The sequence below is a fragment of the Nuphar pumila genome, chromosome 6, assembly GCF_984573655.1.
Source record: "Nuphar pumila chromosome 6, dmNupPumi1.hap1.1, whole genome shotgun sequence".
NCBI classification, from domain to species: domain Eukaryota; kingdom Viridiplantae; phylum Streptophyta; class Magnoliopsida; order Nymphaeales; family Nymphaeaceae; genus Nuphar; species Nuphar pumila.
In genome coordinates this window covers 129,930,803-130,002,891 of record NC_143254.1, presented here as the reverse complement: position 1 = coordinate 130,002,891, position 72,089 = coordinate 129,930,803, and the positions used below count along the sequence as shown (strand labels likewise).

Genomic DNA, 72,089 nt, shown 5'->3' with positions numbered 1-72,089 from the left:
ATCAACATCAGCTTCAAGCATTAGACTTATTATTGGGATGATATGCGTCACATCGTTAAGGACACAATGTGTGACTACTTCCATGAAACAATTGTCGACGTTCTCCGGGATGAGTTCAACAGTTTTTTGCAGAACAAAGGAGCTTCGTTTGCAGGTGCCTCTCAGGTATGAAAGTTTCATGTGATGTATTGCATGTCGTTAGATTTCATATAACTTTGATTGCCTTAACTTAGGTGCATTGCATATAATTTATTTCAGTATATTTTGTTTATCGATACTGACATTTTATATAATATTTTAGTATAATATTTTTACTGCCATAGAACACATATGAGCATGATAGAATCACATATACAGTTTTTTTACTGCCTTAGAACACATATGAGCATGATAGAATCACATATACAGTTTTTTTATTGCCTTAGAGCACATATGAGCATGGTAGAATCACATATACAATTTTTTTGACTGCCTTAGAACATATATGAGCATGGTAGAATCACATATTTAATTTTTTTTACTGCCTTAGAGCATATATGAGCATGATATAATCACATATACAGTTTTTTGCCTGCCTTAGAACACATATGAGCATGATAGAATCACATATACAATTTTTTGATTGCCTTAGAGCACATATGAGCATGGTAGAATCATATATACAGTTTTTTTTACTGCCTTAGAACACATATGAGCATGGTAGAATCACATATACAGTTTTTTTACTGCCTTAGAGCACATATATATGAGTATGATAGAATCCTAAAAACAGTTTTTTTACTGTCTTTAGAACACATATGAGTATGATTGAATCACATATAAAGTTTTTTTACTGCCTTAGAACACATATGAGCATGGTAGAATCACATATACATTTTTTTGACTGCCTTAGAGCACATATGAGCACGATTGAATCACATATAAGTTTTTTTACTGCCTTAAGAACACATATGAGCATGATAGAATCACATATATAGTTTTTTTACTGCCTTAGAATACATATGAGCATGATAGAATCATATATAGAGTATAATTTATTTCAGTATATTTTGTTTATCAATACTGACCTTTCTTTTCTCGTGTAGGTTGTTGGCGATAATCTGTGTAGTGTAGCTGAAGGGACAAATCAAAACAATGAACAAGAGGACGCACAAAATCTTGGCGATGATTAGATTCATGTGTTGAATTTGTTCTACCTTCTTTTTGTTTCAAAAATGTAAATGTTGAATTGTAAATAATTAGAACTTGCGAATTTTAAAGTGGATCGATTAATTGTTTTAGTTTCCTTTTATATGTATTTTGATGTGTACTTTGTTTTTTATTCACAGAAAATAAAAATTGTACAGAAAATATAAATTGTATCACGAGAAATTTTTTCTCGATATTTAATTTTCAAATATTTTTTTTATTTTTTTCCTTGTTTGCGACGGATTAGCAACGGATATATCCGTCGCTAATTACTATTAGTGTTGAATATAGCGACGGATTAGCGACGACTATAAATTCGTCGCAAAACCAAAGTCACCGTATAGTAACGACAGCCTTGCGACGGATGTTGGCATTCATTATTCTGTTGCAATTTAGCGACGGAACTGACGACAGATACATTCTGTCGCTACTTAGCAATGGAATGGGCGACAGATATATTTTATCTCGAATTAGCGTCGAAAAATTCGCGATGAAAGCTATCCGTCTCTAATCTGTCGCTAAGCTGTTTAGTAGCGGATCAGCGACGGATTTAGGTCGTCGCTAATCCACAGGTTTCTTGTAGTGGGTACAGACAAACAGTTTCCTTAAGAAGGTGGGTTTTCAGTATCCGAGTAGGTGTATCCTTTGTCAAGTGGCGGAAGAATCAACCTACCATTTGTTTTGGGCTTGCCCATTCTTTGTGGATCTCTTTAAAAGTACATGGAATCAACCTGAAGTAATCGTGAGACAAGAATCCTTCGCGCTCGACCTTCTGTGGGGTCCACCGCAGGTTCGCAGTTGCAAGCGGTGGCGGCTGATCTGGAGAACTTGGCTTCTTACTTCTTGGTAGGTTGTGTGGATGACTCGCAACAATGCAATCTTTCGTCAAATTTTGGTTGCTTTCAATAAGCTCATCCATTGCATCTTGGCTGATGTGTACGCAATTTTGCGCCTCTCTTCAGATGTTATCCTCCCCCTTCAGCTGCCTTCTCTTCCTCAAGACCCTGGCTGATCTCTGTATTCTTCTATTTTTATGTTTTGCCCTCGTGCATTCGGCCCCTTTTGGGGGGGGGGGGGTCTGTTGTTTTTTGTTTTAGAGGGCTCAACTTTTTGTTGATCCCATGACTTAGTAATGTCTCTCTCTCTCTCTCTCTCTCTCTCTCTCTCTCTCTCTCTCTCTATATATATATATATATATATATATATATATATATTACTTTTGAAGACATTTTTTTCTAACAAACCATCAATTCAAAGCGCTTATCATGCGCTTTCCCGACCGACCAACACAGTGGTTGAGAAGTAATTAATAAGTCCCTTTGATTCTCTTCATCCGCAAAGAAAATCCTTACATAAAAACACACAGACAAAAAGGGTTGATTTTTTAGTAGGAAAAATATGGGCCTCATACGAATTGAATTATTCAAGAAAACCCTTGTTTCAATCATATATCTTATGTCCTATGTCACAAAGACATGGACATGATCAACTATGACTCGATATGAATACACACACAAGTTTACAAATTTTTTAATGTTTTTATTGATTACAATTTATTTTCTTGATAATTTATATGTAATCAAAATATATTTTAGTAAAATTATTTTCAAACTATTAAAAATAATAAAAATGTTCATATGTGGATAGAGCGTCCCTTAAGGTGCGTCCGTGTCGTGTCATGCCTCCATAAGTATCATGTCGTAACTTTTTTTTTTAGAGAGTGAAGTTCATTCAGATTTCAGGAAAACAGTGAAGAACAGTCACCAAAGTTTCGGGTACAGTCATATAAAAACAGTAGAAAACCAGAAGCAAATTACAGCAGAAAACAGTAAAAAATACAGCATAAAATAGTAAAATTCAGGCACAGTTAATCGGCATTTGCCCAACCCGACATTTTTCACTTTTTCTATTTCACCTTATAAGCATCCAAGATCAGCCTCATAGTGGCAATGTCACGGGTCACTCTCGTTAAAAAATTCCTTGTGAAGCTTTAAAAAGTCGTTTTCAAACTTTAGTCACCGCATCCTAAGTTTAAAATGGCAAGATACTCTCGAGAAATAGAATTTTTTTTGAAAAACTCTTATTTTTTGGTAAAATAACGGCAATAATAAAAATACAATTTTATAAATAAATACAAATAAAAATTATTTTAAAATGAAGAATATACACATTTTCACGTTAAATAGCCATTAAAAACATAAATATCATGTTGGTATCACGATATTTATGTTTGTTAACAAAATTATCGTGATATTTTGGATATATGGCGAGAAATTACCATTTTAAACGTTCAGGTAATTTCTTGCGTTATTTTTGAGAGATTTTCATAAATCTTGCGATATTTGTCCAGGTTACTCGTGCAAATGACGAAATGTGAAAATAAAGGTGACGAATACGAATCTTAACGCATGTAAAAGTCAAGCCACTAATGAATGCTACCCATATCCTCATAAGCCTTTGTTAATCCCTAAAAATTCCTTCACTAATTGCAGGTGGGGGGGTTGTGGTCAGCGGGGTCCTGTGTCAAGCTGAAGGCCAAAGATCGAATCCCCTGATCCATTTGCCAGTTTTCGATAAGGGTTTTCCTTTTGTCATAAAAAAAAAAAACAAATGCAAATGGTGGGTTAGAATCTGTAGATGGAAATACATGTGCAGGACCTGTTTGTGGTTTCCTTCTAGGGATGGCAGTGGACCGGGGCGGGGGTGGGGGACAAGGTCTCCATCTCCGCCCTGTCTCAAAATCCTGTCCTCTATCCAGGCACGGGTCTTGATTTTAACTTGCATCCCTGCCTCCATCTCCGTTTCATGTCCTCTAACCCCGGTTCAAACGGGGCGAGGCGGGACAGGATCCATTTTCCCCTCTATCCATTGCCATCTTTAAAGAAGGATTGGGGACGGGGCAAGGCGGGGATCAGGGTGGGGCGGGGGAAAGTGTGAGTCCATTTCCTCCTCCATCCCCAAACGGGTTTTGATTTTAACCTTCATCCCCGTTTCATGTCCTCCATCCCCAGTCCAAATAGGGCAAGGCCCCGTTTTCCCCGATCCACTGCCATTCCTATTTCCTTCTCATTTCATAAGGTAGAAACGTCATCATTGGGGTTGGGGTTGGATAGCACCTTTCCCTCATTGTCCACGTTCTTCTTCAGAAGATGCCTCCAACATTTTCACTTTGGCTGACGTTCATTTAAGACTTGATTCTTTGATCAAACTGGTACTCACTTTCACCACTTGCTCAAAGCATGAACACAGATCCCATCATTTGAAATAGGATGGGTTCGATCCGGCTAGGATCAAATGTATGATGAAACCCATCCTCTTTGATCGAACATGTGGAACATGCGAGCACGTGTTATATCTACAACTTGGGGGTCAATTGGATTTTGTTCTTTGGCATGATTCTTTAATTATTGTGTTAGAGGCTTTGGTTGAGGGTGCAAACTAAAAGGCATATAAAGCTCAGCTATTAGTGCCTCAAATCACTAAATCTTACTGAATATAAAACTTATTGGTGGATCTCAAACATGAAGAAATGCATTCCTTACATAGCCATGGTGTTGATCCAGTTTCTGTATGTTGGCTCCAATTTTCTGTGCAAAGCTGCCTTAGAGAAAGGGATGAGTATCTTCGTGTTTGTCGCGTATCGTCACATCATAGCCGTGTCCATTTTGGGGCCATTTTCATACTATTATGAAAGGTAAATTTCTTCTGCTTAATGATCCAGAGTAATTTTCTTTTCTCTTTTTTTTACAGTTTTTATAGGTTTTAGGTCACATACAATTATTGTAAATCTCATTTTTTGGGTACTCAGCTACTTAGGTTAGCCAAAGGGGGTCCGCACAAAACATGGAAAGATCACCCCCCCTAGATGGGGACCCTCTTTTGGAAGGGTAAATTTGTATAGACATCCTGCTTACTTACTACATTTAATGAACCGTTAAAGGTCTGCCTAACGCTAGCTTGACTATAAAAAAAAATAACAAGGAGAAACCACCCAGCTTTACTTACTACTTACTACTTTTTTTTTCAATTTATAACCTGAAGAAATCGCAGCTAGCATGAAGACCTGGTCGTGCTGGATCAGGCTGCCATACCTACAGTAGTCATGTCCATGGCGTAAAACTCTGAGGCTAGGACTCCCGCCCCAGGGCCTATGCTGGGCGTAGGCTGATGACCATGGGAGTCGAATCCTGACTGTTTGTATAACAGCCAAGGCAGGTGTTGTCAACTTGTAATGCAAGTTGCGCACAAGGGCTCCACTCATTTGTCAGGAGCGACTTGAGAAGGTCACCAAGCTAAACGGGCATCACCAATTCGAAACCCATGGGTGTCCCCATAGGTATGCTGTGATGCCGAAGCTTGGTGTACTCCTTAGTAGGGATGGGGGACTTGGGGTTTTTACACCAATGAACTTACAAGTGAGAGAGGTGGCTTTTCCCAACAAAAAAAAATGTAATGCAAGTCTAACTCTTTCTTTTGTGTATGGGAACGTTCCTCATGGAGAATATATCTTTATGGATGCTCAAAGGGTAGAATCCACCAAAGTCTGGATTCGTACCACCTTGCTCTCAAAGCTGTTACCCAACATTATCATCACATTGCTTATAGAAAAAAAAAATAAAATAAAATAAAATTTACAAAAAAAACAGCTAACTTTTGAGCAATCACAAAAAGCTGCCTTGCATTTGCATTAGTATATTCAACTGCCTACTTTTTCTGAATGTATTTCTAATATCCGCCTAAAGTATAAATTGATATTTTTCTCCTTTTTTTATAAGACAACTTATTTCCTGTCATCTTATGGTCTTCTGTTAAAACAAATGAACGAGGGCATGTTAGTCACTTTATTTGACTGAACAAAGGTCAATTTCAAGACCAAAACAAAAGTCAATTGAATGATTTCAAGAACAAGTGTGGCTTTAAATCATTTATAAAAAGCAGAGCAGCTAAATGTAACTGCAATAATTGAAATGTTAGGCAGCCTCTCTAAATATTTGATACGTTAGGCAGCCTTTTGAAAAATTATTCTGAAAAAACTGCGGCATTTTCCCAAAATTCCTAGGTCACTCAAATTGTAATTTGCACCTAGCTCCAACTTTTTACATGACCAATAGAATAAGAATTTATGCAGTAACAGAACAGAACTTACCAAGGAATGGGAAAGCAAATTCTCTCCCCTTTAACCAAAAAAAATGTTAGTGTGCATGTGAAAGAGTCCGTTGACACAATCTACACAAAGGTGATGCTTAGTTAGTGGCTCATCATCGATAGAGGGAATCTACTCATAAACAGTTCATCTTTTTTATTTGGTGCTTGCTTAATAACACGTATATCTATTTTTTTCAAAAAAAAAAAGAAATATCATCAATCCTTAATGAGAGGGTATCTACTCCCTTCTCTTTGTGATGCTCATGTGACAGCCTATGATCATTGGTAGTCTTTTCTTTTTTTATAACAAGGAGAAACCACTGTTATGGTTCAGACATCCTTCTACAGACCGAGAGGTGCTATGTTGACCGTAGCATTGTTTCTGCGCCGGCAGCGTAAAACTCCACGAGTACTGCCTACCATCGATAATTTTCCATTGGCTTCAACCTTGTGGCAAGAGATCATGATGTCCTCCAACTTGAACGCCCTAAGCCAATCATCCTAGTCAGGTGCGCGGAGCTCTTGTTGGTGATCAATGGTAGGCCGAAAGAGCAGTATTTCAATGATGTCTTGAACATCAAGTCATGTGCTTAAGTAAATTAACCTTTCCCCTTTCTTTGTACAACAATTCCACAGAGATTTTAGCTGAATAAGTTTAATTCTTCTTATTATCCCAATGCAAAATTCATCTAAATTTCACTTTGGAAAGAGCAAACAAATGAAGGTTTTTTTTTATATAATCTAAGGAAAAAGAAAACATCACCGACCTCCCATTGGCTGGCCTCCAGTTGGTAAAACCCTTGAGGTCTCCCCTGCTGACCCCCCCCCCCCCCCTCCACCAGTTATTATTCAATCGCACCACTGGGCTTTTGAACCTGCATCATCCCACATTGTTTCTGCACTTGCAGCATAAAACTCCATGAGTACTCTCCTCCTGCCCACCATGGATAGCTTTCCATTGGCCTCGACCTTGTTGCAAGAGATGTACACCATGAGAGTCAAAATCATGATGTCCTCCAACTTGAATGCCCTAAGCCAATCATCTTAGTCATGTGCGCGGAGCTCTTGTTGGTGATCAATAGCAGGCCGAAAGAGCAGCATTTCAATGATGTCGAATGCCCTAAGCCAATCATCTTAGTCATGTGCGCGGAGCTCTTGTTGGTGATCAATGGCAGGCCCAAAGAGCAGCATTTCAATGATGTCTTGAACATCAAAAGTTGTGTTCAAGTAAATCAACATTTCCCCTTTATTTGTACAATTCCACATAGATTTTAGCTGAATAAGTTTAATCCTTCTATCCTTCTTATGATCCCAATACAAAATTCATCTTAATTTCACCTTGGAAAGAAGAAACAAATGAGCTTTTTTTTATAATTTAAGAAAAAAAAATCATCACCAACCACACATTGGCTGGCCTCCAGTTGGTAACCCTTGAGGTCCCCCATGCTCACCGGGGAGTACACCTTCCTTCTATCTTATGGCAAGGGATGCCACCCATGGGTTTCAAGCTTGTGACATCCCATCAACTTGGTGACATTCACAAGTCGCACTTACCAGATGAGCGGATCTCCTGTGGGCAAGAAACCTATGAGATATTAAGATCAAGAAAAGTATTAGTTTCATATGACAAGGTGTTCAATTTCTTAAGTGTAGAATTATGATAATTATTCATGATTGTCATTGTTTGGGGCTATATTTTGCAAGATATGCTTATGTAGCCTAGTAGCTTAATACTTTATTTCAAATCTTGTAAATCGTATAGGGATCGACGTCCGAGGCTCACGATTTCAACAATGATGAAGATATCATTTCTTTCTCTATGTGGAATTACTCTCCAGCAGAATCTTCACTATGCTGGGCTGCGTTATGCTACTCCAACTGTAGCATCTGCCTTGAACAATCTCATTCCTGCAGTTACTTTCGTCATGGCAGTCTTATTCAGGTAAGCCACTTTCAAACATTTTTTGTTGTTGTTTTGCTCTTTGAAAAGTATGGTCAACTAGATCTTTCATAACGCAATAACGAACATCAAATATAAACATAAATTCTGTTACATAGATACGGGCAGAACTAGGCATTTTCGATATTTTTTTTTTTTTTGCAAAACCGACCCTGCAGATATGTTCATCATGGTCCATTAATTTTTTGGGAATCGACTGTTGGATGATGTTTTTATCACAAAAAAAAAATCACATGACTTTCGGTTCATCAATATTTATGAAAACTTTGAGCCTTTGATTTTCAAGCCTTAAAAAAAATTCTGCTTATGCATCGCAATCGGATGATTCAAGAGTCGCTTAGATCACATTCGTACAGTCAGATTTAAGAAAAAAACAAAAAACACCCATGAAAGTCTCAGTTCATACTCTAGTTCTCATATTCTAGCAGCCCAGTTGCAGATATGTGGACACAGCCACTTTTAGAAAGTTTTCAATAGAACTAGTATATAAGGTAATACAGAATAGGAGCCAAAGTGGTGTATCGGTGTAACATTTCATAAACTATATTTTCTTTTAATAATTGTCCCTACCTGGTGATGATACCCGGAAGCATTCCTGCCTTATTTCATTTTCCAAAACCATCCTCACAGAAAAAACTCTATAATATTCAGACCGGATTGATTCTATTTTTTTTGTTTTTTTATTTCCAGGATGGAAAAAGTATCTATTCAAAGTCTTCAAGGGCAAACTAAAGTTGTTGGCACTTTGATGTGCGTAGGAGGTGCACTGATTTTTACATTTTGGAAAGGGGTTGTGTTCAAGGGATTTCAGAGTCCAATGGTCAGTTTGTACAGTGACACTTCAATAAGCCAGAGACAGGATGATTGGATCAAGGGCTCAGCTCTCATCACCATTAGCTACATTGCATTCAGTTCATATCTTATATTGCAGGTTTATTTTATCATAGATCTTGTATAAGTTCATTTATCATATATATATATAGAGAGAGAGAGGGTAATACATCCATGTTAAATGAAATATGTTAAATGAAACATATTAAATGGGTTTTTCAGATTTTTTTGTTTTATTTTTAAATTCTAACCATACAAATGTGATCTATGTACTTGATTTTATAGGGATCAGCTCTTGAAGAGTTTGATTCTGACACATGGGTGGGTTTTTATAAGATTTGAAACCAGCAATATGAGCATTTTCAATGCTCTTTTTGCAAATCCAACCAACGTAGATGTGTAACATGGTAAGTTTGCTAGGAATCGACTATTGGATCATGTATGAAAAAATATGATTTTTAAATTCTTGAATATTATGAGTCATTGATTTTAAAGTCTTAAAAAAATCTTGTTGATTCATCATAATCGGATGATTCAAGAGCTGGTCCTTATAAATACAAGCATGTAGATGATATCTTAATGCTTAGATTTAAGAGAGAAAAAAAACATGAAAGCACGGTTCACAGTTCTCATATTGTATTGACTCTCTCTCTCTCTCTCTCTCTCTCTCTCTCTCTCTCTCTCTCTCTCTCTCTCTCTCTCTCTCTATCTATCTATATATATATATATAGTGCTCCCGGAGCACCTACTCCCTCATCATAAAAGCTTTGATTTTTCAAAATTCTTAAGTTTTTTGTTGATCAGACCTTATAGATGTGATCTACATGCATTTTTAAGTAGAAAACAAGTTTTGGATGATGTGATTGTGATAATTGTATAGATTTTTTAAGACTTTAAGAAATCAATCGTCCACAATGTACCAAAGTTTCATGATCTAAAAAATCTTATCTTATGTCCAAAAAACATGATCCAAGTAATGATTCCTATTAAATAAACTATGTTGAAGACTTCTATGAAGCCTGATTGAGAAGACAAAACCTACATCTATGATTTTTACTGAAGCAGATTAGGTCATGCTGAACATGAGTGTTTTTGCTCATGCCTACATAGTGGCCATCCGATTTGCATTTTAAAAAGCTCAAAAGTCAACAAAACCACGTGGCATTCATCCAAAATGCAAACAGATGGCCACGATGTCGGCATGAGCAAAAACACTCATGTTCAGCATGACCTAATCTGCTTCCGGTTTTTACAAGGTGGGTGTAGGTACTCCCGGAGCACCGTAGCATTACTCTCTCTCTCTCTCTCTCTCTCTCTATATATATATATATATATATATATATATATATATATATATATATATATATATATATATATATATATATATATATATATTACAGCCACTAAAATCCATCTGATCCTTGTTATCCAGACTGCCATTTACCGCCAGTATCCTGCACCACTATCAATGACTGCCTTAACTTGCTTCTTTTCATCGCTGCAAGCGGTTCCAGTTGCTCTAGTGTTTGAAAGGTACTCCACAGCATGGAGATTAGGATGGAACTTACAACTCGTTACAATTGTCTATTGTGTAAGTATTATTTTGATATAAAGTACTGTTTTAGTTGTAAGATCTCTTTGAGATTATGAAGTTAACATTTCCTGGTGCAGGGAACTATAATGTCAAGTGTTGTGTATTATCTGCAAACCTGGTGCATAAGCAAGAAGGGTCCAGTTTTTGTATCTTCCTTCCAACCTCTTCTGTTTGTGCTTGTCGGTCTGCTCTCTTTTCTTCTTTTTGCCGAGCAACTTCTATTGGGCAGGTGGGTGTGGGTGTGTGTGTGTGAGAGAGAGAGAGAGAAACGGGGATCCCCGTCCAAACCCGCCCAATGTGTGTGTGTGTGTGTCATCAGGGACAGCAGTGGACGGGGGAAACGGGAATCTGTCTGAACCCGCCCCATTGGGGGCAGGGTGGACTTACTCTTTCCCCCACCCCAACCTGCTCCTGATCCTCGTTATTAAAACTATATATTTTTATAAATTAACATTTAGATCCCATATATATATTTGTTTCTTAACCCTAACTTCCTAACCAAAGACTAGAATGCAAGCGTCTACCGGTGGGCTCACTGGCATGCATGAGTTTTTAGTGTTTAGGAATATATTAAGGACTGATGAACTTTCAGGGATGGGACAGGGATAAAGATTTTACCCAGTGGAGGTCCAAAGCTTCTCCCACCACAGGGATGGAGGGCAAAATTTTGAGGCAAGGCGGGGTGGTGAGCTTGTCTTCCACACCTGCCCCAGTCCACTGACATCCCTATGTGTCACTAAAATATGACAACTGAAAATATGCGAAGTATCATTGAATTGTCCATTATATATATCTCACTAGAATATGAGAAGTATCAAGTGAACTGAGCATTTCCAACATTTTTTTTGCAAATTCAACCATGTAGATGTGTATGTGTTCTGATGAATTTGCTAGTAATCAGCAGCTGGATTGTGTATTTTCTATGAAAAAAATAAGATTTTTGAATGCTTTAATATGTATGAAAAATATGAGATGTTGATTTTAAAGCTTTAAAAAATCTTATCTATGCATCATAATCAGATGATTCAAGAGTTGGCCCTTATAAAACCAAGTATATAGATATCACATCTGTATGGTTAGATTCAAGTAAAAGGAATAAAAAATTCATGAAAATCATGATTCACACAGTAGTTCTCGTATTTTAAGTTTTCATGTTCTGGTAACACATGCATATTATATATATAGGATTAATATTTGGTTCTACTGAAGGCATAAAACTATTGCGCTAGAAATCATAGGTTCAAGCTTTATCAACTCAATCTGACTACATACATGTGTTCAGAATGATTTGTTTGCTAAAGATCAAACCTTGGATCGTGTTATTTAGATCTAAAATGATTTTTTAAGTTGTAAAATTTTACTACTTTGCGTATCACTGATTTTTGAAGCTCTTAAAACACCTACTTACACATCATCACATAATTCAAAAACTCATTTTCTACTAAGCAAACCTTGTAGATTACTTATATAATTAAGGTCTGATCTAAAAAATCTAAAATTGTGAAATGAAGGTGATTTATGTTCAATAGTTTTGTGCCTTCAACAGCACCAAATATTAACACATGTGAGTGTGCCTGCCCGATTACATATATAATTGGAATCTCATGATCTATGTTACTTTTATCTTAATTTAACCTTGTAGATGTGTTCAACATTGTCAATTTAGTAGGAATCGGCCCTTGGATCATGTTTTCAATGAAACGTGATTTTGAGTTGAAAAAAGTTGGGGGTTTTATAGTCTTTGATTCTTGGAACACTGAAAAAACATGTACATTGGTCGGAATTTAGTAATTTTCAAAGTGTTTCCTACTAAAAAAATGTCAGTTCCACACAAAAAAAATTAATTAAAAAAAAGTTTGATTAGTTTCTTAATAAAAAGAGGATATATATATATATATAGAGAGAGAGAGAGAGAGAGAGAGAGATGGGTGTAACAGTGGATGTCCATCTCGTCCAATGCAAGTCAGACGCAGAAGTGCTCGTGATCAGTAGCCCAAAAAAGATTGCATGTTTTTTTACCTTTAGTGGCATGTCAACGACCATCACTGCATTCTGTTTTTTTTTTTTATGCATGCTGATAAATGCCTTGTGCATCCACTAGATATATAATCACTAAAATATGAGAACTGAAAATATGAGACCTAATGTGTGAACCGAGTTTTTTCATGGAATTTTTTTCTTTTTTCTTGAATCTAACCATTCATATGTGATCTGCAGGGTTGGTTTTATAAGAATCCGCTCTTGAATCGTCTGATTTTGATGCCAGGATTTTTTTAAGGCTTTAAAATCAATGGCTCATAATCTTCATAAATATTCAATCATTCAAAAATTGAATTTTTTCATCAAAAATACACTATCCAACGGTTGATTCCTAGCAAATTCATCATGAAAAGCACATCCACATGGTTGGATTTGCAAAAAAAAATGTAATGCCCACATTTCTACTTCTCATATTCTAGTTCTCAGATTTCAGTTCTCATATTCTAGTTGCTATATATAAGAGAGAGAGAGAGAGAGAGAGAGAGAGAGTATTTTATGATTTTTCTGCTATTCTTCATGAAAACATGAATGTGACAAGGACAAACTTCTTTGTTGCTTGCAGTCTGATTGGTGCCTTCATCATTATTATCGGCCTTTATTGTGTATTATGGGGTAAGAGCCAAGATAACCAAGTTGCTTCTGGTGACGAAGAGAAGGCGAACAAAGAAATTTGTGCAAACAAAGCCTCGAGCATTTGCAGCATGGGTCCCCCAACAAATGACCCTGTTGTGGTTGTGAAATAAAGGAGGTGTGATTCTCTGTTCGGGGGCGAATAGTTTATAAGTGCCCGACCCTTTTAATAGAGGGGCAATACACTGGGACCCCTTTTTTAATGGGGGGCACCCTTTTTTTTTAGTGTTCTGTCCCGAACAATGGATCTGGAAATAAAGTGGATATACAATGTGGAGAACATGAAATCTTCTCCAACATCAGCAACAACAGCTACTACCACCAAAGCATATTGGGGAAGGGCCTCAATTGTAATAATTCTACAAGTATCTATGAAATATGAACTTGTAAAATGATTATGGTACTGCCTAATATCACAAAAGTTTATAACAAAAGTAAAAGGAAAAAGGAATATATTTCTTGTTTGAAATTGTTATAACTAAAGCATGTGAGGAGAAACATGTTTTCTTCCAACTTTATGATAGTGCTTTTGGGGGAAATGGAAACCTATAAGTTGCAAAACCTACTAAATGAAACATGATAGTGGATTTTAGGTGTTTTTTTTGGAAATCAGACCCCATGGATGTGTTCAGCAGTATTGATTTACTAGAAATAATTGACACTTGAATCATGCATTTTGGATGAAAACAATGGTATTTGGAGCCTCAAAAATGAATAAAAATTGTATGTTGTTGATTTTTGAAACCTTATAAAAACCTATCTATGCATTGGAATCAAATGTTCCAAGAAGTGATTCCTATAAAAAACATATAGATCATATTTGTACGGTCCGAATTTCGAAAAAATACCAGAAATTCATGAAATCCAATAACATGTTTCATTTAATAGGTTTTGTATTTTGTAGGTTTTCATTTTCGGTGCTTTTGGTATATGTTGAATGATGTTTTTGTTTGATATAAATGACGTGTTTGATAGATTACCATGCGGGTGATTAAGTTCTTGGTTGCAAAGTTCTACAAACTGGAAATGAGTCATGCCACGTAACCAAGACCCGGCTAATCTTTTGTCATGCCACTTAGACTTGCCCAAGACCCAGCTAATCTTTTTCTTTTCGATTTAACGTGGTGAAACTACCGTTATTAATGTTTGGATGTCCCATTATGCACCAATAGGTGTTATGTTGACCATAGACCCAAGTCGGTGTCTGTGGTGTAGAACTCCATGAGTACTCTCCCCTTGTGCGCCATGGATAATTTCTCATTTAGCTTATTGCGAAAAAGGACATGCACTTAGGGTATCAAATCCTCGACCCGTTCAACTTGAAATCCTATAAGGCAATCCACCTAGGCAGGTGTGTGAAACCCTTGTCAGCAAGACCTGGGCTGATTTTTGCTTGTTCTCAATTCAAAGGAGAAGGATATGCACTGAGATTGGATCCCAATCCTGAAAAAATATATGGGTTTAAGTCAGTTGACTGACCAGTTTGAGTTTCGAAAGTCAAGCTTAGTGAGGGCTGCAACCGAATTTGATATGGGTTGGACCCTTCATGACACTAGATCTGGTAAAAGAATATGCAAAACAAGGCCTTTTCATGTAGGATGTGCAAACAGATCGAATCATGTCCTTATCCAATCTCAATCCAAAAACATTCCTAACGTGTAAATCCGAATCATATTTGAATACCCTTCTCGATCTTACTAATGATATATATCTAGGAATAATTATCATATTAAGATCAGAGGTCTGACCAAATCAAACGAAACTATTTGCACCCCTATGCATGGTAGACCATGCTTTCTTTTTTTAATAAACAAGCTGCGGGATCAAGCTCGTTCCATTACATACCAAAAATTATGACACAACCTCGTTAGAGATAGACCATACTGATGGTTTGTGAGACCATGAGAGATCTGTCTCTGCAGAAATATTACAATCAAACAAAGAGCACAAAAACAAGTAGGGGTTACAGTAGAAGAAGGGAGCAGTAGCAAACTTGGCCGACCATGCTTGATTCAAGAAGAATGGTTGAATCCTTCAGACGTTCCCCAGGTTTAATTCGGGTGACCATCAAAAAATAATGTCATAATTACATGATCTAAGGGGGCGTTTGATTCACGAACAGGAGAGGACAAGGACTCGGTGTCCTGTTGTGTTCTGTCCACAGACAGCCTTGAACAAGGATGCTTTTTTTTCAAATGTGTCCACATTGTCTTGTCCTCCCCTATTTCAGGAGAGACGGTGGAACAAAGTAGGACAGCAAAACACACACACGCAGGATGTATAGTGTCATGCCCGTCCGAGTATCCCATGTTTGCACTGGTGCACAAACACATGTGAGCCCCATATACAATGGGTGTCGCACGGAATTAAATGCTACTAACTGAACATTTTCATTAAAAATTCAAATCTGCTTTTGATAGAAACAATATACCAATTTGGTTGGGAGCCTCTTAATGTGATCCGTAGTCTAAGCCCAAAATCAAAAAATGTCGGATCTTATTAAGACATACCATGATCCAAATCCTTACAAACTTTACAAAGCCTAGACTTGAGGCCACAGCATATAAGCCTTGCTCCACACCCACTAATTGTTGGGTCATAACCAGTCATATTCTAACCATAGTTACCAGGAATAAAATGGGTACGAGAAGCTATGAAGCAGAAATAGGGAAGCGAGTGTTAAAAAGGTAGTATGAAGCAGGAAGGAAGAAGTTGTGAAGCAATTCCGCAAGTACTTCAAAAATGAAAAGGAAACATATAGAAAGCAATATGAAATGTTGACCAAAGTAAATAATTAATGATATGAACATAAATATAAAACCAGCATGCAAGCTTGTTATACAAAATTATAATTTTTTAATATGAAAAACATAGGAAGTAATAAGAGAGAGGAAAATATTAGTAAGTGAAAGGGAATCGTTCTTGGAAATGAAGAGGAAGCGCTCTTCCCACTAAAGGTAATTGAGTTTTCCATGTTTCGAAAGTGGGTTTCCCAAAGCTTGCTTTACTTTCAAGGAAGTAAGGAGTTTGGCATTTCCGAAGCGAGCATCAGAGTGTAAACCGGGTTCATGCCGAGGAAGAAAGAAAATGAGAGGAAAAAGAGAATGTTGCAAAACCCCAAAACATTAATGCTTCAAATATATAGGTTGTCTTCTATTATATTAACAACTTATCTTTCAAGAATACATGTCCATTTACAATAATACCCCATATCTCTAGATGATTGCTATACAACATAAGGTGTATATATAGAAAACATAAAATACATCAGCACATGGGATAAATATAAAATAAAACAGTACATAAGGCATCTCAGTTTTGGATCTAGTATGGATCTGGATCTAAATCATGAATCCAAACCAAATCATGTCTCAACAGCCTCCCTTAAGTTGTACATGGTTAAAATCATGGACAAGTTGCTCTTTAAAAACCAGAAATGATGTTTACTCAAGCCTTTCACGAATAAATCATCCACCTACTCTTGTCCCAATAAACTTAGCCTCGATCTCTCCATTCTTAATCTTGCTTCGAATAAAATATTGATCTATTTTGATATACTTTGTTCTACCATGTTGAATGGGATTAAGCAAAATCTTAATAGCACTCTGATTATCGCAAAGTAATACATAACACAACATTTTTTTATTTATTTCACTAAGCAAGTATCTAACCCATGTTATTTCCAAAGATGCCACAGTCATCGCCCTATACTCGGTCTTTGTACTAAAACGTGCAACTACCTTTTGTTTCTTACTACTCAATGATACAAGATTTGCTCCAAGAAATACATTATATCCTAAAATTGATCCTCATTCATCTGGATCACTTGCCCAATCTTCATTTGAATAATCCATTATAGTTATAGCACTATTTGTTTCAGCTCTTTTCTTGTAACATAAACCGTCACCAAGAGTATCTTTGAGATACTGAAGTATTCTCTTAACGGCCTTCACATGACTAGTTATTGGAGAATGCATGTATTGTGACACTTGATTCACATCATAAACAACATCAGGTCATGTGAATGTAAGATATTGGAGCATACCTACAACACTCTTGTATTGGGTTGGATCTTCATACGCTTCCCCTTCATTACAACTCAGCTTTTGATTCAATGGACTGGGAGTCAAAAGAGGCTTACAGTCTTTCATACCAACCTTATTTAATAGGTCGATGGTGTACTTGTTTTGTGTTAGCAGCAATATGTCCTTTCCTCTATTAACTTCAACTCCAAAGAAATAATTTAGCTTTCCCAGGTCTTTCATTTTGAACCTTCGACTCAAAACTTCTTTGATTTTTACAATATGCCTCTAAGAATTTTCTACAACTATTATGTCATCTACATAAATAAGCAAAACATTTAGCCGTCCCTTACCTTTATATATGAAGAGGGAATGATCAAGTTGTGACTTGATAAATCTATCTCAATGGAAAAGCTCTCAAACTATGACTTGGATGCTTGCTTAAGTTCATATATAGCCCTATTCAATTTGCACACATACTGATTGGGATCCTTCTCACTATATCCCTGAGTTTATTCCATATAAACTTCCTTCATCAAATCTTTATGCAAAAATGCATTTTTGACATCTAGTTGGTTTAGTGTTTAACCATCGTCAACTGCAAGAGATAAAATAATATGTATGGTTCTCATTTTAACAACTGAGCTAAAGGTCTCATCATAGTCCAGTCTCTATTCTTATGTAAACTCTTTTGTCACCAATTTGGCCTTGTGTCTTTCTATACTTTCATCGGGTTTTAATCTTATACACCCACTTCGACCCAACAACATTTTTATCAATAGGTCTCGAGGCAATATCCCATGTTTGGCACTCATATAATGCCTTTATTTCCTTATTCATGTCTCCAATCCATCTATTTGACTTTGATGCAAGGTGATATGCCCTGAGCTCTTTATATTTTGAGACAGTAGTCACGAATAATTGATGATCTGTACTGAAATTCTCATATTTGACCCATCTTTTCACTAGATGTTTGATTTGAGTGGATCTCCTCACATCTAGCTACATATGATCACCTTCAATGTTGGTTGTATTATGTCACACCTGATCTATCCCTGTTTGAGCCTCTGTTTAAAAAAATTCTAAGTTATCTTTATCTAAATTTTTGTGGTTATATACCTTACCTTTGAATTTGTTGTTGTATAGCTCAAGATCTTCATGTGAAAGGTTGTTTTGTTGATTATTTTGATTGGCACACTGTTGATTCTCAGACAGTTGTTATGTATTTCATCTTCACATGAATTGCTATCAATGTTTCCTTGGACTGATTCATCATTCTCTACTGCAAAAAGATTTTCATTCAGCCAAGGATGATAAATATTAGTCGTTTGAACTCTTTCATATCCATTATTTTTGTGATAAAATTTTTTTTATCAAAGATCACAGTCCTTGATATGGAGATGTATATGTTTTTGATGTCATAACACTGATATCCCTTATATTCATCAGCATAACCAACAAATTTGCAGACATATGCCTTTTTTGTCAAATTTGTTTCTCAAGAATGCATTAATATGCACAAAACAAATGCACCCATAAGCCCTCAATAGTCCATAATCAAGATATCTACCAAATAGTTCATAAAAGAAAGATTTATCCTGAATACTTTTATCAGCAGTATATTAGTGACATGGACAGCGGTGTGAAAAGCCTTTGTCTATAAGTGAATAAAAATACAGCATTCAGCCATTATAGCCAAAGTACTCTCAACAATGTACATGTGTGTTATCTCAGCAAGCCTATTTTGCTGAGTTGTTTGAGGGCATAACACTCTTTCATTAATCTTGTTTATTTTAAGATATTCAGTAATGTCATTCAAAATGTATTCTCTCTACCATCACAATGGAAATTCATGACTAACAAAGACAATTGATTTGAATCATAGCATGAAAGTTCTTGAATATGGTAAAAATTTCATGCTTATGTTTCATAAAATATATCCAAGTGTACCAGAAAAAATTGTCAACAAAAATCACATAGAATTGACCTTCAGAAAAAGAAGAATTAGGAGCTGGACCTATATATAAGAGTGAATGATTTCAAAAAAGTTTAGAAACTCTTTTATTGTTGAAAATAAATGGAAGTATGTGACTCTTGAACACTTGAAAACTATGACAAACATGACTCAAATTCTTGACTCTCACTAAAAACAGAAATTAGCTTATTGAAAATGAACTTTCTAATAAAATCTTTGTTACAATGCGCAAGACTAAAATTACTTGACACATACTTATTAACAAAACATGAGGACAAAGACAGATTCTTGAACTGCTGCAAGCATTTATTGACTCAAGCCACTGGATTTTTCTTGAAAATATACATGTTTTCTTCCTTTTGCCCTTTAGCATACGTCTTTTTCATGTGAAGATCTTTACATAAATGGAAGAATGAGTAAAAACAATGCACAAGTTGGTATCATCAACTAACTTGAAAATATACACTAAATTCTTTTTAATAATTGGAACAAGAAACACATTTGACAATTGATGACTAGGAGACATAGGAGTAGAAACCTTTCTAGTGCAATTGATGTGATATCGAGTACCATCTCCGGTAGTGACTCTATCATTTTCAAAATAAGAGATCAAATTTCTAACTTTACCTTCAGCTCCAGTGATATGATTAGTTGCCCTTGAATCAACATATCAAACTCCTTGTTCATTTTGTTTCAAATTAAGTGTTGCAAGTGTTGCCAACAAAAGTTGTCTATCTACTGGTGCCTGGGTCTCTAAACTGGTACCTGCTCCTACCAACCTATCTGCTAATTTTTCTTGAATTTTAGCCTCCGAATTGTATTTGGGATCATCCTTAAACAAACAATCTTTCTTCACATGACCTGGCTACTTGCAGACATAACATGTAGGAATTTTTCTACCCTGATTTGTTAATGATGGAATATTTAAAAGTGGAAGGTGACCTCGTCCTCCCTGATTCTCAAATCGTCCACACCCTCTGCCACCTCTCATTCCACTGCATCCTTTACTATACTGAGAATCAGATACTAATACACTATGGTTGTCAGCATTAGATGAATTGTCTCTCGAACCTCCTAACACATTCATTTCAAAGAGAAGAGGCTTTAATCTTAATACTTCAAATTCTAACAACTCATAGAGACATGATAAAGTAGTATAGACAGCGTCATATTTTGGTCACAATCCATTTAATGCTTGTTGCACTTTATCCTTCTCTGAGACTACACATGTAATGGTTACTAACTTATTAGTGATCTACTTTAATTTGTTTAAATACTCCATTATGGACATGGACCCTTTTTTTGTGATTTTAGAACTCCTTCTTCAAAAATATGACCCTTGCTTCAGAAACTTGAGAATATGTCTGAACCAACTTACCCTAAAGTTTCATAGCAATGCAGTCATCAGGTATGTTGATCAAATCTTCCAAAGACAAGGTAGACGTAATCTACGCTATGAGTGCTTGATCGTGCTTCATCCAAGCCACATATTCAAGATTGGGAACAAGGGTAATTATAGCAGCCTCTTTATCATCTCTTTTTTTCTACATAATGAATTTCGGGGGTCACAACTGAGACATCTAGGTGACCCAAAAGATCTTGGTTGTGAATGAATGAGATGATTTGTCATTTTCAGGTGAAAAAATGAGCATTTATTAAGTTTTTCAAAAACAAGCTAATTTAAAAAAGTGGCAAAAAGGAATGAAGATACCGAGGAATCTATGTCGAATACAAGTAGAAAGAGAGAAAATGTATGAATAAGAATAAATGGGTGCCAAGAATAAGAAAGTATATAGGATTATAAATTTGATGACAGAAAACTATAAACCCAAAAAAATCGAAATATTTTTAGTTTTCTGCAACAAAAAAAAATTGTGCATGTTAGAAAGAACAAAAAATCATATTAACTCGAGCACCCAACTCAACTTGAGTAATTAAAATGATCCAAGTACTTCTTCCTCCTTTTTTTTTGCTATTTAGAAGAGATGTATAACCTAGATATGAAAGTATAGCCCAAATCTGAAAGTATAACCCAAATCTGAAAGTGTAAGTCAGAATATTTTTTTTTTACATGTAAGTTAGAATATATATTTTTCTTACGTGAATATAACTTTCACATATCTAAAAATGAGATCCAGATCTGGAAAAAGATAAAGTTGAATATTTTCAAGCTAGAAACAAGCAAACCATATTGATTTAGGGTTAAAGTATAAACCCAAAGAATAATAGCAGTAGGAATCGAAGAAAGGAAAATCAAGATATACATAGTGAAGAAAAGAAGAAAGAAAGTGAGAAGAAATATTTGCAGTCAAGGTTTTGATCTTACTTTGATGATCATTTTTAATATCAGACCCGCTCTGATACAATATAAACCAGGTTCATGCTGAGGAAGAAAGAAGATGAGAGGAAGAGCAACTGTTGAAAAACCCCAAAATGTCAATGCTTCAGAGTATGGGTTGTCTTCTATTATATTAACAACTTACCTTTTAAGAATACATGTCCATTTACAACAATACCCCATATCTCTAGATACCTACTATACAAGATAAGGGATAAATATAGGAAACATAAAATACATTAGCACATGAGATAAATATAAAATAAATTAGTACATAACACATCCCATATCAGGATCCAGTTCATGGATCCAAACCAAATTACGTCTCAACATCAGAGAAGCAAGTTTCCTCATGTAGCAAGAAGCTTCTGGTAACACAACGCAGGAGAGGTCATAGATGTCACAATATTAAGAGCAAACACAATGTGTTAATGGGTAAGAGAATAAACACTCATTTGGCAATGACAAATATCTGCACGATAACCTACTCATTGTATGAAACCATTAAGGATACACATCAAACAAGCATAAGAATGAAAGAACTTGAAGTATTGATTATACCAAGTACATCCTTAGTATTAATATCTCATATCCATCGCCACACTTCAAACTGAAATTACCAGTATGAACATACATACATAAAGTAGATAAAACTGCTACATAGCCATTCTTTTGAAGTTATGAAGCAAATAAATTCTTAAAATAATTAGATTTGCATTTAGAAACAAAAATTGCAAGCAAAAATGTGGATTTCCTAGATAAATGTCTTTAAAAAAATTATAGAGGTGCCGAAATGTACCCTTTGAACTCCTATTAGTCATAAGGATATTCAAAGATTTAGAACACTTAAGCTTCAAGTTGTTTCACTTAAAAGATGTGTTCATATTTTGTGTGGGGGGGCTATTGTTGGCTTACCAATAGCAACAACAATAAGGCGGAGACCTACCACCATCATCACCATTGCCACTGCCTAAATTCACCATCATCATCACCACCACCACCACCATCCACTTCATTCAAATCAACTAAATAGGTCTGACTCAATTGCACTACCAAAGAGACATCCATGACTCACCATCACTACCCTTAGCACCACCTCCTCCTCCTCCATCACCACTCTCACCATCGCCACCTTCACCACCACCTCCTCGATCAACACTACCACCTTCATCACCAACCATCATCACCACCTTCATCACCACCACCATAAGTGCAAGATTCTTCTTTATAAAGCATGATTTAATCTATGCATGTAAAGAATAAATATAAATGTATCCAAATAGGGTTTTCATTTAAGCAAATTGACATCAAGAAATGGACAGCTCTTCAAACAAAAACATTGACCTACCATCAGGTCCCAACTTCTGTCTTTTGCATTTTTAGTTTATGTAAGAAAATTGTAAATGTCTTTATATATGCTGTCAAAACTCAAAAGGCAAAGATTGAAATGCATAATTCCTAAAAACATGCATATAGAAGTGAGGAAGAAGATGAAGGAATCACATCCAAACATGTGATGATAAAGGAAGTACTTACATGATAATAGGACTGTGCTGGTGACTACGACTTTGCAATCCTTGATTTGGCGTTTATTGATTATTCTCTATAATCACTATGAATATAACACAATGGAGTCCATTAGCATAGTAAATTAGTGCAAAAGAAAATAATAGTAAAATTCAAATAGTTATATGTAAGCTAGAATACGATAGTACCCATGTGTTTTATGTGAGGACAATTTTGTTTATCATGACCGCTACCCTTGCACTGTTTGCATACTCTTAATGGTTTTTCATGTTCAACACTAGAAGATAAATTTTTGTATCATATAAAAACAAAAGCAATCATGACATGACAAATAATCTCATACAAAATGAAAATATATAGTAATTATATAACATACCCAGTGTTGAGACTCGAGTCACAATTACGAATGTCATGACCACTCTTGCCACATTGCACAATGCTTGAGCTATTTTGACAACTCAATATCTTATTTCAAACTCTTACCACACCCTTTTGCATGTACAGGTTGGTTCATAGTCTATAATAGTGAGTACATTTGAAGAACCTCCTATTTCACATGCAGCATCACTCACTCCATTTTCACATTCTTTTGGACCTTCCATTTCACATGCAACATCAAACATTCTACCTTTTTCACATTCTTTTGCTTTCAGTTTTTCAACTTCAAGAGAAACTCTCTTTAACTCTTCCAACACATAAGTTGGTTCATATTGTGCTCCCATAAATATGCATTTATTTCCAAACAACGATAGATGGCTTTGTCGCATAATCTTTGAGTTTTGAAGTTGTCCTATATTATTATCACCACTTGTAATGAAATTGGCAAAGTAATACAAGAGAGTGCCTCTTATGGGCTTACAAGAACATAATAGCAAATAGATTAAAGACCTCTTATAGGTTAATACAATATTAAAATTACATAAGTCATTTAGGGGTCAAAAAATAAACAAAAAATATAGAATCTTATTGAGAGAGAAATGCTTGAGAGAACATTAAAGAACAATAGGGGTTCACCCTTATTTATAGACAAGATGTGGTCTCAATTGAGTTGTTAGACTGTTACAATAGCTCTATTGGCTGGTCACTCTATTCCAAAAAGAACCCAACAACTTTGTTTAGTATTTAACTAAATAATCCCCATAAAAAAAGATAAAATAAAAGTACTAATGTGCCCCTAATGAGCACAGCCTATTACAAAGACTGAAATAACCAAAATACCTTTAATGAGTATTTATCTATTATATTATCATAGTATATATATATATATACAACTTAACACTCCTCCTCAAACTTACAATGTAATCACCAAAAGTTTACAACAACAACAACTACGCCTTCATCCCAAAACAATTGGGGTCAGCGATATGAACCAAAAAAGAAATTCATTTTGGGTCTTCCACATGAATCCTTTTCCTCCAATCATTTCTATCCAACGCCATGTCCTCGGTGAGGTTCAAAGCATTCATATCCTTTCCTATCATCTCCATCAAAGTCTTCCTAGGCCTACCCCGACCTCTTTTAACTAATATATTTTCCCATTTCTCCAACCTTCTAACTGGAGCATCATTAGGCCTTCGCCGAATATGTCCAAACCACCGTAAACGATTCTCTCGCATCTTATTTTCAATGGGTGCAACACCTACCTTCTTACGTATCTCTTCGTTCCGAATCTTATCTTTTATTGTATTTCCACACATCCATCTAAGCATCCGCATCTCATCTACACTCATTTTTTGAATATGATGTCTCTTGGCAGCCCAACATTCCGTACCATATAGTAAAGCGGGTCTAATAGTCGTCCTATAAAACTTTCCCTTCAACCGCAATGGCATTCTACGATCGCACAGCACTCCAGTAGCACTTTTCCATTTCATCCACCCAACCTTTATCCTATGATTTACATCTCCATCAATTTCTCCATACTTTTGAATGATGGATCCCAAATATTTGAAATAATCATTCACCGGTATATCTTGCTCACCAAGCTTCACTACACTCCCATCACTACTTCGTTGCTTACTAAACCGACATTCCATATATTCAGTCTTACTCTTACTCAACTTAAAACCTCTAGCTTCCAATGTCTGTCTCCATAATTCTAACTTAGCATTAACCCCAGCTCTAGACTCATCAATCAAAACAATATCATCAGCAAACAACATACACCACGGTACATTTTCTTGAATTGATCTCGTAAGCTCATCCATCACTATCGCAAATAGGAAAGGGCTTAAAGCAGATCCTTGATGTAACCCAACCGTTATCGGGAAATTGGTTGTCACCCCTCCACAAGTGCGGACATTGGTTACTACTCCTTCATACATATCTTTAATTATACTAATGTACTTGAGAGAAACACCTTTCTTCATCATTGTCCACCAGAGAACGTCCCTAGGTACTCTATCGTATGCCTTCTCTAAATCAATAAAAACCATATGCAAATCTTTGTTCCTCTCTCTATATCTTTCAATAAGTTGTCTAAGAAGATGTATAGCTTCCATAGTTGATCTTCCAGGCATAAAACCAAATTGATTCTCCGATATCATGACAACCTTCCTCAACCTAGACTCAATCACCCTCTCCCAAAGTTTCATAGTATGACTCATGAGTTTTATACCACGATAGTTTGTGCAATCTTGTATATCACCCTTATTCTTATATAAAGGCACCAAAGTACTCTTCCTCCACTCATTAGGCATCTTATTTGTTCGCCAAATCAAGTTAAAAAGATTTGTCAATCATTCTAAACCTTTCTCTCCCAAGCATTTCCAAGCCTCGATAGGTATACCATCTGGGCCAACTGCCCTTCTTGATTTCATTTTCTTCAAAGCCTCTGCAATTTCTTTCTTTTGAATCTTGCGCATGAAGTCACGATTTATCTCATGAAAAGGAATGGAGAAGTCTCCAAGATCTTGAGCATGACTATCATTAAATAGCTTATCAAAATAAACTTTCCATCTCTCCTTAATCTCCTCATATTTGACTAAAACCCTTTGCGTTTCATCTTTGATACATCTAACCATACCCAAATCCTTCGATTTCCTATCTCTCATCTTTGCAAGCCTATAAATATCCTTCTCGCCTTCTTTGGTATCCAACTTGTCATAAACCTCCTTATATACCTTAGCCCTCGCGTTTCGAACAACTTTTTTAGCTTCCTTCTTTGCTATCATATACTTCTCCAAATTCTCATTATCACAACTCTTACTTAGATTTCTATAACACTCTCTTTTAACCTTAATAGCTAATTTGACATCCTCGTTCCACCATGATGTATCCTTACCTAGTGGTGCACCGCCTTTAGACTCACCCAATACCTCCTTAGCTACTTTTCTCATACCACCCGCTATCTTATTCCACATTGATTCTGAATCCTCCTCGAGACACCAATCAACTTCCTTAACTACCTGCTCTACAAACATTCCTTGTTTAGCTCCTTTCAGTGCCCACCACTTAATTCTAGGATCTATCCTATGTCTATCCCTTTTGCGGCATTGTCTAATTCTAAGATCTAAAATTAAGACTCTATGTTGTGTAGCTACACTTTCTCCTGGTATAACCTTACAATCGATGCAACAACCCCTATCTCTCTTTCTAAGTAGGAAAACATCTATCTGACTCGTATTAACCCCACTTTTAAATGTTACTAGGTGAGACTCCCTCTTCCTAAACCAAGTGTTTGCTAAGATCATATCATAGGACAAACAAAAATCTAAAATCCTTTCTCCACTTTCATTTCTTTCTCCTATACCATAGCCTCCATGGATATTCTCAAATCCATCCCTACTAATGCCTACATGTCCATTAAGGTCACCGCCGATGAAAAGCTTTTCTCCATAAGATGTCTCTTGTACTACTCCATCTAAATCTTCCCAAAATTGATGCTTAATGGAATCATCTAAACCTACTTGAGGTGCATAAACACTAATAATATTAATAATATCCGTACCTAATACTAATTTAATAAGTAAAATTCTATCACCCTTCCTACGGACCTCAACTACATTATCTATAAACTGACGACTCATAACAATCCCTACTCCATTCCTATTCTTATTTATTCCTGTATACCAAATCTTATATCCCCAAGGTTCTATCACTTTAGCTTTCTCACCTACCCATTTGGTCTCTTGAAGACATAAAATATCAATCTTTCTCCTACACATAACATCTACTAACTCTACCAACTTACCAGTTAAAGACCCTATGTTCCAAGTGGCTAACCTAATTTTATGGTCTTGGACTAACTTCTTTACCCCCACCCGTCCAACAAAGTGAGGGAACCCTTGCCTATTTGACACCACACCCGGGCGCCGGTGTGACGCGTCGCTTCTGGGCGACGACCTAGCAACCCTTGCACATTTATCACTGCCTCCGGGCCTAGAGAGTACAGCGCGTCGCTCAGTAGGGAACGCCCCAACGAAATTCTCATATTGGTTCATTTTCATAGGATATGACAAAGTTTTTATGCTGGCTGTCACAGGCCTACCGCAACCCTCCTCCTTTATCCGGGCTTGGGACCGGCAGTGTATAACTACACAGGCGGAGTTAATCACCAAAAGTTTGTCAAGCAAAAAATAAAACTAGAAAGAATGGAGGGTTTTTTTAAAGAAGTCAGTCAACTGAAATTTTGATGCTACATAGGGCAGGATGATGGTCTTTTTCAGGTACTCTTCATGAACATAGTGGCAATCAATCTTAATATGCTTGGTGTGCTCATGAGACGTATGATTGCCAGCTATGTAGATGAACTTTTATTATCACAGCATAACCTTGAGGGTGATTGCATATGCACCCTCATGTCTTCTAATAATCTTTTCAATGACACAATTTTAGATGTTGTAGTGGTCATGGCGCAATACTCATCTTTAGTTGATGATGATACCTTTTGTTGCTTCTTGTATTTTCAAGACACCAACGAGTCATTTATAAACACACAAAAACTTGTAGTTAAGCATCCATCATTAGAATCTTATCCCTAGTTAGAGTTAGTATAATCAATTAATTCAAGTGAAGAAGAGAAAAATAAATCAATCCCTTTAGAAACAGAATTTTATAAATATCTAATGATACGCATAATGTCACTCATATACACAGTGGTAGAAAAATGTTGGAATTAATTGGTTGTATGGACAGCATATGAAATATCAGGTCGGATGATGGTCAAATATGTGAGAAACTCAATTATTTGACGGTAAGGAGCAGGATCATTCAGAGGTGTGCCATCATCTATCTTCATTTTTGCATTTATCACTTCAGGAGTGTCCACCCTTTTCTCTTCTCTAATTTCAGACATTCAATGATGTTGAAAGCAAACTTGGATTGGGTTAGAAAATTACCACGAGCATAATATACAACCTCAATCCCTAAAAAGTATATAAGAAAACCTAAATTAGTCATTTCAAAGTTTTGTTTCAAAACATTCATAATAAGACCAACTCCATGTTTGTCAACTTCAGTGATGATTATATCGTCAATGTAAAGAAGAAGAAGAATCACACGTGCATTAAATCTCTTAATAAACATAGCATTGTCAGTATAACAGGAAGTAAAACTAAATTTAATCATAACAAAACTAAATTGATCATATCAGGCTTTAGGTGCCCACTTCAAACCATAAAGGGGCTTTCCTTAAGTGAAGCACCTTACCAATAGGAACCTCATATCTAGGTGGTAGATCCATATAACATTTTTTCTTCAATTCATTGTTGAGGAAAGCATTCTTGACATTCATCTCGTAAATAAACTAACATCTAATGGCAACTACCGCTATAAGAGTTCCAACGAAAGTCATCCTAGCTACTGGAGCAAAAGTTTTATCATAATCTATACCATACTCATGAGAGTAACTCATGGCTACTAGTCTAGCCTTATGTCTTGGTTTTAATTTTAAACACCTATCTACAACCTATTGCCTTCTTTTCCATGAGGAAGATTTTATATCTTAGGTTCTTTTATTTTTCTAAAGCTTGTATTTCATCATTCATAGCACTCATCCATTCAGGACAATTCTTGGCATGGTTGTATGAGGATAGCTCAAAGTAAAAAAATATCTTTGCTTGATAAGCTCTATATTGAAGAGCAAAGTTTTCATAAGATACAAATTTATCTGAAGGCCTTTGTATTCTGACAAATTTTTTAAAAGTGATTAGTTCTTGGTTTTCTATGTTAAAATATTGTTCTAAGGCATTTGGATGTCTATCACAAGTAGGAGGGCCCACAAGGGGGGACGAGCCACCTTTGAGATCTGAAATACGTGTGTGGAATAGGAGAATTCTTACTCATGTAGGAGGGCCCACAAGGAGGGGCAAGCCACCTTTGGCATCTGCTTATCTTTCTAATAGTAAATTTCTAAATTTTTATTTTTCACATCGAATTCCTAATTGTTCATAATTTAAATATCCTATTAGAATCAAAATTAAAATCAAAATCAAAATCAAAACTAGATCCAATTCTATTTAAGTTAAACACATACTCATATCCAATTCTAAATTCAAATCAAATTTTAATTTCTAAATCTCAATTCACCTTAAATTAAATTCAAATTCAATTTAAATTCAATTGCAATTAGCGCTTCATTCTTAATTAAATTAAATTTCAAAGTCCATTTAAAATATCTAAAACCCATTGTTAGAATATCTGAGATCCATTAAAATATATGTGATCCATTATCAGAGATTCATTATATGACTGTGTATGAATTTAGAAATGTCATTTAGATCAGACATCATTCAACATCTAGCATGAATCCAAATTTAATACTAATTAAAAATTTAAATATTGATAAAAATTTAGACCATATTTAAGACATAATTTTATTTTATTTTATTTTATTTAATAATTTCCAAAATCTATAGGTATTACACATAGCATCTAAATCCTTTTTGGGTTTTCCTATAACCAAGAAAATCACAAGAAATGGCTCTTGGTGAAAGTTTGTCATTTTTATTTTTAAGAACAAAATATTTACATCCAAAAGTCCTTAGTCTGAAATAGTCAAGGGTAGTTTAATAAAGTTTTCATAAGAAAAAATATTTTAAAGTTTGATTGAAGAAAGTCTATTTATGAGATATACTAAAATAAGTGTAGCTTCAGCCTAAAAGTGTTTTGAAACGTGTTTAGAAATAAGCAAGGTTCTAGTGGTTTCCACTATATGTTTGTGTTTCCTTTCGGCCAAACTATTTTGTTGAGGTGTGTTTGCACAAGATCTTTGATGTAAATGTCATAATTTTTTAAATAATTTTTAAAATATTTTGACATATATTCTTTCCTTGAATCAGACTAAAATATAGAAATATTGTTTTTAAAGAGATTCTTAAAAAGGTTGTGAAAAGATTTGAAACTTTCAAAAACTTTATATTTGTGCAAAGTAAATCTAAGTGAAACAAGAATAATCATCTACAAATATCATATAATAAGTAAAGCCTCCCTTAGAGACAACAAGAGCAGGACCTCAAACATCTAAGTATATTAATTCAAGTAGTTTGGAGGTAGCAAAAGTTCTCTCTTGATAAGGAATCACTTTCATTTTTTCAATAATACAGTAAATACATTTGATTTTTTTATTACAAAAATTTCTCAAATGAGATACATTAGATAATTTAGAAATGCTAGGATGACCTAGTCATTGATGTTACAAAAAATATCCATTTTTTGTACATTGAAGCAAAAAGGATCTTTGTGAATGATCAATCGAATTATGCATTAGAGATCTTCTTCTCTATGTCATTCCTCAATCTGCTTGCTGGACTAGAGATTCTGTATTAAACGGCAGTCAAATGTGAAGGAGACCCTACAACCATGGTCAACTATTTGGAAAACTGAAAGCAAATTTAAGTTAAGTTTTTGAACATTCTGTTTTTTGAAATAAAAAATTTTAAAGAATTTAAAAAAAATCTAATTTCTTTAATTTTAAAAGAGGATTCATATGTGGTAAAAACATTATATCTACTTAAATTAATACTATAATTAGAAAGTACAATATTATTAGGGGTCATATGAAATGTGGCACCAGAATCTAGTTGCCAAGAAATCTTACCGGGAGGTGAGGAAGAGGAGATCGCAGCACCAGTTAAGGAAGATGAATCTTTAAGCAGTGGTTGTAGATCTTTCGCAAGTTAGGACAAGGGCATGCCTTTGTAACCGAAGTTGGAGGCTTCTTTGTTTTCTTGAGGAGCTTCTAAAGTATCTAATCTTTTTTTATCATCATTTTTTAATTCAGGGCAATAATGTTTAATGTGCCCCAGTTCTCTACCATTATGACAAATAATTTTTTCTTTTCTACCATCATTTCTCCCATCATACCTCTCATCATTACTCTTTAGCCTTCAAAAATTACTCTTGTTGAAGTGAGGAGGCTTATAGGAATAAGTATTGGCATCAGGTCTAGATATCGCCAATACATTGTCATTGGTTTCCTTGGATTCGGTCATAAATTTTAGCCTTGTTTCTTTCATGAATATATGGGTTAAAATTACATGCAAAGACAAGCTCCTCTAGCTTTTGGTTTCAATGGATGATTGAAACTCAAACATGCTCAAATTTGGGCTTAATCCCTCTCATAAATTGAAAATTTTGCTTACTAAGGATTTGACTTTTTCTACGATGAGCAACTTCAAAGGTATCCCAAATATGCTCTACTTCGGCCATTTAGTCCCATAGTCTTTTGAGAGTCTCATAGTACTCTCTAACACCTTTTTCTCCTTGTTTGCAACTATGAATTTTGTCTTGTAATTTTCATTTATGAGCAACATCATTTTGAGTATAGGTTTGTTTGATAAAAAAAACTCATGCTTCATCGGGCCTCTCATATTCTAATATATTTTTGCACAGTTCTTCACACATACTTCCCATAAATAAGGATAAAACTTTTGCATGTCTCATTTCTCATGCTTTAATAGCCTTTTATAACCCAACATTGCCTTCTCCCTCTCATTTTCTTTAAGGAGTTCTTATTTCGTAACACCATCTTCTTCACAAATAGATTTAGTGAGAATATGTTGAGGTTATGATAGGTAACCATCAATATATTCTCATAAATCTTTGTCAATCAAGATTTACTTAACAGCGATGGCTCACATATTATAGTTTTTTCTATCAAATTTGACGAGAACAATCGTAATCATTTCATTTTCGATCATAGCACCAAGAAAGGATAGAAGGGAAGTGGTAGAGAGAGAAGAGAGAAAAATGTACAGAAAGTGTTGAAGGCACGTTTTCTGAGGTAATAAAGTTCACATCCTCTCATTCCTTCACGTACTCTGGAATGGATTCTCCTTCACATCAAAGGTACTTCTTGCTCTGATACCATGTAATAAAATAAGCAAAGTGATACAAGAGAGTGCCTCTTATGGGCTTACAAGAACACAATAGCAAATAGCACAAAGACCTCTTATGGGTCAATACAATATTATAATCACGTAAGCTACTTAGGGGTCAAACAATAAACATAAAAATATATGATCTTATTAAGAGAGAAATGCTTGAGAGAGCAACAAAGAACAAAAGGGGGTTCATCCCTATTTATTCACAAGAGGTCATCTTAATAGAGTTGTTGAACTATTCCAATAACTCTATTTACTAGTCAAAAAAGAACAATATAACTATTTAGTATTTAACCAAATAATCTCTATAAAAATAAAATAAAATAAAAGAATAAAATAAAAGTACTAATGTGCCCCTAATGAACACAGCCTATTACAAGAATTAAAATGATGAAAATACTCCTAATTGGTATTTACATATTGTATTATTATTATTATATATAACTTAACACCGCTTATATTAAATATGATGCCACTTTTTGCATTTTTTGTCAAACTTTTTAGAACATACTTAGTCGTAAAATTTTTAAATTGTTCCAATGTAAAAATATGGTGACATACAATACTTTTAAACTCCTACAAACTGTATGGACAACACTTTGTTATATCTTTAGTACGATCATTAAATGTCTACGTAAACTATTTTGTGCCATCTTTTATACATGATTTAATCATATATCTTTTACCATATAAGATGCCCTCTGGAAATGTGAAGCAGCATTGTGTCACTTCAATCTCTTTTTGAAACTTTTCTAATGTACTCCATGTATAAATTCTAATTATATCATCCTCAGGAGGAAAATTGATGATAGAGCTTGGCTTTTCATTGTTCATCCTGAATTTTTTCATTTTCTATGTCACCCATGTTTGTTATATTCATTTCTACAACTTCAACAAATTCATGCAAAAGAGTATGTTGATCAACAATCTTTTCTAAAGTGATGCTTGTGCTTTCATTACGTTACCGACTATGAGTGCCTGACATAAATGTCATCAAGTACACTTGCATTCTAGCAACTTGGAAGTCATTTAATGTTGTTTAATTAAGGAAACAATGCAAACATATGCATGTGTTCCAGGTAGCCTTGAAGTTTGGCAATCGACGCACCTTTTTCAATTTGTCAGAGAATTTTTTTGTTATATGCCATATGAAAAATTTATACACTGAATGAGGAAATACTTTAGCTATAACTATTTTCGTTGCTTTGTCTCGATCAGTTACAATAACTTTTGGAGCATTGTCATCCATTATATAACTTTGGGTGTGCGCTTGTTCATATGACATAAGGGATATGACCGCTAAATGTCTTATTACGATACAATCGGTGTGAATTTTATTTTCGTCTGATGATTGGGCATCCACTGTTATGCACAATTGTGTGTATATATATATATATATATATATATATATATATATATATATATATATATATATATATATATATATATATATATATATATATATATAGGAAGACAGTCCAACCAAAAGAAGGTTCAAAATCTACAACTAAGGACGATATTTAGTAAGAAATATGCTTTACACGAAGACTTTAGGAGATATAGACATGTTTTTTGAAATATAAAAAACCTATGGCTCACAATGCATTGAAAATTTTACAATACAAAGTATTATGGGTCGTTGATTTTTAGCACTTTATAAAACATATCTAAACAGGTCGACGAAAGGGAGGTCGGATTATACCTCCTTTATATATATATATATAAGTTGAGTATGACTTACGTTGGATGAAATGGCACCGCTGATCCCGCGCAGCGGCACTCTTTTTATATTTTTTTCGACATTTAGCGGCGTTCTTGGGTTCCGCTCAGACCTTAGGGCGGTCCGACCGTCGCAAATATAAAAAAAAAGGGGGGGAAACCATGCGGACGCCTTTGGCGCGTTCGTCGCCAGAGGCGTCCGGTGATACGCTGCTTCGTATATACGTTAAAACTATTGAAAATCATCAACTAAAATCCCTCTGGCATAAGGTATCGTGTCTCATGTAGGGTCGCGTCTTTTAGACACGGGACTCTAAACGCCGTGTTCCTGTGACGTGTCTAAGCTTGCCTTCGTTCTTAAACCCAAGCTGAACCCCTCAGTCAAAGGTTTCCTCGCGGGCCCGCCGCTAGCCTCCGCTCAGCCGGCCGGCGCCACCAAAACCCCGATTAGAAGGCCGGCCGGATTCCGGCGAAGAGTTCCGCCGCTGCAACCCTGAACCCTTAAAACCAAGGATGGCCGCAGTCTGGCGTGCGAGTCGTCTTCTTCCTCCGAACCATCTGAGACTCGCGAGGGGGCTCGCCGGGACTCTCTATGCTTCCGAATCGGTCATCTCGCGTGCCCTTGGTCGCGGCTACCGTAGCGGTCGGAGCCGAGACGATCCCCTCATAAGGTCGGTCCAGAAAGCCTCTCTCTCTCTCTCTCTCTCTCTCTCTCTCTCTCTCTCTCTCTCTCTCTCTCTCTCTCTCTCTCTCTCTAGAGTTGCTTGATCTTGTTGCTGTCGATCCTTTTACTTCGGATTTGATGCATTTCTCACTGGGGGGTCGAAATTTCGCGAGAAATTGCTAATCTTTTAGGTTTTTCTTCCCCTGATATTCGAGTGCGAACTCTTGGAATGATGATTGTTCATACCATGCCCTGTTTAAATAAGAAAATATATCTCACAGAAGAAGGAAAAAATGCATAATTGAAGGAGTTCTAAATCTATGTTTGTCGATACTTGTTTTCCTCCAAAGACGGGATTTTTCTGATTTTGTTTGGTTGTAAAATTTCCTGAGATAGTTATGAGCATACCCCACCAACGAACTGGGGCATTCGTATTGTCCCTGAGAAGAAGGCCTTTGTGGTTGAAAGATTTGGCAAGTATGTCAAGACCCTTGATGCTGGCATTCACGTGTTGATACCAGTAGTCGACCGCATAGCTTATGTGCATTCGCTTAAAGAAGAAACCATCCCTATCCCAGATCAATCCGCCATCACAAAAGATAATGTCAGTATTTCGATAGATGGAGTGCTCTATGTAAAGGTACTTCCAGTTTTACTGCTTCAGTTTGGCACTTCCTTTCTTATTGTTATGATGATGGCTTTCTTAGCGATAGAATGGTGCGATGTTTCTGGGTTAGAGAAGAGATTTTGCATGTGGTTTGACTTGTTCATTGTTTGTACATCTTACAGATTGTTGATCCTTTCCTAGCATCATATGGTGTCGAAAATCCAATTTTCGCGGTTATTCAGCTTGCGCAAACGACAATGCGTAGTGAGCTTGGTAAAATTACCTTGGACAAGACTTTCGAGGAGCGTGATACGCTGAATGAGAATATAGTGGTAAGCTTAATGCTAGTGAAATCTCAAAAGGTTTTGGAGCTTGCATCAAAAGATTGGTTCGTTAGATATAGATTATTTTATGTCAAAATCTCAAAATTTGTAGATCTTGTTAAAGTCAGTTTGTTGCTTGTACTTATTAATTATTATCTTATTAGTAATTTTTGTTTGAATTTAAGACATTCATATTGATCTTCGTCCTTATATCTGGTACACATAATAGACAAATTTTATAATGAATGAAAAGCATTCATTTTGATGTAATGGCAGTGTCATACAGTATCATAATCTTGACTCATTACCTTGGAATCCTAGAGATTTCTTGCTTCACATATTTTGGTTATTTCCTGATCACTTCTCCCTTCCCACTTCACACAGATCTTAAAAAATCTTCACTTTTTACTTTCTTTTTCCACATTGCTTCTTGAATTCACTTCCCTCTCTCGTAACCTTGTTTTCAATCCCTTCTTATTTGGTTAGCTTAATGCTTCCCAAATCGCTTAAGTTCTGTTATGATTGTAATCATGTTTCTTCCTGTTGAATAACCACCCTATCGATCCATGGGGATAGCTTATCACTTTAGGTGAATCGGTTAAGAGTATAATTTCTTAGCTTTGAGCAAACAGCCTCATGTCATGCTAAAACTGGGATGCAATCAGGCTTGGCTATTTGGATTTTGGGCTAGATAGCTCGGACCAGCTGAGCCATGAATTGATTGACATGTGGCACCCAATTTTTTTTTCTTTTTTGAAAACTTATTTTAAAATTTCCTTTTTCGAAAGGCAAGCACCGCAGAAGATTTTCTTTTACAAAATCCTTTTTCAGAACACGGGTTCCAAACCAGGAGCTCAATTACTTAAATACTTTGCACATCTTTGCAAATTTATCATTTTCCTTACTTACCATTACGGCACCAGCTATAGGTCAACATTACTATGTTCACACGTACTATTTTGGCACCAACCTTAAGTCAATCATAACGGACCATTCCGACACCGGGTCAATACCCAAAACATTTTCATTTCATAAACAAGGTTTTGACACAAAAATACTTTTCATTCATTTCACAATGTAAAGGTTTACAAAATATATCATTTGTACACAACAGAGTACAAAATCCAAAAACAACTCCCATAAGCCTTAGGTCCAGCTATGCAGATGCCATTGAGTTCATTGTGTTGTACCATCCGTCCGCATACTACAGAGCACCTAAAAAATAATTCAAGTAGTGGGGTGAGATTACACGTCTCAGCATGATCCAACACTCAACAGGAATCACAAGACTAGCATAACAAGCATCTGCTATTGAAAAACCCATTATGGCCAAAACTCAAATCCTAACATTGAAAGAGTCAACCCTTCACTCACAGGTGTCGACCTTCAAGTCTAAAACACAAACCGAAACACAGAGGAGTCGACCCTCCCAACACAGTGGTTGACCCACAGGCTACACAACAAAAGCTGGGAGTCGACCCTCATACATTGGTGTTGACCCCAGATCCAACAATCTTGAATTTAAAGGATAAACTTCCAAGATAATCTCAACATAGACTTCTAAACTCAAGTCATGTATAGGCGAGTACAAATCATCTCAATCCAAGGGAAAATGATCCAACAAAAGCTCACTGGTATCTGGTGACGCAATCCAATTGTCATAAGCTCACAATTGTAGCATAATATACCTCCATGCATCGTATTCTCTTGGTTAAGGCAACTCAAGCTAACGCTTCATGTATTGTACCATCATGATACTAACATCTTAGCCAAGACACAATTATTGCTAACGAAAATGGCATACAGCCAACAGAACGGTTACTCTCTAGGTACTGACACCCTAGGCCAAAGCTCACAGTACCCCTTAGGTACGAGCCACCAAAACAACGTCCACGTACTCTTAAATACGAACAACAAAATACCACAAAATGTCACCACGGTACCTGGGTCTGGGCCAAGACGTGGCACGCACAACGGGACTCAACATAAAGGTCAACTCAAGATACCTGCTTGGTACCACGGATCAACAACCAACATAGATCATATATGAGTCAACACCCGACAAATCGAGTTCATGCTTCATCATTTCCAACATCCTTCATGCATCATTCATCTCAATCTCATATTGCCACTTGCAATATCTAACACTAGAGTAGTTGAGATCCAAGCATCACATATGTGAATCACCATGTTCATATGTAAACAGTGCTCTATTGCACAAACCGAGTTCCTCTTGTTCCAACACATCTCAAATCAGTTCTTCTTTAGCTCAAAAACCACATATCTCAACAAGGATTGATCCCACGGTCCATCTACACCTCATTCTTGGGTTGGTTCCATTGGAGCTCTTGCTTAATTGCCCCTTCCCGAACCAAAACTATCAAGAAACCACGCTCATTAACTCAGGAGTCGACCTTCCTGAGCCTAGGGGTCGACTTATAAGAGGACCTCACAAACAAAAAACATAAAGGAGGAGTCAACCCTACACTCCCAGGGGTCGACCCCCAACTAAAAAGGCAAAACAAAGAAACTCGAGAGGTATCAACCCCACAATCTCAAGAGTCGACCCTCAACAGGGTTAAACCTCTCTAAAAGAACAAGGAGTCAACCCTGCACTTCTAAGAGTCGGCCTTTAGAATAGAACTTAACACAAAACAGAGGAGGAGTTGACCCTTGGCCCAACTGAATCGAAGATGAGTCGACCCACCCAACTCAGGGGTCGACCCTCCGGCCAAGTTGAACACACTGGGAGTCAACCCTTCACCAAGGTGTTGACCTCAAATCCCAGCAACAACCACACAACAAAGTAAACTCCAAGATGTCAACTCCCAACTCAGGCCAAGTCGACCATCAGGTGCTCAAATGCACCAAGCCCGCGAACTCATGCCATGTCTACCTACATGCATGAATATTTTATTAAATATTTTTGTTTAATTGTTGTTGCATTTTATGCTATGCTTCACACACATTTATTGTTAATATCCTTATTACTACCATAGTGGCACCACTCTCCTGGCAACTTTGGGCATCTCTGGCCCGTCCAAGGAGTGTCTATTTATCTATTTTATTGTGTCTTTTAACCCTTGGAGGACACCGGGACATTTGCACTAGAGTCTAGGACCCTTCGTGAAGGTGTCCTCTCTGGAACCCAGAGTCCGAGACACCTCGTCCCTCTCTCAGTGGTCAACATAGTGCATTACTAGGCATACTGCAGCAGGTCCATATCTTTCTTGAATATTGGAGTCCAATGTCCCTCAAGGGCTTGTTTGATGCCGCGTTGTGCGGGACGAAAAGGCCAATTTTCTCAGCGTTTTTAACAAATGTGGGACGTGGCGGATGCACGGAACATTGTTCGTTGCATCCAAAATACGATGTTTTTTCGTTCCACCCCGCTATTACAAAAAGAACTGGGACGGGCGGAATGAAGTTAATAAAAAACTTTGCCTCGACGAGGGCGCCCGACCCCCCTCTCTCTCTCCATCGGCGTGAGGCTCCTCCATCGCTCTGCGAGAACATCAACAGTGCACCTCCGCCTGGCGGTGGGGCCAAGCGCCGCCGACCGTCGCCTCTGAGCTTATCGTCAGCGCCCGAGGTTGCCGAAAACCGTGTGGACATCGGAGAGGAGTTGATGAGGCATTACCGGGGCGTGAGGCGCCGACCGTGGGGGAAGTTTGCAGCAGAGATCCGAGACCCGATTGAGCAAGGCACAGAGATTTGGCTGGGGATGTTTGACACCGCGATCGAGGCGGCGTAGGCATATGACCATCCTCAACTTCCCGCTTGAGGTCAGCCGCAGTCCGGCGCCGAGCATGCACAAGGTCGGCCAGAAGAAGAAGGACAGTAATGATAGAATAGAGGTCGAGCTCGTAGCGATGAAGAAGAAGAGGCATGAGCCCGAATGCCACGACTCAAAAAAAAGAAAAAGAGAGATAGGTTTGAAGTTTTTAATGTGGAATCAAGTGGGATGCTTGATTTTAGAGATGTTTCAATCTTTGGGGTTGTTTGGAGAATGACCATCTCCCTGATATGGATTGGAAAAAGAATGAGTTTGCTCATGATCTCAAGCGGAATGGAAGTATGGTTTCTTTTGTTTATTATTTTTCTTCTTTCTTTCGTCTTGTAATTTAATCGATGATAATGATATACAAATGGTAGATCAAAGAATACTTTTTGTTCTCGAATCAGTGTGGTGGTGATTCTTCTTTAGTATAATGCAGGGATCCCTCAAAATGGAAAAGAAGAATATGGTTTGACAGAAAATAGTGGGTATTTGAAACCATTATTAACATTGTTTCCCTCTTTATTCCTTCCTTTTTGTGTGGGTGGGTGGGGGTATTTTGATGGCAGAATCAATGGTTTTTCTTCTTTGGCTTCAGTATGCTCTTTCTCTCTTATTGAAGCTATTTTCATTCACTTGTTTTTGTTTCCATCTTTCGTTTTGGGGTTGAGAAGGAATCTCCAATAATAAGTCTTTTGGTGTGGAAGAGAAGGCGGGTGCCTAATTGAAGATCAGTTACTACTTCATTCTCTTTTTGCTTGTATACCATACGGTGGTGCTGTGATTGCAGTAAGGTTTTGTTTTTGTGATTTTACAATGAAGTCCCCGTGATTTTACTTTCTTTCTTTCTTTGGATTTATTTTTTGGTTGTCTTTTGATTTCTTAGGAAAGCTAAGTTCTTATAGAAATTAAAGAAATTGTGGTAAAACATGTAAAATGGTGGGTGGATCTGGTCATACGATCCAAAATGAAGTAATCTGACTCATATTTCATGTATGTCCAAGTTGTTCGCACATCGTCATCAAACAACAGACATTTGAAACACATCCGAGTACGGTCCAAACAAACACTGGACTTAGTACAATTGTTACAGAATGGACAGAAATAGTGTTTTGTCCTTTTTTTGTTTATTTCGTCTAATCCTAGACAAGCCATCAAACACGCCCTAAGCCGTTGTGGTGGGGGACACATCCCTATGATCCAAAAGATAGGAACTCAATCAACTGTCTAGGAACTCCCACGGGGTTGGTGCGTGCTTGTTCACATCTAACAGGCTAGCTTTAGCCAAAAACATTGGCAAGCTAAAACAATCATTTAGTGTAGCTTGTTATTATTTAGTTACAATGCTGATGCATCAAACAATACCCTCTCAGTACCATGGGTCAACGCCCACACAAGCCACACTCAGGGTTAACACCCCAAATCTGACAGACATGCTCATGTCTTATGCAACCCTCTACGTATTGCCAACCTTATAAGACAATCTCAAAAATGTGTGCTCATATAGGCACCTATGTTATGTACTGCCACACTTGCAATACGAACCCCAAACAAACCAATTTCCATGCATACTTAAACTACGTAATGTCATACTTGCAATATGAATATAATAACTAACTTTCACGAATACGTACTGCCCCACTTGCAATACTCGCAAACAACTACATCACATACATACACTCTACGTATTGTCATATTTTCAATACGTTAACTGAAATGAATAAACATGAACACATCCATATGCATCACACCACGCAAGCATGACGCATGCATGCTTGCGTACCACCCATGCATCTTAGCACGTACCGGGTCCCTCCTTGGACCATCGGACTCGTACTAGTGCATCACCACACATATACCATAAATTACGTGCTCAATTACACAAGTTGGTCTATCAGACCAAGCACAACACAAAGCCCCAACTGGAATCTACTGAAATCCCAGACAAGATAGCTAAAACCCCAAGTTCCGTCACAAAAAAACCAAGTTTTGCACCTCCAGGAGTCAACCCCTTCATTACAGGAGTCAACTTCTTCTCTGCAAGAGTCAACCCTCAACACTGGGAGTCAACACATGATCTACAGGAGTCGACCCTCAGCCCAAACTCTACTACGAAAGTGAAACCCATGCATAAAACCGCCAACACCTGTAAGGTAGGGTCCCACAAACAACACCACACTAATATCAGGTTGGATCCCTCCTATCCCAAGCTCTATAGCCCATACGTGAACTCAAAACACCAAAAAAAACCCACTCACAAGCACTGGAGTTGACCCAGACCACTCAGGGGTCGACTGATGCACTGCAGGGGTTGACCCACCACCTGCAGGGGTCGACTCTGACCTAACAAGGATCGACCCACTCTCTGCAGGGGTTGACTCTGCCTATGCTGGGGTCGATCCTCGGGGCCAACCAACACCAGAACAAGAGGGTGTCGACTCCTAAGCAGCAGGAGTCGAACCCTGACAATCCTTCATTCGTTTTCATGCTCTGAAAACCAAACTTTCTCAGGATTCCTCGCCACCATTTCGAGTGAAACAACACCCCAATACACCCAAGGGAAAAACACATCAACTATAAGCGTTCTACCACGCTTTCCCCAAATCCTCTATCTCATCCAATATGCATAGAATTGTGTCCCACACAGGGACAAATCTAAAATCAACCGAATTACAAGCATAACAAAGCTAGAAACAACTTATAAAAACTTTAAATCAAAATCCATCACTTTGTAATCACGAAATCACTATACCAACATGCATATCCCTCAGAAAACATGATTTCTATGGGTTCAAAATCATATGTAATTTCATAAAATGCAAGATCATGCTAACTTAAATAGGGAATCTCTAATTCCATTTAGTTTACCCCCCAAAATTATAGCATTCAAAAAACATGATTCAACGTGCTGAAACACCAAAATACGTTGGAATGCACAGACTTCTCATAGTCATGCTAGAATCAAGCAAGAAAGCATAATTTCCTCAACGAGACCTTCTAATTCAAGAATCCACACAATTACACAATTCCTACATACATGCTACACACCAGCAAGCAAAATGTAGGAGTACATGACCATACCTCGTAATCGCCCAAAAACAACGAACAATCCATGAGATTATTGCTCATGCAATGTAATGCCCTAGGATTTTTAACCCTTGACAAATACGTAAAAATTAAAACTTTTCTTTTCTTTTTAAATAAACAACGGAAACATTTTCAAACTTAGGCTTAAAATCTCAGGTGGGTTACATTGTAGTAACCACAGTGTATAAGAGTATGAAATGAAATCATGCACATTATATAAACAAAGTCCTTTACAAAAATGTTCAGTTTAATAAACACCTAAGATTAAAACAAAATCTTAAGATTTGCCTTAGATCCTAGAAGTTCTAATCCTTGATGTCGCTCTTATACAACATCCTCTGTTGTGCAAGTACCTGGATCTGTATTTTCCCATGAAACGGGGTCAAACTTGTGATAGCCTGGTAAGTAAATACCAATTCCAGGTAACTTAAAATATTAAAACATATTCAGGTGTCATAATTTAACTCTTGTGTAACTCAAATGTCACCACATTTATTGGTTAACTCAACTTATATTAAGCTTATCATTTAATATGAGGTATTGTATTGTAAAAATAAGCACAAAGATCTATATATATATTCAGCATAACGTAAATGCTCATTCAAATGTCCACTCAAGCAAATAACCACTTATGTATTTAATATAATGCAAATAACCATTCGTGTATTCAATAATGTCAATGTCCACTCTTTCATTCAGCAAATAACCACTCATGCATTTAATATAATGCAATTAACCATTCGTGCATTCAATAATGCCAATGTCCATTCTTTCATTCTAATTAGGTGTTCAATTATAAGATCTTTTGTTTTGATATTTATTCTCTGTGGGTGCTTGCAGAGCCACTCATTGTTGTATCAACCGAGACCATTCAAGGGTTTATTATGCTATGTATTTTCAATTATCCCGAATGACTAGTTGAACGGATCATAAGGAGAACATTTTGTAACCGGGAGAAAATTCTCAAAAGGCCACTCTCACTCATATGCATACATCTAAGACTACTGCAGTAGTTAAGGTCTAACACCTAGGATACATTGATAGCCTCGGCTTCCTAACCCGAGTGACTAGAGGCCCTGGAACACTCTTGCTCTCACAAACAATTTCATGTCACTCCAGGCTTGTACCACCTACCCTCTCCAAGGCAAGCCCACTTTGAATGGGTATAAAGTTTGTCTTTTCAATTGGATTAATCATTTCACATGCCTGAATAGGCAAAATTTCAAGGCTTAATAGCCCAAATACTCATTTAGGGTAATAACTACAATCATATATACCCAACTCATTGAATATTGCTTTGTATGTACGAGCACTTCGCCTATGAATGTGGATAACAATTTTAAGTATATGCGTAAACATGAATCATTTAACATCCGATGCCCTTTTTGCACCTCATGGGTTTAAGTAAACCAAACTGATGAACAAGAAAAATTCAAGTACAATGGTACCTTTAAAAAATAGCATATTATACACATTATCATGCCCCAATGGTACCAAATGTTGCTCAAACCTTGGCCATACCCTAGTCATAATATTTCATTGAGTAAACAAAAAAATTTAGACATAATAGTTTATAGCCCGCAGAGTTTTGGTAAACTCCAAGTTCCATTATTGAACAAAAATGTTTATAATATGAATCAATGCATGCAAACATTGTTTTAAAGCATGCGAACATAAATCAGGGTATGTAACTATTTATTTAAGCATGCTAACATTTAGAACATATATTTGTGCATGCTAGCCTAAATCAATACATGTAAGATAACAAGAATTCATGCATGTTGCCCTAAATGAATGCATGCAAATAGAAGTTAGTGTATGCAAGCAGAAATTCAAAGCATGTTAACATAGATCAAAATATGCAATTATTTATTAAAGCTTGTTAACATACATCGGTGCCTACGATTTTTATATACTCATGCGTGTGTTCAGAATATGTTTAATATTATAAATTACAAGTTTTTGGCATAATAACTTATTTTGATATTTACATATGGTGATAAAAATACGACTCTCTATAAACTTGAGAATCGAAGTAGAGCAGGATAAGAGATATACTATGAGAGCAGAAATTTGGACAGTGCTTCCCCAGTACTTTGTCAAAACTGCCTCTAGATGCGATGATTTTGGCAGTACTTCTACTAGACGTATTAAAAAACTCTAATTAATGGGCGGAGATTTTGGCCGCCTAACTGTGTAACGTGAGTTAAACGAGAGGACGCACAACTAGGTGTGGGATGAGCTGGTCTACCGCACGCGGGGTTGTGCACAGACGCAGAGGTGCATATGCATGTATGTCGTAGAGAGGCTCACTGGCAAAGGAGGAGAGCCAAGAAGGCCACTAGTGCCAAAGTGAATTGTGAAAGGTACCTTAGCAGCGCCTTTAGATTAATGGATTTGCCATCAAAGGAGGGTGGTCGGGAAGGCCTTCGGTGACCGTGAAAAGCACCTTAACGAAGGTAGGGGTGTTAAGAAAGAGGCACAGTGGTGAGGGGCTCCACAAACAAAAGAGGGTGGTCCGTTAAGGCCTCTGGTGTTACAGTTGTCCGTGTAAATATGCCTCGACAGAGGTGTGTGCACTTAAAAGTGCATTCTAAGGGATGCACTACAGTAGGATCTCCACGTCATAGAGAGGTGGTCATTTAAGGCCTCTGGTGTCATGGTTGCACCGTGTGAAGCATCTCAAATACGCTTCGAGAATTAACCTACGCAAGGGACGTTTGTGTTCACGGCCAAGTCATAGGAGAGTTCATATTTTCTTACCGAGTTTTGAATTGGACAGCACTCCTGCTGGCAGAGCTCCAAAAGTTGGGTTTGTTTGGACGGGGTTCTCCCAAACAAACTGAAACCGCCAACCTGAAGAGGAGAGGGGCGCAAAGGTTTTTAACAGAGCAGATCGGAAAAGCAAGGGAGGCAGGAGAAAGAAATCTAAAAAGAACTAGGTTTTAGAGAGATATAGGATGGAAAAAGGGAGAGAAAGAGGAGTCTAATTTGAAGTGAGAAAAAAGGGGGGGCGGGTGGGCTATTTATAGTCCCCAGGTAGGACCCACACTCTCATGGGTGTCTCACTAAGGGAAATGGGAGGGGTGTGACTCACCCCTCCCTGGCCACGTGTCGTTGTAGGGAGAGAAGAGGGGGATGACTCACCCTCCTCAAGTGGGCCCCATTCCAAACACCATGGGTCAAAACCATCTGATTTGATGGTTTTGATTATTATATTACTATTTTTTATTTTTTTTATTAATTCTATTAATCCTATTTAATTTTTACTAAAGTAGCCTTGGTCTAATTCCACATAACCAAGTTGCCACTTAGGTTATGAAAATTACCTTTTTACCCTTTTGTGGTTTAAGAATTTACTTAAATATGCCACTGGTGTGGTAAATTATCATTTTACCCTTAACAAATTTATTATTTCCTTGAATATACCCCCCCCCCCCCCTTAATTGTGAAATTACTATTTTGCCCTTCGACAATATAAATATTTACAAATATGTGCCTAAAATATGTATCCAGATAAAGATTCAGATCCGTTTGGATAATATCTGGATCTGATAAAATTTTGGATACGGGTTCGGATCAGTGTCCAGATCTGGTAAAGAATTCAGATCCAAAAGTTATTTGAATCAAGCCTCTGGACTTTGGATCTTGTCTATATTCGGTCCAGGATTCAAAATGACTTGAATTTCAAATATATGAATCTATTTAACATTGAAAAATTTCAGATATTACAAGTAATGTCCAAACAGCACCTTAAATCCACCGGAAACGCCAAATCACCAGCTCCTAAATTATTAAATAATCACCATTATAAAGGGTCCGAAAATCTGGGGCGTTACATGGCATAAGCCCCAAGTGGAACTAATCCACAAGATGTTGGGACCATTGGTTCCTTAGGTCGAAAGGCCTTGTCTCCGGTAATCAAAACCTGGTCAAATTTGTTTGATGGACAATACTGCAGTAAATGGTCTGGTATTGTTTTAAGCCAAAACCTATCCTAGAATGTCTGAGTGTTCTGGGCCCGTTGACAACCTTGCATTTTTGCATATTGTCTCTGAAAAGTTAAGGTAAATGTATTATTATCTCTCATGGTTTTCTATCTTCGGTGAAGCAGGTCACTGAGAAACCTTACTTCTGGTTTTTAAGGATTTTCAGAATCTCATCTTTGATTCTATTTGTGAAAATTGTCTATTTTCTTGCAGCAACAGTGTAATAGTTTATCTTGTGCCTTTTCTATGCCCTACACTTTTGTACTGTTGATGGGTTGATCTTGTAGAATTTTGCATGATCTATGGTATATTTCATTACAGTTATTCTCTCTCTTAAAATGCAGAAATCAATAAATGAAGCTGCCACAGCTTGGGGTCTGAAGTGCCTGCGGTATGAGATAAGTAAGTTTTCCTTTTCATCATACCATTCTGAGTTCTATGATGACGTATTGCTTGAATAATACCAAAATTCATCTTTCAGGGGATATATCTCCTCCCCCTGGGGTGAGGGCTGCGATGGAGATGCAAGCTGAGGCTGAACGACGGAAGCGTGCTCAAGTGCTTGAATCTGAAGGTTTTTCTTTTTACTATTGCAATATCCTGCATAAATTCATGGTTCAAAAAAATTGTTTGAAGTAGGATAGCTTTGCATGCAAATTTAGGACATAATTTTCCAATCACTACAATGCAAAACAAAAACACTATTGTATGTTTGCTTTCATCTTGCTGTGACTACCATGAGCAGATGGATGTCAAATTTAACAGGAGTGAGGCAAGCTAATATCAATATAGCTGATGGCCAAAAAAGTGCTGTTATCTTGGAATCAGAAGCTGCAATGACGGATCAGGTGAACAGAGCTAAAGGTGAGATAATCATTAATCCTGTGCACCTCTTTTTCTTCATCTATTCTCTCATCATTTTAGTGCATTTGACCCAAAACAATAGCTGATGAGTATCATCACAAATTTATGGAAGCTACAAAGCTCAAAGGCACCATACAAATGCATATGCTGAAAAAAATAGATGGTTTTAGCTTGTCCCATTAGGTGCCACAACAATGTGTTATAGTCATAGTTTTTCTCTGTTAAATTAGGATGTTTTGTTAGGGATGCAAGTGGTTTAAGTTCTGACATGGGTTTGACCCAGATTTGATCCATCTTCCCAGATACAGGCAGCCCTTATCTTGATGTGGGTTGGATCGATCTGGATTTGGGTAATCATTTGATATGGAACCTGGGATGAAATCATATCCAAAGTAACCATTCAACCTTTTTCCCATATAAAAACACCATTGAACCATGTGTGTCCCTATCTATGTATTTTTTGGGAATATCTCATGCATGAGGAGAGGTGGAGAAATCATCAATCTATTGTTATCTAGTATCTAGTTGTAAGGAACAAAAGAGATTCCTAAGGGTTTAGATTATTTGGACTCTCTATTCATCTGTCCTCATATTCTTTGTTACTATTTGAGGTTTTAGATTAAAACCCTTTGTAAAACCAAAATTTTTTTACTTTTGTGGATTAGGTTTGACTTGTACCAAATGTAAAGTTTCCCTAGTTTACCACTATGATGGTAACTCTAATTTTTTTTTCAAATTTAGGAAGCTTAATATTTTTTTCTATTGTGTTGTGTCCCACTACATGAGGAATTGAGGACCATTTATGTTTGGAAATGCATGTGTATGTGTGTAAAAGAGATGTAGAATTCAACGGAAAAAAGGTGATTTAGAGATATAGAAAGGGAGGCTCTTCAAATGAGAGAGAGAGAGAGAAGAAACCATGCATCCATTTTCAACACTGGCAAGTCATCAATTATTAATGGTTGTAAGTTAGCTCTCTTATGTTAATGTTATTGTATTTTTCTCGCCGGCTTCTGTTTCTTTTGTTTGCTTTTTCTAATTTTTCTGTCTCCATTTTCCTTTTGAAGTCTGTCCATATGTGTGTGTGTGTGTGTGTGTGTGTGTGTGCGCGCGTGTGTGCACCCATGCGCTCATGTATGTATATCATTCATTGCAACTTATTGAATTGACAATGAAATATTTATGTGGAGAATATAGTGGTTTAAATTTGATGAGTTATTCTTCAATTTCTAGGTTATAATTTTTCACCAACTACTAAATCCATGTTCTTGTCCATCAACTGGGTGTGCCACTAATGCTACTCATAGTGGAAATTATGCCCTCTTCTCCATTCATTAAAGTTCCACATGACCTTTTAGAATCTAATCAGATGAATTCTGTTAGTTTGAAACTTTGATGTGTTTGCTGTATTTGTGTTAGTTGTGCTTCTGAATTGGCTGTGAATATGAGTTATTAGTATTACCTTTTCTGTCTGTCATGTGGAAGGGGTTCATGTATTTCGGTTGAGATGGCGCTGTATGAGACTGTTTCTCCTTTTTCCAGTTTTTTATGAAAATTTGGATGTTTTATTCTCTTGCTTGTCAGTATCAATTTCTGTTGATATTCTTGTGGATCCAACCTTCTCCTTGTCTAATTTCATTTGCAATATTAAATATAAAGGTCTTAAGGATATTGCTTGTATGCAATAACTTCCATGAAATTTTGAGGCACAAATTTATCTTGTAGTTTTCTAAGTTTGGGCACCTTCCATGTTCCATTCACATGGGTTTCCCAAGTTTAGGAGCCATAAATAGTTGTTGTCAACCATGACTGGGAGTCCAGGATTTGTTTTTTTTTTAGGATGATGTGTATATACTGCTAAAAATAATAAATGAGAAAGGGAAAATGAAGTTTGAAGAGAGCTTCTCATCTTCTATCTGACCAGTAGCATATGATTTGTTGCTTTTTCAGAGTTAATGGTTCATCAGAAAAGTTGATTCTTATGTCTTATGTGATATCCACATTTATGTACTATAGGAGAAGCTGAAGCTATTCTTGCTAGAGCTCAAGCAACTGCAAATGGAATTTCATTGTTGTCAGCTTCAATCAAAGCAAGTGGAGGCGTAGAGGTAGTGCTTTTTCAATTTATGGTGTTTTAACTGCTTAAATAGTTCAAACATATATTGAAGAAGGTATTCATATCTTAGTTCTTTCTTATTTTGTTAACTGTTTGATTTTCAAGCAAGTCTGTTCAATTGTAGCCACTGTCGTCATCTCCCAATGTCCTGCTTGTTGTTAAAGGTGCCTCTATTTGATACAACAAACAAACAACAACAACAACAAACAACAACAACTACGCCTTCATCCCAAAACAATTGGGGTCAGCGATATGAACCAAAAAAGAAATTCATTTTGGGTCTTCCACATGAATCCTTTTCCTCCAATCATTTCTATCCAACGCCATGTCCTCGGTGAGGTTCAAAGCATTCATATCCTTTCCTATCATCTCCATCAAAGTCTTCCTAGGCCTACCCCGACCTCTTTTAACTAATATATTTTCCCATTTCTCCAACCTTCTAACTGGAGCATCATTAGGCCTTCGCCGAATATGTCCAAACCACCGTAAACGATTCTCTCGCATCTTATTTTCAATGGGTGCAACACCTACCTTCTTACGTATCTCTTCGTTCCGAATCTTATCTTTTATTGTATTTCCACACATCCATCTAAGCATCCGCATCTCATCTACACTCATTTTTTGAATATGATGTCTCTTGGCAGCCCAACATTCCGTACCATATAGTAAAGCGGGTCTAATAGTCGTCCTATAAAACTTTCCCTTCAACCGCAATGGCATTCTACGATCGCACAGCACTCCAGTAGCACTTTTCCATTTCATCCACCCAACCTTTATCCTATGATTTACATCTCCATCAATTTCTCCATACTTTTGAATGATGGATCCCAAATATTTGAAATAATCATTCACCGGTATATCTTGCTCACCAAGCTTCACTACACTCCCATCACTACTTCGTTGCTTACTAAACCGACATTCCATATATTCAGTCTTACTCTTACTCAACTTAAAACCTCTAGCTTCCAATGTCTGTCTCCATAATTCTAACTTAGCATTAACCCCAGCTCTAGACTCATCAATCAAAACAATATCATCAGCAAACAACATACACCACGGTACATTTTCTTGAATTGATCTCGTAAGCTCATCCATCACTATCGCAAATAGGAAAGGGCTTAAAGCAGATCCTTGATGTAACCCAACCGTTATCGGGAAATTGGTTGTCACCCCTCCACAAGTGCGGACATTGGTTACTACTCCTTCATACATATCTTTAATTATACTAATGTACTTGAGAGAAACACCTTTCTTCATCATTGTCCACCAGAGAACGTCCCTAGGTACTCTATCGTATGCCTTCTCTAAATCAATAAAAACCATATGCAAATCTTTGTTCCTCTCTCTATATCTTTCAATAAGTTGTCTAAGAAGATGTATAGCTTCCATAGTTGATCTTCCAGGCATAAAACCAAATTGATTCTCCGATATCATGACAACCTTCCTCAACCTAGACTCAATCACCCTCTCCCAAAGTTTCATAGTATGACTCATGAGTTTTATACCACGATAGTTTGTGCAATCTTGTATATCACCCTTATTCTTATATAAAGGCACCAAAGTACTCTTCCTCCACTCATTACGCATCTTATTTGTTCGCCAAATCAAGTTAAAAAGATTTGTCAATCATTCTAAACCTTTCTCTCCCAAGCATTTCCAAGCCTCGATAGGTATACCATCTGGGCCAACTGCCCTTCTTGATTTCATTTTCTTCAAAGCCTCTGCAATTTCTTTCTTTTGAATCTTGCGCATGAAGTCACGATTTATCTCATGAAAAGGAATGGAGAAGTCTCCAAGATCTTGAGCATGACTATCATTAAATAGCTTATCAAAATAATCTTTCCATCTCTCCTTAATCTCCTCATCTTTGACTAAAACCCTTTGCGTTTCATCTTTGATACATCTAACCATACCCAAATCCTTCGATTTCCTATCTCTCATCTTTGCAAGCCTATAAATATCCTTCTCGCCTTCTTTGGTATCCAACTTGTCATAAACCTCCTTATATACCTTAGCCCTCGCGTTTCGAACAACTTTTTTAGCTTCCTTCTTTGCTATCATATACTTCTCCAAATTCTCATTATCACGACTCTTACTTAGATTTCTATAACACTCTCTTTTAACCTTAATAGCTAATTTGACATCCTCGTTCCACCATGATGTATCCTTACCTAGTGGTGCACCGCCTTTAGACTCACCCAATACCTCCTTAGCTACTTTTCTCATACCACCCGCTATCTTATTCCACATTGATTCTGAATCCTCCTCGAGACACCAATCAACTTCCTTAACTACCTACTCTACAAACATTCCTTGTTTAGCTCCTTTCAGTGCCCACCACTTAATTCTAGGATCTATCCTATGTCTATCCCTTTTGCGGCATTGTCTAATTCTAAGATCTAAAATTAAGACTCTATGTTGTGTAGCTACACTTTCTCCTGGTATAACCTTACAATCGATGCAACAACCCCTATCTCTCTTTCTAAGTAGGAAAAAATCTATCTGACTCGTATTAACCCCACTTTTAAATGTTACTAGGTGAGACTCCCTCTTCCTAAACCAAGTGTTTGCTAAGATCATATCATAGGACAAACAAAAATCTAAAATCCTTTCTCCACTTTCATTTCTTTCTCCTATACCATAGCCTCCATGGATATTCTCAAATCCATCCCTACTAATGCCTACATGTCCATTAAGGTCACCACCGATGAAAAGCTTTTCTCCATAAGATGTCTCTTGTACTACTCCATCTAAATCTTCCCAAAATTGATGCTTAATGGAATCATCTAAACCTACTTGAGGTGCATAAACACTAATAATATTAATAATATCCGTACCTAATACTAATTTAATAAGTAAAATTCTATCACCTTTCCTACGGACCTCAACTACATTATCTATAAACTGACGACTCATAACAATCCCTACTCCATTCCTATTCCTATTTATTCCTGTATACCAAATCTTATATCCCCAAGGTTCTATCACTTTAGCTTTCTCACCTACCCATTTGGTCTCTTGAAGACATAAAATATCAATCTTTCTCCTACACATAACATCTACTAACTCTACCAACTTACCAGTTAAAGACCCTATGTTCCAAGTGGCTAACCTAATTTTATGGTCTTGGACTAACTTCTTTACCCCCACCCGTCCAACAAAGTGAGGGAACCCTTGCCTATTTGACACCACACCCGGGCGCCGGTGTGACGCGTCGCTTCTGGGCGACGACCTAGCAACCCTTGCACATTTATCACTGCCTCCGGGCCTAGAGAGTACAGCGCGTCGCTCAGTAGGGAACGCCCCAACGAAATTCTCATATTGGTTCATTTTCATAGGATATGACAAAGTTTTTATGCTGGCTGTCACAGGCCTACCGCAACCCTCCTCCTTTATCCGGGCTTGGGACCGGCAGTGTATAACTACAAAGGTGCCTCTATTTGATCAGTATAAATATTTCCTGATAGAGCTACATGGTTATATTATGAAGGACAACTATGGTAGTTGTTTTGGTGATTCTTGGTGGAGCTGTGATTGCTCGTACTACTATGCATTTGTGGCTTGGTGACATGCATTCAGCTGCTAGCGCAGTTCAAAAGCAAATGAAATGCACAGCTCGTGTCAAAACTAAAATGTGACTACTCTTGGATAAAATTCTCTTAATGACATAGTGGTTGTATTGCAAGCCTGCAACCTAAAATTTCTACTCTTCATTCATATCAGCTAAACTGTGACTATGTGGTTGGCTAGCTGTTAGGATTTTCAATAGTTTTCCACAAAGATTATTTGAAAAATCTTACTTGGGAGAAAAGAAAAATAAAATATTGGAATTCTATAGCAATTGTACGAAGAACTTCGTGAGGGCTTCACCTTTTTCACCATCCATTGGGATCTGTTGTCTGTGCATGTGGAAGGTTTCAGAATAAAACTTTCAAAAACAATTCATGTGATAAAAGGATGGTGTAGACTGTAAGATTCTCTTGTTATAACTAACATATTTGCCGTGTGTGTGTGTGTGCCTGTACGAAGTTTAAACCCTTCAGTGTAAAGTTGCAGTGGTAGCACTTCTGAATCTATATTGTTAATTTTAAAAATATATGGGGTCTTTGTTTTGGAGATGAGACTTTCAAAAAGTAGCAAAAGGTAGTTTAATAATTTTAGCTTGTCAAGACAATCGTTGTTTACCTAAAAAGTGGGAACTTATGTTCAACCGTACAACCACTTATATGGATAGCATGGTAATTTCATGCTAGTTGAGCGCCTCTAAAATTAATATAAATGGTAGATATAGAGAAGCCATCTCTCTCTCTCTCTCAATTTTTTTGTGTCTTGCCTCTATTGTTAAATGATAGAGGTTTCACACTTCGGATCTTAGATTTTTTTTCTTTTTTTTTTATTTTCCATTGTAGTGATCTGTGTTCTGTCTATCACTTTCTGGTCCTAATCTTTGGTAGCCCATTGGTTCTTTGAATTGAGTGATGTGAAGATCTTGATTCTTGACGAGTTCTTTTCATGCAGGCAGCTAGCTTGAGGATAGCAGAACAGTATATACATGCATTTAGCAACATTGCCAAAGAGGTAGCTGAAATGGTGGATTAAAAGCAGAGTACTATCTTAGATTTCTCTCTTGAATTTGTGATGTCTTACCTGGGTGTCTGTTGCCTCTTTGCAGGGCACAACTCTATTGCTTCCTAGCACTGCTGCAAATCCTGCTAGTATGATGGCTCAAGCTTTGACTATATATAAAAGCCTGATCGGGAATGGTCCGAGTTACACCAATCAGAGTGCTCCCATTGATTCAACTGATGAAAAGAAAGTTGATGGTTCCACTAAACAACCTGGTGATGAAAACCTTGCATCTGATTCAGGCATTGCATCTTCTAATGCCTTCCCTGATGGCACGGTCTTTACCCTGCAAAGCCGCAGGAAAGATCGTCACTGATAGCAGCCTTGCCGTTGGATAAGTTGTGCAGATCAGTTTTGTTGTATCTTGCATTCGAGCTGCTCCCCAATGAAAGGATAAGTTATTTAGTTGAGATCTGAAATGCTGCAATCGTAGTTCAGAATGAATGACATTGTGAGTACATCTTTTTATGATCTGATGAAGACTTGGTAAACTCAGATTCTTGTGGGTTCCAAACCTGACATTCCTTGGTTATGATAGTGTTGGGGTCACATTTGACCTGTACAAAGTCTTATAATTGTACGATTTTCAGTGGGATCAAGAAATATTGTCATGCGATGGCTTGCATTTGGCCAAGAACCCAGTTGACTCAACAAGTTCGAGTTTAGGTCAACTGGGTTTGCCAGTCTTGATCGCACGTCATTAGAACTTGGTCATGGACAAACTAGTTTGGTTCAACCGGGACATGGCATATTCAGACCTAGTTCCACTCTGCGCCGTGATACTTTGAACCAGATCAGACCCAGCCTGACCATGTTTGAATCAGTGAACAACTTAAATTAGTCAGGATGAACCAGATACGGTTCAACGAAAGCAAAATTATTTTTGAAGACAATATATGTCCAAAATCCAAATTCTGTATATGAACCTATTATTATACTGTAAAATGTTTAGTGCAGATGAAGATATATAGGCAAGTAGATCCGGTAAGGGGTTATACAACCCAATTCCTTACCTAATCTAGATCCAATAATGAGAATACTCCGATTGAATTTCGGTTAGGGTCTGTTTGTGAAACAGAAAAGTTGAGTTGTTTGAGAAAAGTTAGTTCTCAGAGAAGTTATTTTGATGACGAGGAACCTTCTTCACAGGGAACAGGGTCACATAATGGGCCCGCCTCCCTACGAGGTAAACCCCAAGTGAGATCACCGGCACTCAAGCCCTTACAGAGCCCACCGGTTAAAGGCAGCCGCACACCCGATGGCAGTTGAACCTGGGACGAAGGGGTCAGCACCTTCTCCCCATGCAATATTTTCAATTCCTACTTTGAGTCGTTTGGGGCAAAGAAATTGGTAGAAATGTCATAGGAAGGGAATTAATGTTAATTGTTTTTTGAAATATGCTTATTTTGGCTTTCTTAAGTCATTTCTATCAATCTCTCCAAAATACTACCTTTCAATTAATCCGTATCTTATGTTAGATCCTAATTAGCATCCGCAGGATTAAAAAGTGACTAAAAAACACTTAAAAATGAAACCAACTCTCTGATGCTGCCACGTTTGTATGATAATAATTGAAAATAAAATAAAATAACAGGTTAAAAAAGGCAGAAATCTTTAAACAACCGCAACACTTGCATGACAGAAATCTTTAAAACATCTAAAAAAATGCCTTAAAAATTAACATTGGAAAACCGTGCAAGTCTTGAGAACCTTTCTGAGTCGCACCACCTTTTATTTTTGTTGGACAAAAACAACTGATTTTAAACCACCGGGAGACACAACATCAACAGTGCCATCTTATGGTTCATTCGGTTTAAGTCTATTGCCCTATATTCAGCCTCTGCACTAGATCTGAAAACTGATCATTGTTTCTTGGGGATTCATCAGATTCCATTTTTCTCAAAAATATAAAGGTACTCCCCTCTGTCCATAAAAGCCTTCTCTTGCTTCCATTAGTACACTTCTCCCGTTTTGAATTCAAGATGTCCTTTCATCTCAAGATTAATCAAGTCGCCCCTAGCCAGGTATGCAAAGCCCACATGAGCAGAGTCGCACCATCTTAACCAACAAAAAAAATCAGTGGACTGCTGCAATCAGACTATCTCAAGGAAATTCTAGTCTTTCCATGTAGTCTTTTGCTGTTTCTTTTTCCCCCTTATGGTCTACCTTGGGCTAGTTCTCTACACAGCGTGAGGAAAATGCTTAGGTAATAATTTCATGTTATATGACTGCTAGCTTTTTTCTTTTACAATGGTGAACTTGAACGCTGTAGTTTTTTTTTTTCAGAAAGTCCAAAAAATGGAACGAGGTAAAAAAATAAAATAAAAATAAACTAACACAGGCTTGCTCTGCAGACCTACAGCCTTAAGTGTGATAAAGCAAAATTTGAACATGCTTACAGCTCAAGATGGAAACTTACGGCAGATTGTTCAACAAGCAGACACCTGTTTTGATGTAGACCTCAGAGAGAGAGAGAGAGAGAGACCTGTTTACTTTGCAGGATAACCTGTTTACTTTGACATTGGAAAAGAATGACATGTTACAACAAAATCATTCATTAACTTCCACTTTTTCTGTTCAGTGATCAACTTCTCAGATATTGGTTGTGCTATAAAAAAGTTATGTCACGAAGCCTCAGTCTCAGCTTCATGTTGATAGCTTGAACAACCTCTTTGGAAGCATCTACTTTCATAACTTTCATTTTCCTGGTAAGGGAGGGCAGGGCACAGCGACCATTTCGCCACTTTCAGGAATTCTATTTTGCTTTCCTACAAACATAATGAAGCATGTTAGGCTCCTTTTTTTCCCAACGCAAAGGTGCAGTTCAACAGTAATAATTCATTCATCATTTTTGTGCAAGCAAAGCATGAAAACAAAATGAAATGGTACCCGGTAACAGTGGCTTCCAATCTTGATCAGACTCTCTGGCTTTTGCTGCAGATCCGTTCGGTTTCCCTACAAATTTAAGCAAAAGAATGTGAAATTTGCAATAGCCTCACAAGACATACGACCTTGGGAAGCACGCACTTGTTATTCTCATGCCTCTGGAGGTTTAAAAAAAGTACTAAATCTACCAAATTTCACATGCGAAATTGATATTATACCTGCTGATAATTGTATCAGACTTTCATATGACTGTATTTTTAATGCTGCAGGCCTGACTTTCAGTGCTTCATTTCTTTTCAATGCCTGAAATTGTCACGATTTAAGACCGTGCCCTTCCTGCAGTTTCAGAGATCTCTTGCATCTTCCTAAACTATGAGCATTTTAGTGATATGGATGATTATTTGCCTATAAATAATTGTTTATCGTGAATCTGGAAATCAAACCCGTCGAATTTTGGGTTTGAATCTGATCCCTAGCAATTGAGTGCATAATCACCATTTTTTGAAAAGAAGATGGGTGTTTTGGGCAAAGAACACGCCCAGAAATTTTGAGATAAGTTTAGGACATTTTGTCATGGAGATATGAAAGAGATTTTTGGTAAAAGACGTTGGGTTTTAAAAGTAATGGCAGAATTGTTAAGAAATGCACATAAGGGTATTTTCGATAGGTAAAAGATTGTCTTTCCTTTTGAGGGCATTGCTGTCATTTAAGTTTAGGACAGATGTTGTTGAGTTGGGACAAGGTGGCCCCACCTTCTCTCACTCTTAGCCACGTTAACCCTTGTTTAGGATGAACTTTAAAACCTTGGTTATTTTTAATTGTCCTTCTTTTCACATGTTACCCATAGTCTCTCTCTTTTCTTACCTTCACCGCCTTTCTCCCTCTTCACTAACGCAGACAGTGTTCTCCTATGAAGAAAAAAGGGTCTCAACAAATTTCAGAATAGAGCATGAATAGGAGAAGCAAACCATAAGACTAATCACAAAATAGTTTCAATATTGGCTTTTTTAAGTCCAAGGAAATGCATCCATCAAATCAGTGATGAACAGACAAATTAAATGAAGTATGAAACATTATAAAGTGAATAACGCTCGTCTGCCATGCATACCTATTCAAGCAACAATTTCAGTTTTTGCAATTAGTAGCTTAAATCTTGCATGATTATATCAAGTTAGAAGAAACACTAACAGCATAAATCTGATTTTCAAATAGAAATTCTGTAATTCAAAAAGAAAATGCCATATCCAAACCCATCGTTCTGGCTGAATTTAATCAATATAAACCAATCAGCAAGGATGTAGACAGAAAATGCACCTTTTGCTCAAGCTGTCTCACTTGATTGCGGTAGCGCCTTAGTTCTGAACTCTGAACTCAAAGAACAGTGGTTATTTCAGAGTGAATGGAGGAAATTCCTGGATGGTAAAGAAATGCAACCATGATTTTTTCAAGTAGTAAAATTTTGGTATATTGTGGGCCATTGTTTTCTTAAGCTCTTGAAAGTCCTTATTACACAACAATCAGATTATCTAAAACCTGTTTTTAGTTAAAATGATCCACGTAGATCACATTTGTGGCACCCGTTTGACCATTCCATCATTTGATTGGATGGTTTAATGTGGGCGCACCTATCTATCAGCCACTATTGAATACACACATTAGTTATTAACTTGGTATAAAGAACTGTCTTTTCCCTTTTTTTGGCATTTCAGACCCTGCAGATGTGACCTTCTACAGTTTATTCAGTGAGAAATATGTATTAGCAAAGAATCAGTTAGACTTTACAGTTGCTGAGACTGACTAGGGCGCTTTGAGCCCCATGTCTTGAGTCATGGGAATCACCAGAATTGGCCATAAATTCAGAAGATGATAATAAATTTGGGAGTTGGCTTAAGGATGGATTTGATAGAGATATTAGAGAAATTGATTTATGGTTGTTTGTTAATTAGGTCCAAAAGATCCACTAGTTCAGCGTGTAGTCCTTCCAAATATACAAGATTATCAAATAGAATGAAACATCACATATATTTCCTGCTCAAGAACGTACTGCAGTGTCTTTCACAGAGCCATCTTCATCAAGTACTTGCAGTGCAGCCTTAACCAATGCCCGGTTGACAATTATGCCCAATATCTGTAGGAAGGATTCATGTAATAAAGACCAAATTAGCCAAATATTTGTGGAAAAACAGCCAAAGGCATCACAAATGCCACGACTTTCATGACAAAATCACCATATCTGAAAGTGGTGCAAAGCGATAAGACCAGTCTATGTTCTCCTTTACAACAATCTTCAGAGACACTTGCAAAGTGTCAGCAAATTGCAATAAGCCAACCACAGCCATGACTTCATTGCCATCCATAGCAGAACCCCTTGATAAGGCTATAGAATACAAGGATTACTATTACTCATGATTTCTAACTATGAACCAACTCCCAGCTAAACAGACTTCAAACCTCCACATGCATCACGACATGAATGCTAACTAAAAACAGGTGAAGAGTCAACAATGTGAGAACTTAGGTGAGCTACGAAGCTTGCAGTTTCCTCTCCTGTCACACCAAACAATGTGTGAAAAAAGAGAGAATAGAAACCACACACCCGCACTGGTCTTCCCTCTTCATTCATGCCAGACAAAGCATGTGAAAGGAGGGAGAACAGAAACCATAGCCCCAAAGGTGGCCTAATGGTGACTCCTAAATACAGGGTATCACCCACTAGAGCAGAAGACAATTCTTCTATGATCCTTTTAAACAAACACTGAATTTTATTTCTCTCCTTTTGCCTATAGTTATTTCCTTTGCTGCTCAGTTGAGTTCAGCCCACTGTTCAACTAAAAGGAATGTCCCACTCTATTTGCATTGTCCGTCATCCTTTCATCAATTATCCAAACTACACATGATTTTCTGTAGTTAATAAAAGCTCATAATCCATCTCAACCATTACTTCTGCAACATGTTGTTCTGTTATGGTTTTCCACAAATTAAGTAAAGATTATCTCTGTGCCAACATGTTTTAAACATTAATATAATGATGTTCAAACAACCAACATGCTGAAAATTGTTTCCAAGAAGCCCTTTAGCTTGATTCCCACGTAGAACCTATGGAATGTCTCATATTCTCAACAAGAGAATATAACATAATAGCAGTCCGTCGACTACATAAAAACGAAACCAACAAAAGAAATAACGATCAAGAAAATCAAACAATCAGCTTCCAGAAAGCCACCTTAGCAAGATCAAACGAAGCGAAATCCAAACACCATACTTGAGCATCTCAACGAAAGCTGTGGCTTCCTTCTGAAAGGACAAACTATCGTCATAGCACAAATCCAATGAATTGAGCTGGGCCTACAATTACGAATCCTTGCAATTAGCGCAACCACAAGAATGCACCAACAAAAACCAATCGAAATCAACAAAAAGAACACTGAATACATGGCGGGTTCGAAGAGGAAGACAGGCTCACCAAGAGGGCATCTTTACCGAGAGACGTCCCGACGAAGGCGCAACGAAATCAAACCTTATCCCATTCCAGAACCCTCAAGCTATCCAAACAACACGGAAGACTCCAAGGGAGAGCCACGGATCCGAACGGCGTCCCTCCTTCAGGGAACCCTTCGGTCTCGATCCCGAACCGTCTCGGATAAGCACCGATAAGCAGGATGGGAAGATGATGCGTAATGAAGAGTTGATGAAGGGACGACGTCGATGATAAGATTGGGCATAACTCGTTGAGCGAATTCACCGACGAAATTATAGCGCCAAAACAGAGCGGCAACGTGGTACCCCGGAATTCCAAACCCGCCCATAGAGGATAAGATCACAGAAAGCAATATTACGCTGCTGACCTTGCCAGGTTCAGATAAGGCAAGCGGGCATAACGAATGTTAAACCCTCTTGAGCTTACTTGTCACGCATAGCAATACGATAATTGTCTTTAAACAGGTAAACCATTAGGCGAATCCTCTCCCAACCCAAAGAACTAGCGTTAGCTAATTCTTTGAATAGTTGAACGACGACGTGCAGACACACGCGCACGAGCAGACGAAGATACAAAGAGAGGCGGTACAGTGAAAGAGAAAAGGCAACTCCAAATAGTTCCGATCTTTGAACGGAAGCACAAAGAAAGCGGCTACCAAACACCATACCGTGAAATTATGGGTCGATGATTCTTTGATGAAGAAAGTATAATTACATATAAACGATCATCCAATCCACGATTAGCAGATACCGGCAGAAAAACAAACATACAAGAGCGCATAGCAAGAAGGAAGAGAGACGATCGAACCGACGATGAAGATAGGGCAAAAGCAACCCAGCGTAATGCTGATGCTTGAGCGTAAGAGCAAAAAAAAAACCGATAGAAGACATCACTACCAATTCATGAGTAAAGGATGCGTCGTTAAAGAAAAAACAGTATAATTACACAGAGATAGCTATCCGATGAACAAGAGATACATCAACAGCACAAGGAAAACTCATTTTCAGCCTAAAAATGATAAAAAGGAAGATGATCGAAACCCTAGACAAAAGTCACACTTCGTTAGACTGCCGAAACTAATTCTTGATGGGGGATCAAGCACGCTCTCCCCTGATGCGCCTGGCCAACTGGATATCCTTAGGCATGATCGTAACTCTCTTGGCGTGGATAGCGCAGAGATTTGTGTCCTCAAAGAGTCCGACGAGATATGCCTCAGACGCCTCCTGGAGTGCCGCGACAGCGCCGCTCTGGAACCTCAGATCGGTCTTGAAATCCTGAGCGATCTCACGAACGAGTCGCTGAAAAGGGAGCTTCCGGATGAGGAGCTCAGTGCTCTTCTGGTACTTGCGGATTTCCCTCAGGGCGACGGTTCCGGGCCTGAACCTGTGGGGCTTCTTGACTCCTCCAGTCGCCGGGGCGGACTTCCGAGCGGCCTTGGTGGCAAGCTGCTTCCTGGGGGCCTTGCCTCCGGTGGATTTGCGGGCGGTCTGCTTGGTACGGGCCATAGAGAACGATAAGAGAAACAGACGACGAAAAGGAGACGAAGAAGCGAGATAGAGAATAAGAAGAGACACGAGAGATCGGAAGATGATGGTGGGAAAATGCGAGGGGAAGAGGGCGGTATTTGTAGGGCGAGGATGGCGGGGTCGAAAATTTTTGAATTTTTTTGCGAGATGATGCTATCCGTTCGATTATGATTTCTTATCGACGGCTAGGAATCGTTTCTGGATGCGCACACGGATCCTGCCTCCACGGTCTCCCTTTTGTGTTTCTTATCGCTCTTGAAGAGTGCGACTTTTATTTCTTGTTCGCCTAGACCATGTTCGATCATGATGATGGTAGGACAGAGAGCTCTCTTTGAGCTCTCTGTCATGGCTCTATTCGAGCCCAACTCGATTTGGGCATGCCTAGACCAAGTTGGGCCAAAAAAGAAGAAGCGACAGTTTGTGTTTGCAGACCGACTATGTCTGGGCTTCCCAAACTGAGTTTGGTCACTATCGGGCGAGACAGAGAGCCCGTAGAGCCAATCAAAACGGTCTGGCTAGGCAAGACATAGAGTTGGGCTCTTTGTCTCAGCCTGTAGCACTGACTATCTCGATCTAAATTTTTTCAGACCGAATCAGATCAGATTGGGAGCGAGACAGAGAGTTAAAACTCTGTCTCAACTAATAAACAAGCTAACTCAGTCTGGGTTTTTGCTCAGGGTGAGTCAGGTCTAAGGGAAGAGAGACAGAGAACGAAAGCTCTTTGTTACGATATGTTTGTATGACCAACTCAATTCGGGATCACCCGGACTGAGTCAACTCAAGAGGGAGACGAGACAGTGAGCTTTGAGCTTACTGACTCGGTCTGCTAAAAATAATGACCGAGTTTCGTCACAAGAGATATGAGACAGAGCGCTAGCTCTCTGTCTAGAGTAACTGTATAGAATGACTCGGTCTAGAGTAGCTGTCAGCGAAATGGATGAGACAGAGTAGCTCTATCTGGGTTCTTGGGCTTAGGACCAACTCGGTCCAAGTTTGACTAGACCAAGTCAACAAGAACCCCTACCTGGGTGCAACCAGACGAGGTACCAATTCAATCTAGGTAAGTTTCAGACTTTCTGCAGTTTAAGTAATAAAATATATATACTTGATTTTATAGGGATTTGGTACTAAACCCAAATTTCAACTTAGTATGTGCTAAACCCATTTGGTGCTAAATGAGTTTTTTGGGCTTTTTTCATTTTATTTTTAAATTTTAACCATACATATGTGATCTATGTACTTGATTTTATAGGGATCAACTCTTGAAGAGTTTGATTCCGACACATGGGTAGGTTTTTATAAAGTTTGAAAGATCAACTGTCCAAAATCTTTATAAATTTTAGAGGCTCCCAACATCATTTTCTTCATCCGAAACACATGATCCAAGTGTAGATTCTTAGTAAATCGACCATGCCCAACACATTTATAAGGATGAAACCAAGTAAAAAGCACTGAAGAAGCTGAAAAAATCATTTAGTACGTAGTTTAGCACCAAATAGCTTTAGCCATTTTCGTGTGTGTATATATATTGATCATGCGTATATTTTTATATTTTATTCATGCTATTTTATGCATGATCCATAGAAAAATTGCATTAAAAACATATTTTTATCGTTAGTTTCAAGAAATCACTTTAAAATAGAAAATACAGGAAAATTACACATTTCAAATTTGGCCCTACATTTTTTAGTGTTTTGTTTAGTTTAGAATTTTCTAACTTATAGTTTAATTAGATTGGGGGTTAATTAATTGATTTTAGTTGTTTAGAAGTATTTCCTTTTTGAAAACCATGTTTTCTAGATGTGACCTCTTTTGAAATTTTTGAAAACTATTCAAACTTTCATAGAAATCGTGAAAACCTAATATTTTTTAGTATAAATAGTCTTTTTTCTGCATGATCACACATTTTTTGCCTCTAAGAAAAATGCCCCCCTCTTTTGTCTCTCTCTCTTCCTATAGGTTCCTTTCTTATTCTTCCTTTCTTCTTTCTCTTCTTCTAAACCTTTTCATCGCCAGTATTTTCGTTCTTTATTCATCGGGGAGGTGTCTGTAGCTCGAGGAAAAGCCATCTTCTTCTTCTCAACCCCTACATCTGAAGTGAATCACAAGGTTTGCTTCTTCTCCCTCTCCTCTTTAAGTTTACATGCATAGATTAGATTTTTTTTTATCATTGAGTGCATACATCATAATATTTTCTTTTTATTTCATCGTATACATCATATTGTCATTTATGTGTTCACATAGCATATAGAATAGGTTGTTATTTCTTCCTATTTATCTAGCGCATATCGCATCTTCAATTTTGTTATTTTTGTTTTCTTTTAGATTTGGAGTAAGTAGCATACATTAGCATTAGTTTTTTTTTCTTGGTAATATTCGGTTTGATCTTGTTTTAGTTTTTATTTAGAATACGCAGACAATGATTTAGTCTCTTGGCCATTGAACACTAAATTTTTTCACTCATATGCTTCCCATCGTCATAGGAGGAAGGTTGTTCCTTCTATCTCCATTGAGGGTGTTTCTTATCTCAATCAGCACGTTAATCTGGCAGTCTCGCTATACTTTATGGACTTATATTCTGCTTCGTTAACTGCGGAGGGTGTCTTTGGTAATTTCCTAGTTGGCTCAATTCAGCTTGAGCAAGCCAGATATATGCAAAGAAGGTTCTCTGAAGATGAGATTTTTTCGGCCATTAAGGATCTGTCGGGTTGGAAAGCGCCTGGCATTGACGGGTTTCATGTCGACTTTTTTAGAATCTTTTGGGACTGTGTTAAATCAGACGTGGTGAGTATGTTCGATGAGTTTCATCGTAACTCCAGACTGCCTTATCATTTGCATGTTGCTATCATTTCGCTCATTCCGAAAGATGATGAGGCCAATGATATTTCTCGATTCCGACCTATCTCAGTTATGAGTGCTCTCTATCGGATGTTTGCCAAAGTTTTGACGAATAGGTTGAAATCGGTGGCTAACCAGATTTTTTCAGACTCTCAGTTTGCCTTTATCCGTAATAAGAGGGTCCAGCACTCGTTCATCATGGCGTCCGAGGTGGTCCATTCCTTGCAGCATAGCGGTCAACCTTACTTTGTCCTTAAATTAGACTTTCATAAAGCTTTTGACTCTGTGCATTGGCCATTCTTATTTCAAATGTTAGCAAATTTCGGTATTGGTCGTCGTTTTTCTGGTTGGGTGAGAGAGTTGGTCTCAAATGCCCAGGCCATGTTAAATATCAATGGTATTAGAGGAGACCGGTTCAAGCTAGGGCGGGGTTTGCGGCAAGGGTGCCCCTTATCACCTTTGTTGTTCAATGCAGTTGCTGAGGGTCTTGTGGTCTTGCTTAAGCGGGCTGTTGTATCGGGTTTCATTGATCCTTTGCAGGTTTCCGACTTCCCGGGTCATATTCTTACTTATGCTGATGATATGATCATTTTTGGTCGTGCAAATGTTCAACAGATGCTCAGGTTCAAGCTTATCATTCAGTTCTTTCTCTCCATGTCTGGGCTTTCTCTAAATGAGACCAAATGCTCTATTACCATGTTCAATGTTAATGCCAATATGCTTGCAGCTGGAAAGAGAATTTTTAATTGCACTACTTCTAACTTGCCTATTATGTACCTTGGCTTGCCGTTACAAGTGAAGCCTCTATCTTCAGCGGCTTGGGCTCCGACGCTTCAAAAAGTGAAGCGCAAATTGCTTTCGTGGCAGTCGTCTTATCTCTCTAGCGCTGGACGTCTAACCTTAGTCAGACATGTTCTTTCAACTATTCCAGAATTTTTCATGTCTCTGTTTGTGATGCCTGTGGGAGTAGAGAAGCAGCTGACGCGCTTGCTGGCAGACTTTCTTTGGTCTGGGTGTAAACTCACAGGTAAGCGTCACTTGATTGGTTGGCGTTCGGTGGTTCTACCTCGGCGTATGGGTGGTTTAGGCATCCCGGTGCCTAGACTGCGAAGCATTGTTCTTGTCGCCAAGCAATGTTGGTTGGCCCACCAACCGAATAACCCTTGTGCTAGTTTTCTTCTTGCTAAATATGGGGATCCAACTCTTATTCCGGTTCGTCTGGGAACCCGAGGTTTGGCGCTCTCGCACTTGCGTAAATCGTGGTTGAGGGCTTTAGCCTGCTTTAGAGACCATTTTGAGGTCTCCGAAAATTTTGGTCAGTGGTTGCAGTGGGCGTTGGCTCCAAGCGGAGAGTTTCTCACCAAGAAAGTCTATAGATCGTTGCTACCGCCAGGGGCTGATTGGTTGCCCGAGGATGTGCTTTGGGCGAAGGGTCCTTCCCCCCGTTCGCGAGTCCTGGCTTGGTTAATTTTGCACGATAGGATCCAGACCCACAGTAATTTAAAGAAGTGGGGCATTCAACTTCCGAGTTGGTGCGTGCTTTGTCAAGCTGCAGAAGAATCTACGTTTCACTTGTTCTGGTCTTGCCCAATATTTATGGAAATCTTTAGTAGAACCTGGAGGCATCCGAAAGTATTTGTTAAGGAGGAGTCATTTGCGCTAGATCTGATATTGGGGCCGGTTTGTATTAGGCGCAGCAAGAGGTGGAGGTTCATCTGGCGGACGTGGTTGCTTACCTCTTGGTGGTTTGTTTGGATGGCGCGTAACGATGCTCATTTTCGTCATATTCGAGTTAACATTCAAAACCTGGTGCATAAAATTTTGGTAGATGTTTATGCGATCTTGCGTATGCATCTTAGTGATCTTCCACTCCCTCCTGCTGATGCTACCTATCCTTTGTCACAATCTGGGCACGCGGCTATGGCGTGAGCCCATTTTATCTGTCTAATGTTCTTTTCTCTTGTGCTTTCTTTATTTGTTTTGGCTTTTGTTCTTGTTCAGTTCATGGGTTCAACATTTTGTTGATCTTCATGAGTGGTAATGTTGAATTACTTTCGGCTCTTGGCCATTGCGGTGATCAGTGTGATCCGGTATTCAGAAATTAGAAAATATGTGTGTGTTCCAGAATCTGCATCCCACACAAGTCTCCCTAATTATAAATCAAACCCGTGGTAACCCGACTTCGGTTGAGTGGAGTTTTCACTTCATCTCAGCCATGTTAGGCGTTAGTCAACTCAGATTATAACGTGACCTGCAACCTCTGGTTTGCAGATCACGTATAGATAAAAAAAATTTGTTACCAGGGTGCTACAGATTTGCCGATCAGCTGAACACAAGAATGGCAAATTCGGGCTTGCACACAAAAAAAATTTAAGTCACTAGCATAACTGGTGTTGATCAACCCCATATTCACATGTTTTCGTTTAGTGGTTGCATTCAATGACTTTGTTTTTTGCGGTTAGGAAAGTTGAGTTAGCATATTGGGGTCAATTTGTTTAAGGCAAAACGTCTAGATTATTTTGGCAACTTGATCTTTCTTGTTTTAAAGATTTTTAATTGGTTCACGATAGTGCAATATTTTCTTTTAGCAGCATTATGTTAGCCCTTTAGTAGCAATTTCAGGTTCACCTGTTCTTATTTAAGTAGTGTATTGGTTAAAACTTATTTGTTTGAATAGTTAGATTAGGTTTAGTTATATTTCATGCATTGAACTAATTAGTTTTGAAGTCACATTTTTTTTAACTAGAATCATTACTTTGTTGTAGCTTATGTTATGCATTAGTGTTATCCAACGTTTCATAACTAATTAGTTAAATAGTTTGTTTCAATTAATCCTTAGTTGTTGGGTTAGTTTGTTAGTTTCATAACTTAGTGCTTTTGTTTGTTACATTGATTAGTTTCTTGTTTGTTAGTTTATTTTGATATTCTGTCATTTCGTGTTTAGTTTGTTCATGTTAGTTCATAGTTGTTACATGTTGAGTTAGATTGTTCTTCATAGTTATATTTTGGTTTTTGTGATTTTTCCTCAAACTAACATTTAATTTTTGTCTAGTTTTTCGTTGTTTTGTTTTTGTTTTATAGAGAAGAGTTCAGACGTCCGGTGAGCCCCAAAATGAGCCCTAAAAGAGCCCTCTGAGGTTCCCAAAAATCCCTTCAGAGAGCCCCTTAAGAAGACCCTTCACAATAAGCAACTGAAGAAACAAGAACTACTAAGGAAGGGACTAAAAGCTCAAAGTACGGAAGACCCTTTTTCTTATCTTTTTAGCTTAGGATTTTATTTTATTTTATTCAATTCAATTTGGGTTTGTAATAAGACACTTATTATTTTTATTTGTTTAAGCCCTCTGCACTGGACCACACTCTCATTTATTCAATTAATTATTTTTATTTTCAAGATAATAAATAGTAGTTTAGCTTTTATTGAATACAAAGTATTTTCCCTGTTTCCTGAGATCGACCCAGACTCTACCACTTATGTGAGTCAGTTTTTATTTATTTGGTGTATGGCTTTCATATTGTTTTTACATAAAATATCTTATAAAAATCTATTTCATAAAACTCATACCATATATATACACAGTTATGGAGAAAACCGAGATAGAAAGTGTCTTAATTTTCTACCATAAACTGGATCCAGTAGGACCAAGTTAGATCAAACCGGGTTTGGAACCTATTGAACCAAATCAAGATCGAGTCAGGTTTGAATCCAGTAGGACCAAACCAGAATAGAGTAGGTTTGGATCCAGTTCAGACTCAAACCCAAACTGAATCAGTCTAGTTTCATTTTTGTACCAAACTCGAAGAGAACCAGGGTTCAGATTGATCATATTTGGATCCAGTATACAAAACATAGACTGAATCTCTATCAAGTTTGGGATCTACAATAGAGTGGATTTGGATTTGGATCCATGTTGAGGAATTTAGAACTAAATTAGGAAGGTGTGGTTTCGGTTTAACCTAGACTAAGACTAGTTTTGGGTTAGGTTCAGTAAGAAGTTTAGATTCAAGGGATCCAGACCCATTCAAGAAGTAAAATAATCATTTGCCCTTATTCTACCTATTCAGTAATTTGGGCATAACTCTTTACTCCAAACTCAATATCGGATGAAGTTTGGTGCATTGGATTCAGGACTTAGAGAGAAATCTGACTGTTCTACTTTCATACTCAAACATACAACACAAAAAATGAGTATCGATAGATCATTCTTGAGAAGGGTAATTTGGTAATTTTACTAAATGTGAGAAATGTCTCTTTAGCAATTAAGTAAGTGTTATATACTAAACAAATCCTAATACCTCAACAAGTGATTCAACTGCAGGTTAGAAGTTTAATATTTGCATCTCGAGGTAAGGGATATTATAAACATGTTTAGTTAATAATACATGGTCTTTTGTTACTTGTATGAGTTAGCTTACATGAAATCATATATGTTTGAGAATATAGTTGTATATTATATTTGATACAGTTACATTCTCGAATGTGTTTCATGTTACATGAGAGATAAAATTAATGTATATGAGTTTGTTGTAATGCCAAAAATGATTTAAAGTATTTATAAGTTCTCAATATGATTTGCATGTTATAGAGATATTGTATGTTAGACAAAAATACATACAATGAATTTAGAACTATATGCATGAGAACAAAACTAAGTATTTGAGCAAAGTTCTTTGAGTTTCTTCATTAAGTTAGGTCACTAGACATTTAAGTCATCTTAGCATGTTAGACTTAACCCTATAAATTTTGAAAGATGCGACAAACGAAAAGGGCTACCTGATGATCATTAGAGTGAGAGCGGCCATAAGTGTGAGCTGTCGGTGATTTATTGATGTAGTGACACTACATCTTTTGTATGCTTAGATCTTTTGGTGAATATTAAAACCCTATGAAGAACTCAAGAAACTTAGATAAGTTACAAAGAATAATGAACTTGAGAAATCAATGAGTTGCTTAATTTATCCTAGGGATTATGTTTCACACAACAATTGAAACTCTAGGTAGACTAGGATGTATCATGAACCACGAACCTTGGAGAGCAGATATAGCTCTCTAGTCTAACTCTCTGGCTAGCTACCAACATATTCTATTTCACTGCAGTACTTCGTGACTTTGTGGGATCACAAATAGTGGTTCATAGTTTGGCCAATACCATATAATTAGGGTATTGTACATGGGTTGCTATGCCCAAAGCAGGCTATTGTCGGTATAGCCAATTTATTACATTAGTTAATATTGAGTGGATACAAGCTATGCGGTTTGAGAAGATTAATGGAAGAATTTTAAAAGAAACAAACATGTGTGTTATGTGGTGTAAAATTAAACTAAGTCTATGAGCTTAGAGATAAATATAAACAAATGATAACAATTCTCAAACTGTACAAATAGTTTTTTATTTCATCTTGATTACCTAACTCGTGGTACTCGAGTCATCACTAAATCAGCAGTGCTACTTCGGGTGTGTATTAGTTTTTTTGAAGAGTGAACCTAACCAGAGGTTCCAAACGGGCGACCGATGATTAAGAGAATTTTCATAATGATAATCATAACTAAAGTGGATGCATGCAACACTACTGCAGTAGATAGGATAATCACCTAAAGCATATTTGAAAACTTTGGCCTCCTTAACTTCGAGTGACTGGAGACCAATGAAATGTCTCGCTCTCAAAACAAAGTGGCACCGCAGGTAAACCTACATGTCCAACATCACTCGAGGTTGTACTATCTACCTCTTTAAGAAGATCTATGGGAAAAACTGGTAACATAAACCCTTTTCAGGGAATACCCAGAATCTCAAAATCTTGTAACATATACCCTTTTCAAAAAATATCCAAAAATCCACAATTAAGGTTAGGTGTATATAATTAACAATTATTATATTATGTGTCTCATTTCATGAAGCCAATTAGGACTCATAAGCCCAGGTACAACTCAGGGCACAATCACAACACCATGTGCACCCGATCATGCATATATATTCACATTTTATTCATCTTTATTTATACATGATTCATGATAAAATTGCATTAAAAACCCATCTTTATCGTTATTTTTGAGAATCTACTTCAAAATTGAATTTTTGGAAAAATCATATTTTTTTATTCGACCATGCATTTTTCAGTATTTCTATTAGTTAGATTTTTTCTAATTTATAATTTAGTTAGATTAGGACTGACTTAATTATTGTTAATTAGTTTTAGAAAAAAAAATCCTTTTGAAAAACACGTTTCTAAAGAAGAACCTTTATGAAAATTAGTGAAAATTTATCAGACCTTTTTAGAAATTTTAGATTTTATCCTAATTAGGCTTATAAATAGGATTAAGAGGGTTGGAGACATCGTTTTTTCCAGCAACCCTTTTGCCTCCCTTGCCTCTTGCCTCCATCTTCCTTTCTCCCTTCTTCTTCTTCATTCTTGGTTGATTTTTTTTCTCCTTTTTCTTCCTCTTCTTATTTTTTATTTCATCGATCCTCTAAACCCCGTCTTCATCGGCTTTTCTTACCTTTTTTGTTGGGAAGGCGTGTATGCAGCTAAGATCAATCACTTTCTCGTCTCAACCAGTTCGTCGGAGCAATCTACACGGTTTGCTCTTTTCTCCTTCTCTATCACAATTTTAGAGTCATTGCATTCATTATCTTCAATTTTCTGCATCTCCATCGCATACTGCATGATTTGATTCTGCGTTATTTGCAACATATTTGCATCGTAGTTAACTTATTGTTTATCATCTTCTAAAATAAAAATTTTAGTTAGAGTGGGTGTGTTCAATCTTGATCGTATGTTAGTTCTCTTCAAAACGCATCAGTGCATATATTGCCGGCTTGAGAATGATCCTGCAGGATCCTTAATAGCAACGCTAGACCCTTTGGATTTGTATGCATACCTATAGGATAAAATCTGAGCATGTGTGATTCAATCATTCATATAAACTAGGTCGATCTTTTAGTTTCAGCGTTTTATAGGTTTCTTGTTTTCTTTAAATCATAGCTAGACCAGTGTGATTGATCTTTTTTAGGCT

The 72,089-nt window shown here is 37.3% G+C and overlaps 3 protein-coding genes and 1 long non-coding RNA gene across 5 annotated transcripts; 2 read left to right on the top strand and 2 right to left on the bottom strand.

Moving 5' to 3' along the window:
- Nucleotides 1–7,383: 7,383 nt before the first annotated feature.
- Nucleotides 7,384–13,501, top strand: LOC149836219 (WAT1-related protein At5g07050-like). The gene is made up of 5 exons (XM_090009725.1): nucleotides 7,384–7,560; nucleotides 8,175–8,275; nucleotides 8,984–9,224; nucleotides 10,796–10,947; nucleotides 13,321–13,501. Exons 1-5 carry the CDS (start codon nucleotides 7,384–7,386, stop codon nucleotides 13,499–13,501), a joined length of 852 nt encoding a protein of 283 aa, XP_089865851.1.
- Nucleotides 13,502–34,681: 21,180 nt separating this feature from the next.
- Nucleotides 34,682–54,732, top strand: LOC149836218 (uncharacterized). Its single transcript, XM_090010828.1, has 9 exons — nucleotides 34,682–34,963; nucleotides 35,353–35,596; nucleotides 35,746–35,895; nucleotides 47,085–47,142; nucleotides 47,222–47,314; nucleotides 47,506–47,604; nucleotides 49,621–49,712; nucleotides 54,239–54,298; nucleotides 54,393–54,732. The coding sequence occupies exons 1-9, from the start codon at nucleotides 34,806–34,808 to the stop codon at nucleotides 54,660–54,662; spliced, it is 1,224 nt and encodes a 407-aa protein (XP_089866954.1). The 5' UTR covers nucleotides 34,682–34,805; the 3' UTR covers nucleotides 54,663–54,732.
- A 1,939-nt stretch (nucleotides 54,733–56,671) lies between these two features.
- Nucleotides 56,672–58,599, bottom strand: LOC149836217 (uncharacterized). 2 transcript variants are annotated; one of them, XR_016432686.1, is made up of 4 exons: nucleotides 58,547–58,599; nucleotides 57,451–57,535; nucleotides 57,236–57,301; nucleotides 56,672–57,114 (listed from the first exon to the last, which is right to left on the bottom strand). It is a non-coding gene; the product is annotated as an uncharacterized LOC149836217 (long non-coding RNA). The 2 variants fall into 2 exon arrangements; XR_016432685.1 differs by lacking the exon at nucleotides 58,547–58,599 and adding an exon at nucleotides 58,097–58,112.
- Nucleotides 58,600–61,590: 2,991 nt separating this feature from the next.
- Nucleotides 61,591–62,290, bottom strand: LOC149836216 (histone H3.2-like). Its single transcript, XM_090010827.1, has one exon. It carries the CDS (start codon nucleotides 62,213–62,215, stop codon nucleotides 61,805–61,807), a length of 411 nt encoding a protein of 136 aa, XP_089866953.1. The 5' UTR covers nucleotides 62,216–62,290; the 3' UTR covers nucleotides 61,591–61,804.
- Nucleotides 62,291–72,089: the final 9,799 nt, after the last annotated feature.

Excerpts from the sequence above, each read along its gene's own strand:
- LOC149836219 (XM_090009725.1), top strand. The coding sequence starts at position 7,384 with ATGTGCGCGGAGCTCTTGTTGGTGATCAATAGCAGGCCGAAAGAGCAG. Across the intron at positions 7,561-8,174 it reads ACATCAAAAGTTGTGTTCAA|AATCTTCACTATGCTGGGCT; the intron begins GTAAATCAACAT and ends ACTCTCCAGCAG. Across the intron at positions 10,948-13,320 it reads GAGCAACTTCTATTGGGCAG|TCTGATTGGTGCCTTCATCA; the intron begins GTGGGTGTGGGT and ends TGTTGCTTGCAG.
- LOC149836218 (XM_090010828.1), top strand. The coding sequence starts at position 34,806 with ATGGCCGCAGTCTGGCGTGCGAGTCGTCTTCTTCCTCCGAACCATCTG. Across the intron at positions 34,964-35,352 it reads CGAGACGATCCCCTCATAAG|TTATGAGCATACCCCACCAA; the intron begins GTCGGTCCAGAA and ends TTCCTGAGATAG. Across the intron at positions 54,299-54,392 it reads TTAGCAACATTGCCAAAGAG|GGCACAACTCTATTGCTTCC; the intron begins GTAGCTGAAATG and ends GCCTCTTTGCAG.
- LOC149836216 (XM_090010827.1), bottom strand. The coding sequence starts at position 62,215 with ATGGCCCGTACCAAGCAGACCGCCCGCAAATCCACCGGAGGCAAGGCC.